We start from the raw sequence: 72089 nt of genomic DNA on the forward strand, positions 1-72089 counted from the left end.
CGTGACACTCATCATTATCCTCAACCTATGAATGCGTGCCTGACAACCACCTCCGTTCTACCTTCGATTGAATGAACATCTCTTGGATTCCTTAATCAGAATCTTCGTGGTATAAGCTAGAATCCATTGGCAGCATTCATGAGAATCTGGAAAGTCTAAACCTTGTCTGTGGCATTCCGAGTAGGATTCAGGGATTGAATGACTGTGACGAGCTTTAAACTCACAAGTGCTGGGCGTAGTGACAGACGCAAAGGGATCAATGGATCCTATTCCAGCATGAGTGGGAAGCGACAGATGATTAGCCGTGCGGTGACAGCGCACCTGGACCTTTTTCACTGAGAGGACGGATGGTAGCCATTGACAACGATGATCCACCAACACACAGCTTGCCATAGGAGGAACCTTGCATGCGTGAAGAAGAAGACAGGGAGAAAGCAGAGATTCAGAAGACAAAGCATCTCCAAAACTCCAACATATTCTCCATTACTGCAGAACAAGTATTTAATCCATGCTCTTTTATTCTTCGAAATTCATACTGATAATTATAATTGATTTCCTGACTAAGATTTACAAGATAACCATAGATTGCTTTAAACCAACAATCTCCGTGGGATCGACCCATTACTCACATAAGGTATTACTTGGACGACCCAGTGCACTTGCTGGTTAGTGGTACGAGTTGTGAAAAGTGTGATTCACAATTTGTGCACCAAGTTTTTGGCGCCGTTGCCGGGGATTGTTCGAGTTTGAACAACTGACGGTTCATCTTGTTGCTTAGATTAGGAAAATTTTATCTTTTGGGTCAGAGTCTTTTATTTTCTTTTAAAAAATCTTTCAAAATTTTTATTTTTCTTTATTAATCTGTGATTTGTCTTTGAGTCTTTCATTACTGTTCTTGTTAAAATTTTAGAATCCTTATTTTTTTTTTCAAAAATAATAATTTTTCGAAATTTTATTTTACTAATAATTGAATTTCTCTGTTTGAGTTTAGTTTTATATCTTAAGTTTGGTGTCAATTGCATGTTTTTATTTTCTTTCAATTTTTCGAATTAGTGTTCATTGTTCTTTCTTGATCTTCAAGTTGTTCTTGTTTATTTCCCTTGTTTGATCTTTAGTTTCTCTTGTTTTGTGATTTTTCTTGTTTTTCTTGTGCATTTTTGAATTATTAGTATCAAAAAAAAAATTTAATTAAAAAAAGAAAATCTTTATTTATTAAATATCTTATTAAAACAGTTAAATTTATAGCTCAATTAGTTAGAGCGTTGTGCTTATGTTCTTGGTAATTGGCTATCTTCTTTTTAAAAAATTTTTTAAAAATAATTTTTCTTTGAATAAATCTTGTGCCAAACTTTAAGTTTGGTGTTTTCCTGTTGATTTTTCTTTATTTTTCGAAAATTTTATTTTGGTTTTCTAAAAATTTTAAGTTTGGTGTTCTATCTTCATGTTCTTGTTGTTCTTGTGAGTCTTCAAAGTATTCTTGAGTCCTCCTTGTGTTTTGATCTTAAAATTTTTAAGTTTGGTGTTCCTTGGTGTTTCCCTCCAAAATTTTCGAAAATAAGGAGCATTAGATCTAAAAATTTTAAGTTTTGTGTCTTTTTATTGTTTTTCTCCTTCCTCATTGAATTCAAAAATATCCTTTTCCTTTATTTTAATTGATTTTTCGAATTTTCCTTTTAAAAATTCAAATTTTATTTTAAAATTTTTATTTTATCTTATCTTAGTTTTAAAATTTCAAAATTCAAATCTTTTTCAAAAAATCATATCTTTTTCAAAATCTTATCTTATCTTATTTCAAATTTCAAATTTCAACTTCCAAAATTCAAAATTCAAATTTCAAAATTCAAATTTTAAAATTTAAAATTTAAAATTTAATTTTCAAATTTCAATTTTCAAATTTCAAATTTCAAATTTCAAATTTCAAATTTCAAAATTAATTTTCAAATTTAAAATTTAAATTTCAACACTTTTTAATTTAAATTCCTTATCTTATCTTCTTTTTGCCTGCATGCCAATAAACCTCTTGCATTTAATTATCCTCATATGCACTTGCTATATTTCCATTGATGACCTTTTCACATGTAGTCATGACCATGTGTTAACGACATCCTCTTTACCATGCATTGATTATCACTCCTACAACCCTCTTCCTTGCTCTTTCTCTTTGAACTTAATTTCCTTCCTCTTCCCTTTTTCAGGATGGCCACCAAGAAAGGAAAGGAGAAGGCTACTCCCAAACAACCAGCAAGAAGAGGAACAAAGAGAGCATTAGTGGCAGAACCCTCTTCAACTGCAGTAAAGCCCTCAACAAAGAGACTTAAGAGGATTATAAAGGTTGATGATAAAGAAAAAGCCTTCCCAGCAAAGGACACTGCGCGATTTCCCAATCGCTACTGTGAGCAGATGTTCCCCATCCTGGCAAAAAGGAGCTACAACAACGAATACCTTCTTCTCCTCCCACACCATATTGCTACCTTTGTTGAGCCGCAAATTGCACAAAGACAATGGGGTTTTCTACAGAGACAGTCGAGGCAGGTCAATCTTTCTTGGGTAGTCGAGTTCTACTCTAACTTCCACCTGCCAACCCTGCAGTCTGTCTTTGTCCATCAGAAGCAAGTCCCTATTACAGAAGAGGCCATTCAAAGAGCTCTAGGTCTTCCCCCTGTTCCAGAAGGATTGGACGCCTTTCAAGAAGCCGCACTCAAGCACCAGATGTACCAATTTGACTGGGACGCCATTCTCAGAGTTATCGCACTACATGGCGGCCGTTGGATCTATGAATACCATCGTACCCGCCCTAAGGGAATATCAGCTTCAGCACTTACCTTGGAGGCTCGCGTATGGGCACAGATCATGTCCCATTACATCTTTCCGAGCACTCACGAGTCCTCCTTCACTGCGGACATTGCCGTTCTACTATGGTGCATCCTTACAAACCAACCTCTGAACCTACCAAGACACATCCGGAATGCCATGGGACACGTACAAATTGCGGGCAACTTACCTTTTCCCACCCTGGTCTCAGATCTTGTCTCAGAAGCTAGAGTCTCCTACAGAGCTGGGGACACCAAAGCCATGCTTCCACGAGATGATCAATACGTCCCTAACGGGAAATATATCAGACCTCCAGCAGCCACTACTAGCCATCCTACTGAACAGGTTAAAGATATTCCTTCTTCAACACCACAAGCACCTACAACAGACCAATTGCTCCATCAGATACTTGCAAAGTTCGATCGATAGGAACACAAAGCTAAGATGAGAGAGCGCCGTAACAAGCGCCGATTCACATACCTCAAGGAGCTAATTATGGGAAAATTCAAGGACTCAGACACCCCGGATTCCACTTCCTTTACCAGCACAGGAAGACATGATGGCCTAGACTGTGGAGATACTGCTACCAGCCCACCTTTGTTTCTGACAGATGGCACCGAGGACGGTGTAAAGCCTTAAGTGTGGGGAGGTCGGTCAGTACCTGACTTCCGGAGGTAATTTCTCTTCCCTAAACACCAATAAATTAGGATATTTAGTTAGTTTTTCTTTTGTAGAATAGGATAAATTGCATAGTAATAGATTAGTTGCATGCATGTTCTACTTGATTGAAAAGACAATAAGTTTCTTCTAAGACTTTATTTTTGGAACAAAATTTCACTAATTTTAATTAAAACTTTTATGTTAAATTTACTTGAAGTTGTATTTGGAACATAATTTTTGAGCTACAGAATACACAACCTGCGAGATTCGAGCCTTTATGCATGGTTACATTATTTAACCATAATTATTTTATTCTTGTGTGTTTACTTCTCTATAATTGTAATCTATATTTTGTTTCATCCAATATGTCCAATGTTTATTATATTTATATGTTTGCATATGATTGAGGCCATTAATTGTTTAGCTCACTTATCCAAATTAAGCCTACCCTTTCAATTACCTTTGTTAGCCACTTTGAGCCTTTAAATCCCATTTGTTCTATATTTTACCACATTACTAGTCTTAAGTGGAAAAACAATTATATATCCCAGACTGGATCTTTGGTTAGCTTAAGATAGAATTGTGTGTGCTAATTAAGTATGGGAAATTGTGGGAACAAAAGATAATAAGGGAATGTGTCATGATAATATAATAGGAATTTGGATACCTACTCATGTGGAACTATAAGAATTAAATATCTATGTGCATTGATAAGCTATGTTTATTTTTATGTTTATGTTGAAAAAAAAAACCCAAAAATATTCAATAAATAAATAAAGGGACAAAATTATCCCAATGTTAAGATAAGAATTCAAAGATCAATGCATGTATGATAAAATTAAAAATAAAAAGTTGATACATGAGTATGGAATGTGAAAGGAAAATTCTGGGTAGCTAGGTATGAATTCTAAAGTTATATAGAATATATATATAGGTTATGTTAAAGCTTGGGTTAATTAAAGATTCAGTTTATAAGCTTACTTAGCCATATATGTATCCTTACCATTACCTTAGCCCCATTACAACCTTGAAAAGACCTCATGATGTTTGCATTGATATATTAAATGTTGTTGATTGGTTAGGAGAAGAACAAAAATTAGAGAGCATGATTAGAGAAGAATAGAGTGATTGCCCTATACACTAGAGAGATTAGAGCGTACACACATCATCAGTGAGGGTTCAATGCTTAAATTTCTGTGTTCCCTGCTTTCATGAGCTACCTTCTTGCATTTTTATCTGTCATTACTGTACAAGAATTGAATTAGTGGAATTTGATTTGTAATCGTTTTGAAAAGCTTATTTACTATTGATCAAGTGGACAAGGACCATATAGTTGCATTCACATATATAGTTTGCATTGCATTGCATGAGTTTTACATGTTCCTACTCATTTATTTTATCTCCTTCAACTAAGCATGAGGACATGCTAATGTTTAAGTGTGGGGAGGTTGATAAACCACTATTTTATGGTTTATAATGTGTTTAATTGTGTGTTTTTATCATGATCTTTACCCACTTATTCATGTAATTAGCATGCATTTATATTTCCTTCCTAAAATTATTACATGATTGAAAACTTGCTTCCTAAAGACTTTTAATTATGTATTTTAATTCTCCTTTATTCCATTCAATGCCGTGTTCTGTGTGTTAAGTGTTTCAGGCTTTATAGGGCATGAATGAATTGGAGATTGGAAAGGAAGCTTGCAAAAATAGAAGGAACACAAGAAATTGAGGAGATGACCAGCGAGAAGTGACGCGGCCGCATGGCTCACGCGACCGCGCGAAAGAGAGGAAATCGTAGTGACGCGACCGCATGGCTCACGCAACCGCGCGGATTGGAATAGCACAAGTGACGCGGAGGCGTGGACGACGCGCCCGTGTGGCAAGAAAACGCGATCGCGTGACGTGCACGATCTGCATAATTTGCAGAATTCACTGGGGGTGATTTTGGGCACTACTTTGACCCAGTTCTCGGCCCGGAAAAGCAGACTAGAGCCAGAGAACATGTAGAAACCAAAGACAACATTCATTCTACACAATTTTGGTTTTTAGATCTAGTTTTACTCATCCTCTAGGTTTTCTCTCTACACATTCATAGTTCTTAGGATTTTATTTTCTATTGCTCTTTGCATTGGGATATTGAGAAAAGTTATTACCTCATCAAGACTTCGTCATTCTAGTTCGTTTTTCTTTACTTGTCTTTACTCTTCCATGTCCTTTAATTTACTCAATTTTATTATTGGATTATTTTAGAATTTATTAATACAAGAGTTACCTTTATTTTCAATTGATTCCTTTGAGTTTTATTTATCATGTCTTTCTTTAATTCCCTTTCCCATGTTATGAGTTCTACATTCACAATGAGCGAGTAGTTCCCTAACTTGATGGGGAGTTGATTGAAAGGAACCCTTGATTTGGGGTGCTTAAAGGAAAAATTATAATTGGGTTTATTGTTGGGATGCTCTTTAGTCACTGACACTAATCCTTTTTAATTGAGCGGATTGGAACTTGTGAATAGAAATAGCATTCTAACTTGTTTGACCTTCCCTTACCTAGTAAGGGATAACTAAACAGAATAACCTTCAATTATCAATTAATCCTGAGAGTACTGCAACAAGAATAGGGCTTCCAACTAATCTACTCCCAGTGAAGGCTTTTATTTAAATTACTTAATTTCTCCAATTTAATTTCCTGTTTATTCAACTCAAACTCTTTTTGAAAACATCTGATTAATAAAATAGCACACCTTTCTACAACTCGTTGGGAGACGACCTGGGATTCATACTCCCAGTATTTTGATTTTGATTTTTGTGACACCCTTCTAAATTGATAAGTGGATTTCTGGTTGGTTAAGAACTATACTTACAACGCATATTTTATAACAATTCTTGATTTGCCAATTTCTGCCACGTCAACGATCCCATGGTCATCACTATCATATTGGCCAATGCTAATCTCCACCGCACACTGATAGACTAGGGAAGCTCGGCTGACATCTTGTTCAAAACGGCCTTCGACATACTCGGCCTGGAAGAAAAAGAACTCAGAGCATATCCAAACAACCAATATCGGCACAATCCTAAAAGGAGACGTAAAAGAGTCACTCATACAGTTCTTAAGAAATAATATCAACCTCTTCACATGGAAGGCCGCAGACATGTCGGGTATAGACCCCAAGTTAATGTGCCACAAGTTGGCAGTTTACCCAGGATCTCGGCCAGTACAGCAGAGACGTAGAAAACTCGGACCAGAACGATCCCAAGCTGTGGAAGAGCAGGTACAAGCTCTACTGGAGGCAGGATTCATAAGACAAGTCAAGTACCCACTATGGCTAGCTAACGTCGTCTTGGTGAAAAAATCAAACAGAAAGTGGCAAATGTGCACCCAATACACTGATCTTAACAAAGCTTGCCCAAAAGATCCTTGTCCACTCCCAAGTATCGACGTTCTAGTGGATGCCTCCTCCAGATACAAGTACCTCTCATTTATGGACGCCAATTCAGGATACAACCAAATCCCGATCAAGAAAAAACCTCATTCTTAACCCCAAAGGCAAACTACTGCTACATCGTCATGCCATTCGGACTCAAAAACGCAGGAGCCACTTATCAAAGATTAATGAATAAGGTCTTCAAAGACCACATCAGAAAAGTCATGGAAGTTTACGTGGACGACATGTTAATAAAGACACAAAGTGAGGAGTCGTTACTATCCAACCTCACCCAAGTATTCAATACTATAAGAAGGCATGGCATGCGGCTTAACCCTGCGAAATGCACGTTCACAGTAGAAGCTGGCAAATTCTTGGGTTTTATGCTCACACAAAGGGAAATTGAAGCCAACCCGGACAAATGCAAGGCTATACTCGACATGAAGAGTCCGACCAGCGTTAACGAGGTACAACAACTCAATGGAAGATTGGCAGCCTTGTCCAGATTTCTAGCTGGATCGGTAATAAGATCTCTCCCCTTCTATGCCACTATAAGGAAGGGAAAGAGGTTTGAATGGACAACTGAGTGCGAGCAGGCCTTCTAGGATTTCAAAAGGTTCCTGGGATGACCACCCATTCTAACTCGGCGACGGGAAGGAGAACCACTTGTATTGTACCTCGCAGTAGGAAATCGGGCAATAGCCTTAGCACTGGTCCGAGAAGATGACAGTGGAAAACAACCTATATACTTCATCAGTAAAGCATTACAAGGGTCCGAATTGAACTATCAAAAGATAAAAAAATTCGCTTATGCTCTCATACTAACATCTCGATGACTCCACCCATATTTCCAAGCCCACGTCATCAGGGTTCGGACCAACCAGCCCATAAAAGCCAGTTTGCAGAAAACAAATTTAGCAGGAAGAATCTTGCAATGGGCAGTCGAGTTGTCTGAATTTGACCTTCAATACGAAGCTCAGACAGCCATCAAATCACAGTATTTGGTCGACTTCATCGTAGAGTTTACGGACACCCCAGAAATTCCTACAGAATGGAATCTCTATGTAGATGGTTCCTCAAACAAAACAGGAAGTGGCGCAGGCGTGATAATAGAAAGCGACCAGGGAACCCAAATCGAACTTTCCCTCAAATTTGGGTTCCCCGCCTCAAACAACCAAGCCGAATATGAGGCACTACTAGCTGGTTTGAAGCTGGCTAAGGAAGTTAGAGCTCAAAAGCTTATCATTTTCAGTGACTCACAGGTAGTCACCTCACAAATAGCAGGGAGCTACCAAGCCAAAGATCCCACCATGGAAAAATACTTGGACAAAACCAAGAAACAGCTCGGACAACTCGGGGAATATGAGGTCCACCACATCCCGTGGGAACAGAACGCTCAAGCTAATGCACTCTCAAAACTAGCCAGCACCAAACCAGGGGGCAACAATAGAAGCCTCATCCAAGAGATGCTGCAAAACCCGTCAATCTCGGAAAAAGAAAAGGTCCTAGCCATAACAAGTCTGGATCAAGGATGGATGACTCCCATAATTAATTACCTCAAAACAGAAACAATCCCTACAGATAAGAAGGAAGCAAAGAGCTTAAAACGGGAAGCGCAATACTACACCATCATAAACAATACTCTATAGAAGAGAGGAATTTCAACACCATTGTTAAAATGTGTGCCGACGTCCAACACAAGAGAAGTTTTAGAAGAAGTACAGAATGGCATCTGTGGCAACCATCTTGGAGCACAAGCCCTCACCAATAAAGTACTCCTGGCCGGATTCTATTGGCCAACTTTACAAAAAGAAGCAATGAAATTCGTAAAGACATGTTCACCATGTCAGAAGCATGCCAATTTTCATATCGCCCCACCAGAGGAGCTCATCAGCGTAACCTCACCCTAACCATTTGCAAAATGGGGACTCGATCTCCTTGGGCCGTTCCCTCAGGGATCAGGACAGGTCAAGTTCCTCATCGTCGGGGTAGATTATTTTACAAAATGTATTGAGGCAGAAAGGTAGTACAGCGAGGTTTTACCGAGAACGACCTCGTCCTAATCCAAAATGATATCGGAACAAGTCGACCTGGAGAAAGAAAGCTGGTAGCAAACTGGAAAAGACCTTACCGAGTCATAGGAGTACTCGAAAAAGGGTACTACAGGCTGACCGAACTCGAAGGGCGAGAGCTTCCAAGGTCATGGCACGCCTGCAACTTAAGAAGACGCATTAATCTGAAACGCAAAAAATTCATCGCTCGATTATAAAGCTACAGATCGGCAGAAAGTTAAAATCAAATTCACTGCTCGATCTCGATAAAGACCAACGAAGATAAAAACCAAATTCATCGAAAGGTCGACCAAACGAGGATCAAACCCAATTTCTACAAAATCGGCAAAGATAAAAAGGTGACAAAACAGAATAATGCAAGAAGTTATCGAAAATGATCCATAGAAAGGACCTGACGAGGTCTTAATAAAAATGGGTTGCTAAAAATAACTTAAAGACAGGCCGACATAAAGAAGTCGGACCAGTCGACCAAAATAACCAAAGTTATAAAAAGTAAATCCCTGGAAAGAGGTCTGGCCAGCCCTAGAAAAGAGGATTACTAGAAATAACTTAGAAGGGACCGACATGATGAAGTCAGTCCAAACCAAAAGTTATGAAAAAGTAATCCATAAAAGAGACCTGACCAAGGTCCAAGAAAAATGGATTACTAGAAATAACTTAGAAGGGACCGACATGATGAAGTCGGCCCAAACCAAAAGTTATGAAAAAGTAATCCATAAAAGAGACCTGACCAAGGTCCAAGAAAAAATGGATTACTAGAAAAAACTTAGAAGGGACCGACATAATGAAGTCGGCCCAAACTAAAAGTTATAATCCATAGGAAGAGACCTGCCAAGGTCCAAGCAAAAGGGATTACTAGGAATAGCTTCAAAACATGACCAAGTTTAAGAAGTCGGACAATAGAAGGCAGGCGCTATAAGGGACCCAAGTCGGACCCAGAAAGCCATGACTTCAAAAAAATTAAATTACAGGCACCATATCAAGAGAAGGCAAAAAAAAGACTAGTTGCACGAAGCTAGCCTCAACTAAAATAGAAAATAAAACACAAAAGGCAATCAAAAGAGATTGGACAACAAGGCTCCAATACTCCCAAGATTCGAGAAGGTGTCAGAAAGGTGCAGACAAGCATATCACAAAAGTAAACAAGGTTGTTATAATAATAAGACTCAAGAGGCCACCTGAACTCGAACCCAAGAGCCTGAAAAACTACATTGTTTTTTCTAAAAATAAAGTTGCTAACAGAAAAGCAACTAAAATATCCAGAAGTCAAGACTACAAATTACAAAAAGAGTTCAAAGCCCACAGGTCGGGCTATACACAAACGCACCAAAAAAAATTAGAGATGATCCAAGGACTTCCCAGTAGCTGCATCCCAAGGTGAAGGAGGACGAGTCTGAAGAGGTACCGCATCTACCGTCCCGTCATCCAGGTTCAGGATCTGGACATCAGAATCAGACTCAGGTTGACTGATAAACCACTATTTTATGGTTTATATTGTGTTTAATTGTGTGGTTTTATCATGATCCTTACCCACTTATTCATTAATTTAGCATGCATTTATATTTCCTTCCTGAAATTATTACATGATTGAAAACTGCTTCCTAGAGACTTTTAATTATGCATTTTAATTCTCCTTTATTCCATTCGATGCTGTGATCTGTGTTTTAAGCATTTCAGGCTTTATAGGGCATGAATGAGTTGGAGATTAGAAAGGAAGCTAGTAAAATGGAAGGAACACAAGAAATTGAGGAGATAACCAGCGAGAAGTGACGCGGCCACATGGCTCACGCGACCGCGCGAAAGAGGAGAAACCGCAGTGACGCGGCCGCATGACTCATGCCACCACGCGGAATGGAAAAGCACAAGCGACGCGGATGCGTGGACGACGCGAACGCGTGGCAGGGAAAAACGCGAATGACGCGTCCGCATGGATTACGCAATCGCGTGACATGCGCGATCTACATAATCTGCAAAATTCGCTGGGGGCGATTTTGGACCCTATTTTGACCCAGTTTTCGACCCAGAACAGCAGACTAGAGCCAGAGAACATGCAGAAACCAAGGATATCATTCATTCTACACAGTTTTAGTTTTAGATCTAGTTTTTTTTACTCCTGATGAGCGGATATTTTATACGCTTTTTGGGGTTAATTTCATATAGTTTTTAGTATATTTTAGTTAGTTTTTAGTTTATTTCCATTAGTTTTTAGGAAAAATTCATATTTCTAGACTTTTCTATGAGTTGTGTGTTTTTCTGTAATTTCAGGTATTTTTCTGGCTGAAATTGAAGGAGCTGAGCAAAAATCTGATTCAGGCTGAAAAAGGACTGCTGATGCTGTTGGATTCTGACCTTCCTACACTCAAAGTGGATTTTCTGGAGTTACAGAACTCGAAATGGCATGCTTCCAATTGCGTTGGAAATTAGACATCCAGGGCTTTCCAGCAATATATAATAGTCCATACTTTGCACAAGGATAAACGACGTAAACTGGCGTTCAACGCCAGTTCTCTGCCCAATTCTGGCGTCCAGCGCTAGAAAAGGATCAAAAGCTGGAGTTGAACGCCCAAACTGGCACAAAAACTGGCGTTCAACTCCACAAATGGCCTCTGCACGTGGATTGCTTAATTCTCAGCCCCAGCACACACCAAGTGGGCCCCAGAAGTGGGCCTCTGCATCATCCATCATAGTTTACTCATTTGTTGTAAACCTAGGCTACTAGTTTAGTATTTAAACAACTTTTAGAGACTTATTTTGTATCTCATGACATTTTAGATCAAAACTTTATATTCTCTGACGGCATGAGTCTCTAAACCCCATTGTTGGGGGTGAGGAGCTCTGCTGTGTCTCGATGAATTAATGCAAGTATTTCTGTTTTCCATTCAAACACGCTTGTTCCTCTCTAAGATGTTCATTCGCGCTTAACTGTGATGAAGGTGATGATCTATGACATTCATCACCTTCCTCAAACCATGAACGTGTGCCTGACAACCACCTCCGTTCTATATCCGATTGAATGAGTATCTCTTAGATTCCTTAATCAGAATCTCCGTGGTATAAGCTAGAACTGATGGCGGCATTCATGAGAATCCGGAAAGTCTAAACCTTGTCTGTGGTATTCCGAGTAGGATTCAAGGATTGAATGACTGTGACGAGCTTCAAACTCCTGAAGGCTGGGCGTTAGTGACAGACGCAAAAGGATAGTAAATCCTATTCCAACTGGATCGAGAACCAACCGGTGATTAGCCGTGCTGTGACAGAGCGCGTGAGCGTAGTTTTCACTGGAAGGAAGGAAGGTAGCCATTGACAACGGTGATCCACCAACACACAGCTTGCCATAGGAGGACGTGCGTGCGTGAACAAGAAGACAGAGGAAAGCAGAGATTCAAAAGACAAAGCATCTCCAAAACTCCAACATATTCTCCATTACTGCATAACAAGTAACCTTTGATCCATGCTCTATTGTTTATTTGCAATTCAACTGATAAACATAATTGACTTTCTGACTAAGATTTACAAGATAACCATAGATTGCTTCAAACCAACAATCTCCGTGGGATTCGACCCTTACTCACGTGAGGTATTACTTGGACGACCCAGTGCACTTGCTGGTCAGTGGTACGAGTTGTGAAAAGTGTGATTCAACTCCTCCTCTAGGTTTTTCTCTCTACACATTCATAGTTCTTAGAATTTTAATTTTCTCTTGTTTTTCTTTGTGCATTGGGATATTGAGAAGAGCTATTACCTCATCAAGACTTCGTCATTCTAGTTCGTTTTCTTTACTTGGCTTTACTCTTCCATGTTCTTTGCTTTGTTTAATTTTACCATTGGAATATCTTTTTGGATTATTTAATATAAGGATTATCTTTATTTTTAATTAATTATTTTAAGTTTTATTTACAATGTCTTTCTTTAATTCCTTTTCATATGCTATGAATTTTACATTCACAATGAGCGAGTAGTTCCCTAACTTGATGGGGAGTTGATTGAAGGGAACCCTTGAGTTAGAAAACTTAAAAGAAAGATTGTAATTGGGTTTATAGTTGGATTGCCTTCTAGTCACTAACACCAATCTCTTTTAATTAAGTGGATTGCAACTTGTGAACAGACGTAGCATTCCAACTTGTTTGACTTTCCCTTACCTAGTAAAGGATAACTAAACAGGACAACTTTTAATTGTCAATTAATCTTGAGAGTATTCCAACAATAATAGGGATTCCAACTAATCAACTCCCAATCAAGGCTTTTATTTACATTATTCAAATTCTCCAATTTAATTTCCTGCTTACTCAATTCAAATCTTTTTGAAAACCTCTGATTAATAAAATAGCACACTTTTCTGCAACTCGTTGGGAGACGACCTGGGATTCATACTCCCAGTATTTTAATTTTAAATTTCTGTGACACCTTTCTAAATTGATAAGTTAATTTTTGGCGAGTTAAGAACTATACTTACAACGTATCTATTTTAACAATTTTAATTCGCCAATTTCTGCCTGCATCAATTTTTGGCGCCGTTGCCGGGGAGTTGCAATAGAGTGCTAAAGTTATTAATTAGAATTTATTTATTTGCATTTTATTTTATTTTGCTACTATGAGCTGCATGTTTCCTTCGTCAAATGACACGTTCACTTCCTGATCCAAGCTTGCCAATATTCGATCCTGAAATTGAAAGGACTATTTCACGAATAAGGCGAGCTCAGCGTCGGTTAGTCCTCTCTGAGGGCGGATTTGAAACGCCATTTGAGGAAGAAACCAGCTCCCGTTCTACTGATTCGGTTGATTTACGTACAGGTAACATGGCGGCAGCCAGAAGAGTTACTATCCAGGAGGAAGGAGCCCCTGATTTTACAATGCAACCGTTTCAAGCGCATCACCTAGCAGTGGCTACAGATTTTGAAATAAAGACCGCACTGCTCAATTTGATGCCCAAGTTTCATGGCTTACCTGCTCAAGAGCCTATCAAGCACCTGAGAGATTTCCAAGTAGCCTATTCTACTGTCAGGCGTGATGGTGCAGATGAAACTTCAATTTTGCTGAAAGCTTTCCCGTTTTCTCTTGAGGAAAAAGCAAGAGAGTGGTACTACACTCAACCCCTAGCAAATGTATCCAACTGGGATACACTCAAAAAAAAATTTTTGGAAAAATTCTTCCTATCTGAAGTTACTGATAAACTGAGGAAAGACATTTCCACGATTGTTCAAGATGACAACGAAACTCTCTTTGAATTCTGGGAGAGCTTCAATAATTTTCTGGAAGCATGCCCCACCACAGGATTGACAAGATAGTGTTACTCAGCTATATCACACAGGGCATGAGGCCCCAAGATAAGACCACATTGGAAAGTGCTAGCAATGGGTCTATGAAGAAGTACAAGACCACTGATGAGGCATGGCAATTGATCAGCGACTTAGCTGAATCTACTAGGAACCACAGGTAGAAACAAGGCCGTTCAAAAGCCGTTGCAGAAGTATCCTCTAGCAGAGAGACTGCTGCTCTAGCTCAGAGCATCTGTGAAATGACCAACTTGCTGAAGCAGATGCAATTGAATCAACAACAAGTTCAGCAAGCTCAACCTTCTCCAGCATAGCATAGCCAACAGTTAGTCCCACAGAGAGTCTGCGGAATTTGTGCTGATTATAGCCATTATACTGATGAATGCCCGCAGCTCCAGCAAGAAGACAACATGGTGGCATCCACTCATAACTTCTATGACCGCACCAACTAAGGGTACAATCAAGGTGGAAATCATAACCATGGATGGCAGGATAATTCTAACCAGAATTGGAGGGACAACAGTAACAGAGGAGGCAGAGATAATCAGGGAAATCAGAGGTGGAATAATAACAACAACAGGTAGCAGAATCAACCTTACAGAGCACCTCACTTGAGGCAATCCCAAGGACCATAGAATACCCAACAGTAGACCTCTCAATTTACTCATCTTTCTTCATCTCCTAATGAAGAGTTACTACAATCTTTTGAGCGAAGACAACAGACCATGGAAAATAACATTATGAATAACATTAATGCCAGTCTGAATGGTCTGGCCTCTACTTTGCAAGCTCTTGTCTCACAGATTGGATCAATGCGAAATTCCAGTAACCAACCTTCGAGCTCCACTAGAATCCCCTCTCAACCATTACCCAATCCAAAGGGAGGCATTAATGCCATCACCCTAAGGTCCGGAACCACACTGCAGGAGAGGAATCAGGAGGAGCCAAGCTCACCAGAACACGCCTCAACTGAAGAGGTAGTAGAGATAGAAGATGTTGAAGAGGAAGAGGACATACAGGACATAGCTGAAAAAGAAGAAGCTCAACCACAGGAGGAAGCACCAAAAGGTGCAGACACTGCAAAAAACACCACTCCCATTCCATTTTCACAACTTGCAAGGAAACCCAGGAAGCAGCTGGAACCCGATTCCAAGATGGTAGAAATATTCAAAAAGGTTGAGGTAACTGTTCCTCTTTTTGATGTTATTCAACAGGTACCTAAATATGCAAAGTTTCTAAAAGATTTATGTATACATAAAGACAAAATTAATGAATTAAAAACTATTCCTTTAGGTAGTTCCATATCTGCTTTAATGGGAGGACTACCTGAAAAGTGTAGTGATCCAGGTCCTTGTATAGTTAGTTGTACTATTGGTGGTGTAGTAATTTATGACTGCATGTGTGATTTAGGAGCATGTGTTAGTATAATGCCTTTGTCTATATATGATATTTTGAGGCTCCCTCCCTTAAAAAGGTCGGCAGCTCGTTTTGTGTAGCAGATAAAAGCATTATTACAGTGGCTGGAGTTGTTGAAGATGTTTTAGTGAACATTAAAGGGCTTACACTCCCCATTGATTTTTATATCTTGGAGATGCCCCATAATGACTCGGATAAGCCATCAGCAATCCTACTTGGAAGACCATTCCTGAAGACATCAAAATTCAAATTGGATGCTTTTTCAGGAACATACTCTTTTGAAATAGATGGCCGAATAGTAATCTTCAATCTGAATGGAGTCATAAACAACCCTCCAAAAGATCATTCTATCTTCCAGTGTGATGTCATAGATGAAACTGTAGCTGAAGTTCACAAGGAAGAGTTAGAAGAGAGGCACACTGGACAAGGTCCAAGTGTGGGGACCCTCTTGACTGACAATGAGGGCACTTTGGCATTTCCACAAGCTCTAGACAATCCAGAATCTGCCCATGATTAGAAGTTGGAATTGAAACCCCTCCCTCCACATCTCAAATATGCTTATCTTGAAGACGAGCAGAAGTTTCCAGTTATCATTGTAAGGAAACTCACTTCTCAACAAGAAGAGCAGTTACTTGATGTGCTGAGAAGGCACAAGAAGGCAATTGGGTGGAGTTTGGCAGACATAGTAGGCATCAACCATCAAGTATGTGAGCACAGAATATTTTTAGAAGAGGGAGCAAGACCAGTCCGTCAACCCCAAAGAAGATTGAATCCCACTATCTTGGAAGTTGTCAAAAAGGAAGTGACCAGACTGTTGGAAGCAGGTATCATCTATCCCATTTCAGACAGTGAATGGGTTAGCCCAGTACAAGTGGTGCCCAAGAAGTCTGGAGTCACTACAGTGAAGAATGAGCATGGAGAGCTCATAGCAACTAGAGTTCAGAACGCTTGGAGAGTCTGCATTGATTACAGGCGTCTCAACCAAGCCACCCGTAAGGATCACTACCCACTTCCATTCATTGATCAAATACTGGATCGCCTGTCAGGTAAATCACATTATTACTTTTTAGATGGTTATACAGGTTATTTCTAGATTCATATAGCTCCTGAGGATCAAGAAAAGACCACTTTTACATGTCCTTTTGGGACTTATGCTTACAAGAGAATGCCCTTTGGCTTGTGCAATACACCAGCTACTTTCCAACGGTGCATGATAAGTCTTTTCTCTGATCTTATTGAAGACTGTATGGAGGTTTTTATGCACGATTTTAGCGTTTATGGTGATTCTTTTAGCCTTTGCTTAGATGGATTATCTAGAGTATTAGATAGATGTGTTAATACAAATCTTGTATTAAATTTTGAAAAATGTCACTTTATGGTAAAATAAGGGATTGTACTAGGACATGTGGTATCTAATAATGGCATTTCTATAGACCCAGCAAAGGTGAATGTTATTTCTAGTTTACCTTACCCCTCCTCTGTGAGGGAGGTCTGTTCGTTCCTTGGCCATGCAGGATTTTACAGGGGATTCATAAAGGACTTCAGTAAGGTAGCACTTCCCTTGTCCAGATTACTGCAAAAAGATATTGAGTTCGAGTTCAGTGAGGATTGCAAACAAGCGTTTGATAAGCTGAAGACCACACTAACTCAAGCTCCAATTGTGAGAGGACCAGACTGGAGCCAGCCGTTTGAAATCATGTGCGATGCTTCCAATCACGCCGTAGGAGCAGCGCTGGCTCAGCGTAAAGGTAAGGATCCTTTTGTTATCGCTTATGCGTCTAAGACTTTAGACGCTGCCCAGTCCAATTATACTACTACTGAGAAAGAGCTTCTTGCTATTGTTTTTGCTCTGGATAAATTTCGAGCTTATTTACTTGGTACTAGAGTAGTAGTATATTCGGACCATGCAGCTTTAAATTATCTATTAGCTAAAAAGGAGTCCAAACCAAGGCTTATACGTTGGATACTGCTATTACAAGAATTTGATTTAGAAATAAAGGATAGGAGTGTTAACCAGAATTTAGTGGCAGACCACTTGAGTTGCCTTGAGCACATTAAGGATGATTCTACTCCTATAGATGATAATTTTCCATTTGATAACCTGCAAGCAGTATCTAAGGTAGTCCCTTGGTATGCACCTGTAGCTAATTATCTAGTTAGCCGCACATTTCCTCCAAACTTTTCTAAGCATCAAAGAGACAAGCTGAAAAGCGAGTCTAAATATTATATATGGGATGACCCGTATTTATAGAGATGTGGCGCTGATTAGGTAATTAGACGGTGTGTGCCTCAATCAGAATTCTAGTCTATTTTAGAGGCCTGTCACTCATCTGAGAGTGGAGGACATTTTGGCCCTCAAAGAACAGCTAGAAAGATCTTAGACTGTGGATTCTGGTGGCCTACTCTTTTTAGAGATGCTGCTGAGTTTTGTAAATCTTGTCTCCCATGCCAAAATATTGGTCATATATCCAGGAGGGATGAAATGCCGCAACAAATTATGATTTTCTATGAAATTTTTTATGTTTGGGCATTGACTTCATGGGTCCATTTCCAAATTCTAATGGTTATTTTTATATATTGTTAGTAGTGGATTACCTTTCCAAATGGGTGGAAGCAATTCCTACCCACACTGATGATACTAACACTGTTGTTTCCTTTGTGAGAAACCATATTATTTGTCGCTTTGGATCACCACGGGCAATCGTGAGCGATCAAGGCACCCATTTTTGTAACAGGAGACTAACAGGATTAATGAAGAAGCATGGGATAATTCATAAGGTTGCGACAGCATACCATCCTCAGACCAATGGGCAAGCCGAGGTGTCAAACAGAGAGATAAAGTGTATCTTGCAGAAGATAGTCAAACCTCATAGAAAAGACTGGAGCACTAGGCTACAAGATGTACTCTAGGCATATAGAACAGCATACAAAACACCCATTGGGATGAGTCCTTTCTGTTTAGTTTATGGGAAAGCTTGCCATCTCCCAGTTGAAGTAGAGCACAGAGCCTTTTGGGCAGTCAAGGAGTGCAACATGGGAATTGAGAAAGCCGGAGCTGAAAGGAAGTTGCAACTGCAAGAACTGGAGAGCCTTCGCCTAGAAGCTTATGAGAACTCAAGACTATACAAGGAAAAGATGAAGGCTGTACATGATCAGCACATCAAGAAAAAAGAGTTCCAACCTGGGGATTTAGTCCTCCTTCACAAATCTCGACTGAGGCTCATGCCAGGTAAGTTGCGATCAAGATGGGAAGGTCCATACAGAGTAGAGAATGCCGAACCGTACGGAGTTTATCACCTAAGTCATCCTTCAAGTTCTGAACTTATCAAAGTTAATGGACAACGCCTGAAGCTATACCATGGCGAGAAGATGCAGAAAAATAAGGAGCTTGAGATCTTCCTCTTAGAAGATCCCCACATAGCAGAAGATTGAGCTAGTGGAGCGTCCAACTTACGGACGTTAAAGTAAAGTGCTAGGTGGGAGACAACCCACCATGGTATGATCGTTCTTTTCTTTATTTTTAGTTTTTCTATTCTATACTCTTCTCTTTATCAGTACATTTCGTGCATCTGCATTTACATATTCTTATTAATTAAAAAAAAAAGTGCCACGCGACGCGACCGCACCAGCGACGCGTCGGGGTCGCAAGGAGAGGGGAGAAAATAAAAACGAACAGAGAGTCACGTTGGAGCGTGGCTGGAGGCGTGCCAGTGGCACAAATCGTCGCACGCGACCATGTCGCCGACGCATCCGCGTCACATGGGAATAATGGCATCCCTCGCGACCGCGTGCCCTGATTTTTTACGTAAAAAGGGTGCACAACGAATTATTGTGCGCGAGTGGTGCTGCATTGGTGCTGAACGCACAAATTCTATCCACGCAGACGCATGGCTCACGCGTCTGCGTCGTTCCCTTCTGAAGCCCACTCACCTAATCGCATGCCCCACGCGATCGCGTCACCCCAAATTTGGCAAATATATCAATTCGAATAGAGAGTTGTGCAGGCGCGAAGCTGCACTCGCGCCAGAAGCACAACATGGGTCACGGGACCGCGTGACCGACGCGACCGCGTCACCTTACTTGAAATGCAATCGCGCGAACGCGTGCCCCACGCGGCCGCGTCGCTTGCGCCGCACAGCTCAAACTTAATTGCCAAAATATCCTATCTTCCTCTTCTCCAAATCCTAATTTCTCTTTCCCCTCCTTATTTCTTCCTTCTCCCTTCTTCCTTCTATCTCCCCTTTCTCTCTCTCTCTTTCACCTCCATTAACAAGGTTTTATTTTCTTCTTCCCTCTTTCCTTTTCTATCATTCTTCTTATTTTATATGTTATTTTCTTTTCTTTCCTTTTTCTTTTCATTATCCATATTTTCTCTCTTCTTCTTTCCTTTTTACATGGTGTTAGAATTTTATTCGCGTCATTATTCCTCATTATATGCTTGTGGATTGTTGCACTTGTTTGACAATTATATATTAATTTTTAAAGGATTGCTTGCATGTTCACTTTAATACTTTCTATACCTTATCTACCATGCATGCTATGTGTTTGTGAAAAAGCCCATATGGCATTATACACTTCTCTATGTTATTCTACTATTCAATGCTGCTTTTCATAAGCTCCCTTTACTATTGTATTAATTGAAAATAATTGTCAATACAAACGTGAGGGTTTGTTATGAGTGATGCTTGATCTATGCTACTCATGCCCTTTTTCCGGCATGCCAATAAACACCTTGCATTCACTTGTCATTATATGCACTAGCTATTTTCCATTGATGACTTTTCACATGTACACATGAGAATGTGTTAATGTCAGTTACCTCCTAATGTACATCCATCACCACCTTTTCCATTCTCTTCCTTGCTATATATCTCTTTGAATTTAATTTAATTTCTCTTCCCTTTTCAAGATGGCCACCAAGAAAGGAAAAGAGAAAGTTACTCCCAAACCACCAGCAAGCAGAGGAACTAAAAGAGCACTAGTGACAGAGCCTTCTTCAACTGCAGTCAAGCCCTCAACAAAAAGTGTTAAGAGGATCATAAAGGTTGATGAAAAGGAGAAAGCCTTCCAAGCAAAGGACACTGTGCGATTTCCCAATCGCTACTGTGAGCAGATGTTCCCCATCCTGGCTGAAAGGAGCTACAACAACGAACACCTTCTTATCCTCCCGCCCAATATTGCTACTTTTGTTGAGCCACAAATTGAACGAAGACAATGGGGTTTCCTATAGAGACAACCAAAAAGCTTTGTCCCCATTACAGTCTGTCTTTGTCCGTCAGAAGCAAGTCCCCATTACAGAAGAGGCCATTCAAAAAGCTTTAGGTCTTCCCCCTATTCCAGAAGGATTGGACGCCTTTAAAGAAGCTGCACTCAAGCGCCAGATGTTCCAATTTGACTGGGAAGCTGTTCTCAGAGTTATCGCACTACCTGGCAGCCGTTGGATCTACGGATACCATCGTACCTGCCCTAAGGGAATATCGGCTTCAGCACTTACCTTGGAGGCTCGCGTATGGGCACAGATCATGTCCCATTACGTCTTTTCTAGTACTCACGAGTCCTCCTTCACTGCGGACATGGCCATTCTACTATGGTGCATCCTTACAGACCAACCTCTAAATCTACCAAGACATATCTGGAATGCCATGGGACACGTACAAATTGCGGGCAACCTACCTTTTCCTGCTTTAGTCTCAGATCTTGTCTCAGCCACTGGAGTTTCCTGCAGAGCTGGAGACACCAAAGCCATGCTTCCACGGGATGATCAGTATGTCCCTAATGGGAAATACCTCAGACCTCCAGCAGCCACTACAAGCCTTCCTACTACACCGGTTGAAGATATTCCTTCTTCAACACCACAAGCACCTACAACAGACGAACTGCTCCAGCAGATAATCGAAAGGTTAGATCGGCAAGAACAGAAAGTGAAGTTAAGAGAGCGCCGTAACGAGCGCCGATTCAAACACCTCAAGGAGCTACTCAAGGGACACTTCAAGGACTCAGACACCCCGGACTCCACTTCCTTTACCAGCACAGGGAGCCATGATGGTCCCGACTGTGGAGATACTGCTACCAGCCCACCCCTGTTCCTAACAGATAACACCGCGGACGGTGCAAAGCCTTAAGTGTGGGGAGGTCGGTCAGTACCTGACTTCTGGAGGTAATTTCTCTTCCCTAGCACCAATAAATTAGGATATCTTAGTTAGATTTTCTTGCTCTTATAGAATAGGATAAATTGCATAGTAATAGGTTAGTTGCATATATGCTCTACTTGATTATAAAGACAATAAGTTTCTTCTAAGACTCTATCTTTGGAACAAAATTTCACTAATTTTTAAAATTTTTTTATGATAAATCTGCTTGAAGATGTATTTGGAACATGATTTTTGAGCTAAAAAACACACAACCTGTGAAGATTTGAGCCTTTATGCATGGTTACATTATTTAACCATAAATATTTTATTCTTGTGTGTTTACTTCTCTATGATTGTAATATATATTTTGTTTCATCCTATATGTCCAATATTTATTATATTTGTATGCTTGCATATGATTGAGGCCGTTATTTGTTTAAACTCACTTATCCAAATTAAGCCTACCCTTTTCAATTACCTTTGTTAACCACTTTGAGCCTTTAAATCCCGTTTGTTCTATATTTCACCACATTACTAGCCTTAAGCAGAAAAATAATTGTATATCCCAAATTGAATCTTTGGTTAGCTTAAGATAGAATTGTGTGTGCTAGTTAAGTATGGAAAATTGTGGGAACAAAAGTTATTAAGGGAATGTGTCATGATAATACAATGGGAATTTAGATACCTACTCATGTGAAACTATAAGAATTAAAAATCTATGTGCATTGATAAGCTATGTTTATTTTTATGTCTAAAAAAAATCAATAAATAAATAAGGGGACAAAATTACCCCAATGCTGAATTAAGAATTCAAAGATCAATGCACATATGATAAAATTAAAATAAAAAGTTGATACATGAGTATGGAATGTAAAAGGGAATTCTAGGTAGCTAGGTATGAATTCTAAGGTTACACTAAATATATATAGGTTGGGTTAAAGCTTGGGTTAATTAAAGATTCAATTTATAAGCTCACTTAACCATATATGTATCCCTACCCCTACCTTGGCCCCGTTACAACCTTGAAAAGACCTCATGATGTTTGCATTAGTATATTAACTGTTGTTGATTGGTTAGGAGAAGAACAAAAGTTAGAGAACATGATTAGAGAAGGATAGAGTGATTACCCTATACACTAGAGAGATTAGAGCCTACATACATTATCAGTGAGGGTTCAATGCTTGAATTTCCATGTTCCCTGCTTTCATGAGCTATCTTCTTACACTTTTATCTGTCTTACTATATAATGATAGAATTAGTGGAATTTGATTTGCAATTGTTTTGAAGAGCTTATTTACTTTTGATCAAGTGGGCAAGAATCATATAGTTGCATTCATGTATATAGGATTGCATTGCATTGCATGAGTTTCTACATGTTCATACTTATTTATTTTATCTCCTTTAATTAAGCATGAGGACATGCTAGTGTTTAAGTGTGGGGAGGTTGATAAACCACTATTTTATGGTTTATATTGTGTTTAATTGTGTGGTTTTATCATGATCCTTACCCACTTATTCATTAATTTAGCATGCATTTATATTTCCTTCTTGAAATTATTACATGATTGAAAACTGTTTCCTAGAGACTTTTAACTATGCATTTTAATTCTCCTTTATTCCATTCGATGCCGTGATCTGTGTGTTAAGCGTTTCAGGCTTTATAGGGCATGAATGAGTTGGAGATTAGAAAGGAAGCTAGTAAAATGGAAGGAACACAAGAAATTGAGGAGATAACCAGCGAGAAGTGACGCGGCCGCATGGCTCACGCGACCGCGTGAAAGAGGAGAAACCGCAGTGACGTGGCCGCATGACTCATACGACCGCGCAGAATGGAAAAGCACAAGTGGTAGCACGAATCACGAATCACACTTTTCACAACGCGTGCCACTGACCAGCAAGTGCACTGGGTCGTCCAAGTAATACCTTACGTGAGTAAGGGTCGAATCCCACGGAGATTGTTGGTATGAAGCAAGCTATGGTCACCTTGCAAATCTCAGTCAGGCGGATTTAAACATGATATTTTATTAGATTCAAATAAACAATAAAAGGGATAGAGATACTTATGTAAATCATTGGTGGGAATTTCAGATAAGCGAATGGAGATACTTTTCGTTCCTCTGAACCTCTGCTTTCCTGCTATCTTCATCCAATCAGTCTTACTCCTTTCCATGGCTGGCTTTATGTGATACATCACCACTGTCAATGGCTACTTTCGGTCATCTCACGGGAAAATGATCCAATGCCCTGTCACGGCACGGCTAATCGTCTGGAGGCATCACCCTTGTCAATGGCTTCATCTTATCCTTTCAGTGAATAATATGCTCACGCACCCTGTCACGGCACGGCTATTCATCTGTCGGTTCTCGATCATGCTGGAATAGGATTTACTATCCTTTTGCGTCTGTCACTAACGCCCTGCAATCGCGAGTTAGGAGCTCGTCACAGTCATTCAATCATTGAATCCTACTCGGAATACCACAGACAAGGTTTAGACCTTCCGGATTCTCTTGAATGCCGCCATCATTCTAGCTTACGCCACGAAGATTCTGGTTAGGAGATCTAAGAGATACTCATTCTAGCTTAATTCATGTAGAACAGAAGTGTTTGTCAGGCACGCGTTCATAAGGGAGAAGGATGATGAGCGTCACACATAATCATCACCTTCATCACGTTCTTGGGTGCGAATGGATATCTTAGAAGCGAAATAAGAAGAATTGAATAGAAAACAGTAGTACTTTGCATTAATCTTTGAGGAACAGCAGAGCTCCACACCTTAATCTATGGAGTGTAGAAACTCTACCGTTAAAAATACATAAGTGAAGGTCCAGGCATGGCCGAGATGGCCAGCCCCCTAAAACGTGATCAAAGGATCATAAGGTAATCCAAAGATGCCTAATACAATAGTAAGAGGTCCTATTTATAATAAACTAGTCACTAGGGTTTACATGAGTAAGTAATTGATGCATAAGTCCACTTCCTGGGCCCACTTGGTGTGTGTTTGGGCTGAGCCTGAGTGTAGCACATGCAGAGGCCATTTGTGGAGTTGAACGCCAGTTTCTGTGCCAGTTTGGGCGTTCAACTCTGGTTTTGGATCCTTTTCTGGCGCTGGACGCCAGATTTGGGCAGAAGGCTGGCGTTGAACGCCAGTTTACGTCATCAATTCTTGGCCAAAGTATGGACTATTATATATTTCTGGAAAGCCCTGGATGTCTACTTTCCAACGCAATTGGACGCGCGCCATTGCGAGTTCTGTAGCTCCAGAAAATCCACTTTGAGTGCAGGGAGGTCAGAATCCAACAGCATCAGCAGTCCTTTTTCAACCTCTGAATTTGATTTCTGCTCAAGTCCCTCAATTTCAGCCAGAAAATACCTGAAATTACAGAAAAACACACAAACTCATAGTAAAGTCCAGAAATGTGAATTTAACATAAAAACTAATGAAAACATCCCTAAAAGTAACTAGATTCTACTAAAAACATACTAAAAACAATGCCAAAAAGCGTATAAATTATCCGCTCATCACAACACCAAACTTAAATTGTTGCTTGTCCCCAAGCAACTGAAAATCAAATAGGATAAAAAGAAGAGAATATACTATAAATTCCAAACTATCAATGAAACATAGCTTCAATCAAATGAGCGGGACTTATAGCTTTTTGCCTTTTGAATAGTTTTGGCATCTCACTTTATCCATTGAGGTTTAGAATGATTGGCATCTATAGGAACTTCAGACTTCGAATAGTGTTATTGACTCTCCTAGTTCAGTATGATGATTCTTGAACACAGCTTCTTTATGAGTCTTGGCCGTGGCCCCAAGCACTTTGTTTTCCAGTATTACCACCGGATACATAAATGCCACAGACACATAATTGGGTGAACCTTTTCAGATTGTGACTCAGCTTTGCTAAAGTCCCCAATTAGAGGTGTCCAGGGTTCTTAAGCACACTCTTTGTTTTTGCTTTGGACCTTGACTTTAACCGCTCAGTCTCAAGTTTTCACTTGACACCTACATGCCACAAGCACATGGTTAGGGACAGCTTGGTTTAGCCGCTTAGACCGGGATTTTATTCCTTTAGGCCCTCCTATCCACTGATGCTCAAAGTCTTGGGATCCTTTTTAATTGCCCTTGCCTTTTGGTTTTAAGGGTTATTGGCTTTTTCTGCTTGCTTTTTCTTTTTCTTTCTATTTTTTTTCGCCTATTTTTTTTTCTATTTTTTTTTCTGCAAGCTTTGTTCTTTGCTGCTTTTTCTTGCTTCAAGAATCATTTTTATGATTTTTCAGATTATCAAATAACATGTCTCCTAGTCATCATTCTTTCAAGAGCCAACATATTTAACATTCTTAAACAACAACTTCAAAAGACATATGCACTGTTCAATCATACATTCAGAAAATAAGAAGCACTGTCACCACATCAATATAATTAAACTAAGTTCAAGGATAAATTCGAAACTCATGTACTTCTTGTTCTTTTAAATTAAAACAGTTTTTATTTAAGAGAGGTGATGGATTCATAGGACATTCATATCTTTAAGACATAGTTACTAACTACTAATGATCATGTAATGAAGACACAAACATATATAAGCACATAACATATAAAAACGAAAAACAGAGAAAGTAAGAACAAGGAATGAGTCCACCTTAGTGATGTCCTTGAGCTCTTCTATGTCTCTTCCTTGTCTTTGCTGCTCCTTCTTCATTGCTTTTAGATCTTCTCTGATTTCATGAAGGATGATGGAGTGCTCTTGATGTTCCACCCTTAGTTGCTTCCAATAATTGTGTGGAAGAAAATGTATCCCCTGAGGTATCTCAGGGATCTCTTGATTTGCAGTCAAATGTTCTACCACTGAGCTATAGACCCTTGATGGAAGCTTTTGTCTTCCCTTTCCTCTTTCTAGAGGCTTCTCTGGCCTTAGGTGCCATCAATGGTTATAGAAAAAACAAAAAAAGCTATGCTTTTACCACACCAAACTTAGAATGTTGCTCGCCCTCGAGCAAAAGAAGAAAGAATAGAAGAATAAGAAGAAGATATGGAGGAGATGGATGGGAGTGTGTATTCGGCCATATGGGTGGGATTGGGTGGGAGAGAGATGTTGCTGAATTTTGAAGGTAGTGGGTGTATGGATGTGAGTGGTAAATGGAAAACAGAAGGGATGATCATGAATGGAAAGGGAGATGATGAGGTAGGTGGGGATCCTGTGGGGTTCACAGATCCTGAGATGATCCTGTGGGGTCCACAGATCCTGAGGTGTCAAGGCATTTACATCCCTGCACCAATTTAGGCATGTAAAATGCCCTTGCACACAACTCTGGGCGTTCAGCGCCAGGTTGGTGCCTATTTTGGGCGTTCAACGCCCCTTTGCTGCCATTTCTGGCGTTGAACGCCAGAACCATGCTTGTTCTGGGCGTTCAGCGCCAGGATGCTCCCATTCTGGGCGTTCAGCGCCAGAACTATGCTCTGTTCTGGCGTTTGAACGCCAGACAGATGCTCCTCCAGGGTGTGATTTTTCTTCTGCTGTTTTTGATTCCGTTTTCAATTTTTCTATTTATTTTGTGACTCCACATGATCATGAACCTAAGAAAACATGAAAAATAAGAATTAGATAAACATTGGGTTGCCTCCCAACAAGCGCTTCTTTAATGTCAATAGCTTGACAGTGGGCTCTCATGGAGCCTCACAGATGTGCAGAGCTTTGTTGAAACTCTCCAACACCAAACTTAGAGTTTGACTGTGGGGGCTCTGGTTGACTCTGCTTTGAGAGAAGCTTTTCAAGCTTCCTCTCCATGGTTGCAGAGGGAGATCCTTGAGTTTTGAATACAAGGGAGTTCTTATTCCATTGAAGGAATATTTCACCTCTGTCAACATCAATCACAGCTCTTGCTGTGGCCAGGAAAGGTCTTCCTAGGATGATGGATTCATCCTCTTCCTTTCCAGTATCCAGGACTATGAAATCAGTAGGTATGTAAAGGCCCTCAACCTTTACTAATACATCTTCTACTTGTCCATAAGCCTGTCTTCTTGAGCTGTCTGCCATCTCTAGTGAGATTTTAGCAGCTTGCACCCCATAGATTCCCAGTTTCTCTATTACAGAGAGGGGCATGAGGTTTATACCTGAACCAAGGTCACACAGAGCCTTAAAGATCATGGTGCCTATGGTACAAGGTAATATGAACTTTCCAGGATCCTGTCTCTTCTGAGGCAATGTCAGTTGATCCAGATCACTTAGTTCATTGATGAACAAGGGAGGTTCAACTTCCCAAGCATCAATGCCAAACAATTTGGCATTCAGCTTCATGATTGCACCAAGAAACTTGGCAGTTTGCTCTTCAGTGACATCCTCATTCTCTTCAGAAGAGGAATACTCATCAGAGCTCATGAAGGGCATAAGGAGGTTCAATGGAATCTCTATGGTCTCTAGATGAGCCTCAGAGTCCTTTGATTCCCCAGAGGGAAGCTCCTTATTGATCACTGGACGTCCCAGGAGGTCTTCCTCCTTGGGATTCACGTCCTCTCCTTTCCTTACAGGTTCGGCCATGGCACTTATGTCAATGGCCTTGCACTCTCCTTTTGGGTTCTCTTCTGTATTGCTTGGGAGAGTACTAGGAGGGATTTCAGTGATCCTTTTACTCAGCTGGCCCACTTGTGCTTCCAGATTTCTAATGGAAGACCTTGTTTCATTCATGAAACTTACAGTGGCCTTAGATAGATCAGAGACTAGATTTGCTAAATTAGAAGCATTTTGTTCAGAGTTCTCTGTCTGTTGCTGAGTTGATGATGGAAAAGGTTTGCTATTGCTAAACCTGTTTCTTCCACCATTATTAAAGCCTTGTTGAGGCTTTTGATCCTTCCATGAGAAATTTGGATGATTTCTCCATGTTGAGTTATAGGTGTTTCCATAAGGTTCACCTAAGTAGTTTACCTATGCTATTGCAGGGTTCTCAGGATCATAGGCTTCTTCTTCAGAAGATGCCTCTTGAGTACTGTTGGATGCAGCTTGCATTCCATGCAGACTCTGAGAAATCATATTGACTTGCTGAGTCAATATTTTATTCTGAGCCAATATGGCATTCAGAGTATCAACCTCAAGAACTCCCTTCTTCATAGGCGTCCCATTGCTCACAGGATTCCTTTCAGAAGTGTACATGAACTGGTTATTAGCAACCATGTCAATGAGTTCTTGAGCTTCTGCAGGCGTTTTCTTTAGGTGAATGGATCCACCTGCAGAAGTGTCCAGTGACATCTTTGATAGCTCAGATAAACCATCATAGAATATATCCAGGATGGTCCATTCTGAAAGCATGTCAGAAGGACACTTTTTGGTCAACTGTTTGTATCTTTCCCAAGCTTCATAGAGAGATTCACCTTCTTTCTGTCTGAAGGTTTGAACATCAGCTCTAAGCTTGCTCAGCTTTTGAGGAGGAAAGTACTTGGCTAAGAAAGCCGTGACCAGCTTATCCCAAGAGTTCAGGCTGTCTTTGGGTTGAGAATCCAACCATAATCTAGCTCTGTCTCTTACAGCAAAAGGGAAAAGTATGAGCCTGTAGACTTCAGGATCTACTCCATTAGTCTTAACAGTATCACATATCTGCAAGAATTCAGTTAAGAACTGAAAAGGATCTTCAGATGGAAGTCCATGAAACTTGCAGTTCTACTGCATCAGAGAAACTAATTGAGGTTTCAGCTCAAAGTTGTTTGCTCCAATGGCAGGAATGGAGATGCTTCTTCCATGTAAATTGGAATTAGGTGCAGTAAAGTCACCAAGCATCCTCCTTTCATTATTATTATTTTCGCCTGCCATCTCCTCTGCCTGTTCGAAAATTTCTGAAAGGTTTTCTTTGGATTGTTGTATTTTAGCTTCTCTTTAATTTTCTCTTCAGAGTCCTTTCAGGTTCTGGATCTGCTTCCACAAGAATGTTCTTATCCTTGCTCCTGCTCATAATACAAGGAAGAATGGACAGAAAAATGATAATAATAATAATAGAGATCCTTTATACCACAGTATAGGGATCCCTTATGTGAGTAGAAGAAAAGAGGAAGAAATTCGAACACAGATAGAAGAGGGGGTTCGAATTTGGTGATGATGTGAGGAAGAGATGTTAGTTAATGAATGAATAAATAGAATAGGATGAGAGAGAAGGAGGGAATTTTCGAAAATCATTTTTGAAAAGGGGTTAGTGATTTTTGAAAATAGTTTTTGAAAAAGTATAGTATTTTTTTAAATTTTTTTTTTTGAAATTAAAAATAAAAATAAGATTAATTAGTTAATAAAAAAGAAATTTTTGAAAAAGGGGAAGATATTTTCGAAAATTGAGAGGGAGAATTAGTTAGGTGGTTTTGAAAAAGTTAAGAAACAAACAAAAAGTTTGTTAGTTAGTTGAAACAAATTTTGAAAAGATAAGAAGTTAGGAGGTTAGAGAAAATATTTTGAAAAGATATTTTTGAAAAAGATAAGATAAGAAGATATTTTTGAAAAGATATGATAAAATTAGTTTTGAAAAAGATTTGATTTTTAAAATCACAATTAATGACTTGATTCATAAGAAATCACAAGATATGATTCTAGAACTTAAAGTTTGAATCTTTCTTAACAAGCAAGTAACAAACTTCAAATTTTTGAATCAAAACATTAATTGTTTATGTTATTTTCGAAAATTTGATGGAAAAATAAGAAAAAGATTTTTGAAAAATATTTTTGGAATTTTCGAAAATAACTAAGAATTTTGAAAAAGATTTGATTTTCAAATTGAAAATTTGATTTGACTCATTGGCAACAACTTGATTTTAAAATTTTTTTGAAAAAGTTAACTCAAATTTTCGAATTTGATGAGAGAAAAAGGGAAAAATATTTTTTTTTTGATTTTTGAATTTTTATGATGCAAGAGAAAAACATGAAAATTATGCAATGCATGAAATTTTTAGATCAAAACATGTGATGAATGCAAGAATGCTATGAATGTCAAGATGAACACCAAGAACACTTTGAATGTCATGATGAACATCAAGACACAATTTTGAAAAATCTTTAATGCAAAGAAAACATGCAAGACACCAAACTTAGAATTCTTTAATGCTTAGACACTAAGAATTCAAGAATGCATATGAAAAACATGATAAGACACAAAACAAAAAATCATCAAGATCAAACAAGAAGACTTACCAAGAACAACTTGAAGATCATGAAGAACACTATGAATGCATGATATTTTCGAAAAATGCAAGATGCATATGCAAGTGACACCAAACTTATAATGTGACTCAAGACTCAAACAAGAAACAGAAAATATTTTTTATTTTTATGATTTTCTAATTTTTTTGGATTTTTATTTATATTTTTCGAAAATTATATGAAAAAAGAAAAAATAAGGATTCCAAAATTTTTAATATGAATTCCAGGAATCTTATGCTCTAAAGCTCCAATCAAAGGGTCAGGCATGGCTTAATAGCCAGCCAAGCTTTAGTATGTAACTCAGACATGACACGCCTGACATTCCTTACATTCAACAGCCAATTGGCTAAGAAAGATAAAGAAGCTCTTCTCTTGGGTATAAGGATTGAGACATGGCTTTACAGCCAGCCAGGCTTCAACATGCTTCATGAAACGCTAGAATTCATTCTTAAAATTTTTGAAGAAAAATATATTTTTGAAAACATTTTTTTTTCGAAAACAGGTGAGAAGATTTTTTTGAAAAATTTTTGAAAATAAAACAAAAAGAAAATTACCTAATCTGAGCAACAAGATGAACCGTCAGTTGTCCATACACGAACAATCCCCGGCAACGGCGCCAAAAACTTGGTAGCACGAATCACGAATCACACTTTTCACAACGCGTGCCACTGACCAGCAAGTGCACTGGGTCGTCCAAGTAATACCTTACGTGAGTAAGGGTCGAATCCCACGGAGATTGTTGGTATGAAGCAAGCTATAGTCACCTTGCAAATCTCAGTCAGGCGGATTTAAACATGATATTTTATTAGATTCAAATAAACAATAAAAGGGATAGAGATACTTATGTAAATCATTGGTGGGAATTTCAGATAAGCGAATGGAGATACTTTTCGTTCCTCTGAACCTCTGCTTTCCTGCTATCTTCATCCAATCAGTCTTACTCCTTTCCATGGCTGGCTTTATGTGATACATCACCACTGTCAATGGCTACTTTCGGTCATCTCATGGGAAAATGATCCAATGCCCTGTCACGGCACGGCTAATCGTCTGGAGGCATCACCCTTGTCAATGGCTTCATCTTATCCTTTCAGTGAATAATATGCTCACGCACCCTATCACGGCACGGCTATTCATCTGTCGGTTCTCGATCATGCTGGAATAGGATTTACTATCCTTTTGCGTCTGTCACTAACGCCCTGCAATCGTGAGTTAGGAGCTCGTCACAGTCATTCAATCATTGAATCCTACTCAGAATACCACAGACAAGGTTTAGACCTTCCGGATTCCCTTGAATGCCGCCATCATTCTAGCTTACGCCACGAAGATTCTGGTTAGGAGATCTAAGAGATACTCATTCTAGCTTAATTCATGTAGAACAGAAGTGTTTGTCAGGCACGCGTTCATAAGGGAGAAGGATGATGAGCGTCACACATAATCATCACCTTCATCACGTTCTTGGGTGCGAATGGATATCTTAGAAGCGAAATAAGAAGAATTGAATAGAAAACAGTAGTACTTTGCATTAATCTTTGAGGAACAGCAGAGCTCCACACCTTAATCTATGGAGTGTAGAAACTCTACCGTTAAAAATACATAAGTGAAGGTCCAGGCATGGCCGAGATGGCCAGCCCCCTAAAACGTGATCAAAGGATCATAAGGTAATCCAAAGATGCCTAATACAATAGTAAGAGGTCCTATTTATAATAAACTAGTCACTAGGGTTTACATGAGTAAGTAATTGATGCATAAGTCCACTTCCTGGGCCCACTTGGTGTGTGTTTGGGCTGAGCCTGAGTGTAGCACGTGCAGAGGCCATTTGTGGAGTTGAACGCCAGTTTCTGTGCCAGTTTGGGCGTTCAACTCTGGTTTTGGATCCTTTTCTGGCGCTGGACGCCAGATTTGGGCAGAAGGCTGGCGTTGAACGCCAGTTTACGTCGTCAATTCTTGGCCAAAGTATGGACTATTATATATTGCTGGAAAGCCCTGGATGTCTACTTTCCAACGCAATTGGAAGCGCGCCATTTCGAGTTCTGTAGCTCCAGAAAATCCACTTTGAGTGCAGGGAGGTCAGAATCCAACAGCATCAGCAGTCCTTTTTCAACCTCTGAATCTGATTTCTGCTCAAGTCCCTCAATTTCAGCCAGAAAATACCTGAAATTACAGAAAAACACACAAACTCATAGTAAAGTCCAGAAATGTGAATTTAACATAAAAACTAATGAAAACATCCCTAAAAGTAACTAGATTCTACTAAAAACATACTAAAAACAATGCCAAAAAGCGTATAAATTATCCGCTCATCAACAAGCGACGCGGAGGCGTGGACGACGCGAACGCGTGGCAGGGAAAAACGCGAATGACGCATCCACATGGATGACGCGATCGCGTGACATGCGCGATCTTCATAATCTGCAGAATTTGCTGGGGCAATTTTGGACCCTATTTTGACCTAGTTTTCGGCCCAGAACAGCAGACTAGAGCCAGAGAACATACAGAAACCAAGGATATCATTCATTCTACACAGTTTTAGTTTTAGATCTAGTTTTTTTTACTCCTCCTCTTGATTTTTCTCTCTACACATTCATAGTTCTTAGAAATTTAATTTTCTCTTATTTTTCTTTGTGCATTGGGATATTGAGAAGAGCTATTACCTCATCAAGACTTCATCATTCTAGTTCGTTTTCTTTACTTGGCTTTACTCTTCCATGTTCTTTGCTTTGTTTAATTTTACCATTGGAATATCTTTTTAGATCATTTAATATAAGGATTATCTTTATTTTTAATTAATTATTTTAATTTTTATTTATAATGTCTTTCTTTAATTCCTTTTCATATGCTATGAATTTTACATTCACAATGAGCGAGTAGTTCCCTAACTTGATGGGGAGTTGATTGAAGGGAACCCTTGAGTTGGAAAACTTAAAAGAAAGATTGTAATTGGGTTTATGGTTGGATTGCCTTCTAGTCACTAACACCAATCTCTTTTAATTAAGTGGATTGCAACTTGTGAACAGACGTAGCATTCCAACTTGTTTGACTTTCCCTTACCTAGTAAAGGATAACTAAACAGAACAACTTTTAATTGTCAATTAATCTTGAGAGTATTCCAACAATAATAGGGATTCCAACTAATCAACTCCCAATCAAGGCTTTTATTTACATTATTCAAATTCTCCCATTTAATTTCCTTCTTACTCAATTCAAACCTTTTTGAAAACGTCTGATTAATAAAATAGCACACTTTTCTGCAACTCGTTGGGAGACGACCTGTAGATTTCTGGCGAGTTAAGAACTATACTTACAACGTATATATTTTAACAATTTTAATTCGCCGATTTCTGCCTGCATCATTGACCGACTTCAGTTGCCAGAGTTGAAGAAGGCGGGGCAACGGAGACTTTGGCAGAAGGTAAAGGAGGAGGTTCGACATCATCATCATCAGGGTCATCAGGACAGTCTTACCATCCTTTACAACGTTATCCAAGCTAAAGAGAGTAAGCCCAAGCTCGGGCACAAGAACTCGAACTTGATCCTTCAAATTCTCATAAGCAGCATTTACACTGCCTACAAGATGACCCTGAAGCTCGGCATAGTCTGCTCGGGCAGACTCCAAATCCTCCCTAAGACCCATCATCTCCCTATAAGTTGTGACATAGCTCTCCTTATGCTTCATCGCCATCTCTTCAGAAAACTTAGCAGAAGCCGCCAAGGCAATAGCCCGAGTCTTCTCCCCCTCAAACTCTTTCTCCAACTTGGCCACTTTCACCTCGAGCACTTCCTTCAAACCCTTCATCCGGTCGAACTCCAACTTGGCTTCCTCCATAAAGGCCTTTGTTGCATGAATAGGAAGGTCCTGGGTAATCCGATATAAAGCTGCCCCCACATGTGCCATCTTGATGCTGCTCCGAGTAATAAAATCCAAATGACGAAGAAGAGAAATATCGTCAGTAAGAATAGTACCATAGGGACCAATTTGCTGATCAGCAAACTCGACAGCATCGAAATCGGGGGCATCCAGGTTGAAGGGCTCAGCTGTTTTCTGTCTTTTTGGAGGAGGAGCACCAGTAGGAGAAGAGGTAGCAACAGAAGTTTGGGGAGGATTGACCAAATGAACCCGAGGGGTAGGAATCATCCTCCTCGGTCCAGGAGAGCTTGGTACTGATGGCTTTGGCAGAACATGAGAGGATCCTTCCCTAGCCACCTTAGCCGAGATGTTCTGGGCAGCTGTATCCTTCCTCGCCTTTTTAAAGGCCCTCATGGAGTCATTATTTTTAACCATTTCTGAAAAATACAAACAAAACAAAGTTACAAAGCTAGAAGAAATAGAATACAAGAAACAAGTAAGCCAAAAGAAGTCGGCCACTACCCAGCTCGGCTCGGACAAGGGAAGGGTCTCCTAAAAATCTCTTTGTGTCAAGATGAGGAGGTTGTCCCCAAATCCCCTCCAACAAAGTCAGGAAAGCCTGCTCAACCTCATCAAGCATTTCCCACGTATATCTAGAAACTACAACTTTCTTTTGCCAACATAAGGGGAAGGCAGGTTCACCATTCGAATCTAAGAAAAATGGTCGAGCTCCCTCAACAGCTCGGACCTTGAAGAAGTAGTTCTTAAAATCCCTAAAAGACTCATCGTACATAGAAAACACTTTATGCTCTTGGGCAGACCTGAGAGAAACCCAAGAAGTTTTCTTTTTGGTAGTCCTAGGCTTGGTCAAAACGGAAAGATATAGAAAGAGAGTTTGAGAAGGTGTGACATCCAACTCTTGGCAAAGCAACTGAAAGATCTTGATGAAGCCCCAGGAGTTCGGATGGAGTTGAGATGGGGCCACATTACATGACCACAACAATTTGGTCTCAAAAGAAGTAAAAGAAAAAGTAATGTTCAGCTGGCTGAAAAAATAGTCGTAGGCATAGAAGAAGGAACGTTCCCCTTGGATCATAGATGGAAAACAAACCCTTTCATTGGAGTCTGGCGCTACCAATTCATAATCTTTCTCCTGGTCTCTACGACTACAGATACGGTGACATTTTCTAAGTTCCACAAGATACCCGAATTAACTACTGAGACACACATCAGAACAAGGGAGTCCAACCAATCGGACATACCCTCAGGAACCTTGGAAGATGTTTCAATAATATTTTTACGAGAAGACATGGCCAACTAGTCCTACAGCAAGAAAAAGAAAATGGATTACTAATCAAAACAGCTCGGGCGAAATCAAAACAGCTCGAACAACATGACTCAGAGCAATACAACAGTAAAAGGAAAACCCCAAGATGCACACCAAGGTCCAGGGGCATCCTTTGGAGGCAGGGACAGAGTAAGGATTCAGAAAAAGTCTACAAGGCTACACCCCAACAAAACTCTCAGCGAAGAAAAATAATCCCTTCCAAACAAGCAACAACATGAGAAAAAAATCAAAGCAAAGTCATTAGAAAATTGTCGTCTTCTACAAATCTATCAGCAAAGAAAGCTATCAACATGGCAAAAATCAAGGGGCAATCTTTTCAGAAGCAAACAGGTGCAGTTCATAAAACTCAAGCATCAAAGTACAACCAGAAGCAGTGACAACATGCGAAGCCCTAAAAGCGTCCATATAGGAGCATGCATAAAGTCAAAAGAAAACAAGAAAACATGCATGACAATGACAACCAAGTATGATAAAAAACAAAAAGGTCCAAGATTTCCAACAAAACTCAGGAAAAACCAAAAATAGAACAAGGTAAGCACAAGGAAAGAATGAAAAGAAGAACCAACCTGAAAGAAAGTGCTGAAGAAGTGGAAGAAATGAAATCCGGAATTGCCTTCGAGCAAGAAAAGCACTAACAACCACCAAATGGCGTCACAGAGAGAAGCGTGAAGACGCGAAAAACAAAAATCCCAAAAGAACAAGGAGGCACAAATGAAACAGAAGAATAAGAGAGAAAGGAGGAAGTTACAGTAAAGAGAAACAGAAAAGAGAAAGTTTTGATGTAATTCAAAAATAAAACAAGAAAGCGGGAGGCAAAAGAAATGGAATGTTAAAAGATTAATGGGGCATTAAAACCCTTGCACGTTTCCAAAGCAAGGAACACCTATTTTCGAAATCAAAGAAAAGAAACGCTCCGTATTCAGAAGGGGCCTCTACAAAAAAGAAATCGACAATGCTCGAGCTCGACTTCTACAGAGAAGGATTGAAGTCTTGAAACTAGGGACTCGACCTCAAAAGGAAGACCACGCTCAAGCAGGGGCACTGTTCATACCCTGGGTCGAGCTGTCCGACCCGGGATGTTTAACGACAAGTCGACCGACCTCTTCAGGTCAGGACTATCCGACCTCTTCTCAAAGAGCTCGTCCAAAACACCTGGAAAAGCCCAAATAGGGCCCAAACAAGGGAACACGACCCAAATCCAAAAGTAGCCCAAAGCCTACAGAGATAAGGGCGGTTCCCTTGAAGATAAGATGGCCTCACTCAAAGATAAGATAACATAACTATCTTATCTTCAGAAAGGTCACTCCTCATCATTATAAATACACTGGAGCACCCAGGTATAACTCGTACTCTGATTCTACTAAAAACCTGCTTAATACCCTTGCTAACTTAAGCATCGGAGTCTCTTGCAAGTACCACCACCCTCCGGTAACAAAGGATCAGCCGCACCCTTAGTCCAACAAGTCGGACGTAACCGCTCCGGCTACCACCCACAAGTCGGACACATCAATGTCGACCAGCACAGAAGATCTCGTCTAAGATCGACCTATAGTTTCAGGTAACCCTCGAAACAGTATCCATTCATCGTTATTTGGATTTCATCATTCGGAGTAGTATAAAGATGGCTCATATGGGAGCAGATTTATACCGAACTGCCTAGGATCTTCCTGTTCATTCAACAAAGGCTTTTATGGAGGAGGCCAAATCAAAGTTCCACCGGATCAAGGGTTTGAAGGAGGAGCTTGAAGTGAAGGTGGCGAGGCTAGAAAAAGAGTTGGAGGGTGAGAAGACTCGGGCTACTGCTGCTGTGGCTTCTGCAAAGTTGGCTGAGGATATGGCGCTGAAGCATAAGGAGAGCTATGTCACAACTTATGGGGAGATGATGGATCTTAGGGAGAGTTTGGAATCTGTTCGAGCTGACTATGGTGCTTGAGCTCGACCTCACCCTTTTCAGCTTGGACAACATTGTAAAAGATGGTAAGATTGTCCCTGACGACCCTGATGATGATGATGTAGATGTGGATCCCCCTCCTGTGCCATCTGCCAAAGCCTCTGTTGCCCCGCTTTCCTCAATTTTGGCAGCTGAGGTCGGTCAACCTGAGTCTGATCCTGACGTCCAGATCCTGAATCGGTATGATGGGATAGTAGATGCGGTACCCCTTCAGACTCAACCTCCTTCACCCCGAGATACTACTACTGGGTAGTCTTTGGATCTTCTATAAGTTTGTTCTCTGATGTATGGTATACAGCCCGGTCTGTGGGCTTTTAATCTTTTATTTCTGTAATTGGTGGTTTGCTTGATTTCGGATACTTTTAGTTGCTTTTCTTTTAGCAACCTTATTTTTTCAAAACAAAGTAGTTTTCAAGCCTCTTGGGGTCGATTTCAGGCGGCCTCTTGGGTCTTGTTATTATAGCAACTTTATCTTTTTTGTGACATGGTTGTCGGTTGCTTGCTTAGCGCTTTCCAGGGATCTTCAGGGTGTTGGAATCTTGTTTTTCGACTTCTTTTGGTTGCCTTTGTATTTTGATACTTGTAAATTGATTCTTTTAAGGTTATGGCTTTCTGGGTCCAATTTGGAGTCCCTTATGGCGCATACCTTCTGTCGATCGATGTCTTTGCGAATTATGTTATGTAATGCCTTGGGGTTTTCTTTTTATAATTCTGTAGCTTTTGGTCCGACTTCTGCATGTCGGTCCCTTCTAAGCCATTTTGGTAATCCATTTTATTTGGACCTTTGTCAGGTCTCTTTTAGGGATTACTTATTTGTCACTTTTGGTAGCTTGGTCGGGCCGACTTCATCATGTCGGTCTCTTCTAAGTTATTTCTAGTAATCCATTTTATTTAGACCTTTGTAAGGTCTCTTTTATGGATTACTTTTTATAACTTTTTTGATTTTGTTGGGCCGACTTCATCATGTTGGTCCTTCTAAGTTATTTCTAGTAATCCATTTTTTTGGACCTTTGTCAGGTCTCTTTTATGGATTACTTTTTATAACTTTTGTGATTTTGTTGGGCCGACTTCATCATGCCGGTCCTTCTAAGTTATTTCTAGTAATCCATTTTATTTGGACCTTTGTCAGGTCTTTTTTATGGATTACTTTTTATAACTTTTGTGATTTTTTTGGGCCGACTTCATCATGCCGGTCCTTCTAAGTTATTTCTAGTAATCCTCTTTTTTAGGGCTTGCCAGGCCTCTTTCTAGGGATTTAATTTTTATAACTTTTGTTGTTGTGGTCGACTGGTCCGACTTCTTTACGTCGGTCCGTCTTTAAGTTATTTTTAGCAACCCATTTTTATTAAGACCTCGTCAGGTCCTTTCCTATGGATCACTTTCGATAACTTCTTGCATTATTCTATTTTTGCTGCGTTTCATCTTTGCCGATTTTGTAGAAATTGAGTTTGATCCTTGTTTGGCCGACCTTTGATGAATTCGGTTTTCATCTTCGTTGGTCTTTATCGTGATCGAGCAGTGAATTTGATTTTCACTTTTTGCCGATCTGTAGCTTTATAATCGGGCGATGAATTTTGCGTTTCAGATTAATTCGTCTTGATAAAAGGATTTGTAGAAAATCTGAAAAACTTTATTCAAAATAGAAAATATGCAAATATATACATGTGGGAGTTTTACCCCTCTAAGTCAGGTATTTCATGGATCTTGGCTTGGTGCCTCGTTAAAAAACCTTTTTTTAAGGAAAAAGAGTGCACCTCATCCTAAGATCTTTATTACCTCCTAACTGTAATATCTTCTTAAGTTGCAGGTGTGCCATGACCTTGGAAGCTCTCGCCCTTCGAGTTCGGACAACCTGTAGTAGCCCTTTTCGAGTACTTCGATGACTCAGTAGGGTCCTTTCCAGTTTGCTGCCAGTTTTCCTTCTCCAGGTCGATTTATTCTGATATCATTTCAGATTAGGATGAGGTCGTTCTCGGCAGAACCTCACTGTACAACCTTTTGGTTGTATCTTGAGGCCATTCGACGTTTTAACGCCTCTTCCTTGATCCGAGCTCTTTCTCGGATTTCAGGAAGTAGGTCAAGTTCTTCCCTTTGAAGTTGGGAGTTGGCCAGTTCGCTGTAGTGGATCACTCTGGGTGATCCTTCTTCAACCTCCACTGGGATCATTGCCTCCATTCCGTAAGCTAATCGGAAAGGTGACTCCTTTGTGGTGGAGTGTGGAGTTGTCCGATATGCCCATAGGACTTGTGGGAGCTCTTCCGCCCAGGCTCCCTTTTCATCCTGTAATCTCCATTTTAGCCCGGCTAATATAATGTTATTGGTGGCTTCTGCCTGTCCATTGGCCTGGGGATGTTCTACGGATGTGAACTGGTGCTTTATTTTTAAGTCGGCCACCAATTTTCTGAAGCCTGCGTCTGTAAATTGAGTGCCATTATCTGTGGTGATGGAGTATGGAACCCCAAACCCTGTGACAATATTTCTATATAGGAATTTTCGACTTCTTTGAGCAGTGGCGTTGCCTAGTGGTTCTACCTCAATCCACTTTGTGAAATAATTTACCCCAACGATGAGAAACTTGACCTGTCCTGATCCTTGGGGGAAGGGCCCAAGGAGGTCGAGTCCCTATTTTGCAAATGGCCAGGGTGAGGTTACGCTGATGAGCTCCTCTGGTGGGGCAATGTGAAAATTAGCATGCTTTTGACATGGTGGACATGTCTTTACGAATTCCATTACTTCTTTCTGTAAAGTTGGCCAATAGAATCCGGCCCGGAGTACTTTTTTGGTGAGAGCTTGTGCTTTGAGATGGTTGCCACAGATGCCACTGTGTACTTCTTCTAAAACTTCCTTTGTGTTGGAAGTCGGCACACATTTTAACAGTGGTGTTGAAATCCCTCTCTTGTATAGAGTATTGTTTATGATGGTGTAGTATTGTGCCTCCCATTTTAACCTCTTTGCCTCCTTCGTATCTGTAGGGAGCATTTCTGTTTTGAGGTAATTAATTATGGGAGTCATCTATCCTTGATCCAGACCAGTTATGGCTAGGACTTTTTCCTCTTCCGAGATTGATGGGTTCTGCAGTATTTCCTGGATGAGGCTTCTGTTGTTGCCCCCTGTTTTGGTGCTGGCTAGTTCTGAGAGTGCATCAGCTCGAGCATTTTGTTCCCGAGGTATGTGGCGGGCTTTATATTCCCCGAGTTGTCCGAGCTGTTCCTTGGTTTTGTCCAATTACTTTTTCATAATCCTTGGCTTGGTAGCTCCCTGCTATTTGTGAGGTGACTACCTATGAGTCGCTGAAGATGATAAGCTTTTGAGCTCTAACTTCCTTAGCCAGCTTTAAACCAGCTAGTAGTGCCTCATATTCGGCTTGGTTGTTTGAAGCAGGGAACCCGAATTTGAGGGAAAGTTCGATTTGGGTTCCCTGGTCGCTTTCTATTATCACGCCTGCGCCACTTCCAGTTTTGTTTGAGGAACCGTCTACGTAGAGGTTCCATTCTGTAGGGATTTCCGGGGTGTCCGTTGGTGCACAAATTGTGAATCACACTTTTCACAACTCGTACCACTAACTAGCAAGTGCACTGGGTCGTCCAAGTAATACCTTACGTGAGTAAGGGTCGAATCCCACGGAGATTGTTGGCTTGAAGCAATCTATGGTTAGCTTGTAACTCTTAGTTAGGATATCAATTATAATTATCAGTTTGAATTGCGAGAAATAAAAGAGCAAGAAATAAATACTTGTTCTGCAGTAATGGAGAATATGTTGGAGTTTTGGAGATGCTTTGTCTTCTAAATCTCTGCTTTTCCCCTGTCTTCTTCTTCATGCACGCAAGATTCCTCCTATGGCAAGCTGTATGTTGGTGGATCACCGTTGTCAATGGCTACCATCCGTCCTCTCAGTGAAAATGGTCCAGGTGCGCTGTCACTGCACGGCTAATCATCTGTCGGTTCTCACTTATGCTGGAATAGGATCCATTGGTCCTTTTGCGTCTGTCACTACGCCCAACCCTTGTGAGTTTGAAGCTCATCACAGTCATTCAATCCCTGAATCCTACTCAAAATACCATAGACAAGGTTTAGACTTTCCAGATTCTCAAGAATGCTGCCAATGGATTCTAGCTTATACCACGAAGATTCTGATTAAGGAATCCAAGAGATATTCATTCAATCGAAGGTAGAACGGAGGTGGTTGTCAGGCACACGTTCATAGGTTGAGAATGGTGATGAGTGTCATGAATCATCACATCCATCATATTGAAGTGCGAATGAACATCTTAGATAGAAACAAGCGTGTTTGAATAGAAAACAGAAATAATTGCATTAATTCATTAAGACACAGCAGAGCTCCTCACCCCCAATAATGGAGTTTAGAGACTCATGCCATCAAAGAATACAAAGTTCAGATTTAAAATGTCATGAGATACAAAATAAATCTCTAAATGTTGTTTAAATACTAAACTAGTAACCTAGGTTTACAGAAAATGAGTAAACTAAGATAGATGGTGCAGAAATCCACTTCCGGGGCCCACTTGTTGTGTGCTGGGGCTGAGACTTAAGCTTTACACGTGCCTAGGCTGTTTCTGGAGTTAAACGCCAGGTTGTAACCTGTTTCTGGCGTTTAACTCCAATTTGTAACCTGTTTCTGGCGTTTAACGCCAGAAAGCAACATGGAACTGGCGTTGAACGCCAGTTTACATCGTCTATCCTTGAGCAAAGTATGGACTATTATATATTGCTGGAAAGCCCTGGATGTCTAATTTCCAACGCAATTGAGAGCGTGCCAATTGGACGCTTGTAGCTCCAGAAAATCCATTCCAAGTGCAGGAAGGTCAGAATCCAACAGCATCAGCAGTCCTTTTTCAGCCTGAATCAGATTTTTGCTCAGCTCCCTCAATTTCAGCCAGAAAATACCTGAAATTATAGAAAAACATACAAACTCATAGTAAAGTCTAGAAATATGAATTTTGCCTAGAAACTAATAAAAATATACTAAAAAGTAACTAAAACATACTAAAAACTACATGAAGTTAACCCCAAAAAGCGTATAAAATATCCGCTCATCACAACACCAAACTTAAACTGTTGCTTGTCCCCAAGCAACTAGAAAAATAAATTAGGGTAAAGAGAAATTAAGAAGCAATAATATCTCAGAGTTTTGAGTGAAGCTCAGATTCTAATTAGATGAGCGAGACTAGTAGCTTTTTGCTTCCGAACAGTTTTGGCATCTCACTTTATCCTTTGAAATTCAGAATGATTGGCATCCATAGGACCTCATAATTTAGATAGTGTTATTGATTCTCCTAGTTTAGTATGTTGATTCTTGAACACAGCTACTTTATAAGTCTTGGCCATGGCCCTAAGCACTTTGTTTTCCAGTATTACCACCGGATACATAAATGCCACAGACACATAGTTGGGTGAACCTTTTCAGATTGTGACTCAGCTTTGCTTAAAGTCCCCAATTAGAGGTGTCCAGGGTTCTTAAGCACACTCTGTTTTTGCTTTGGATCTTGACTTTAATCGCTCAGTCTCAAGTTTTCACTTGACACCTTCACGCCACAAGCACATGGTTAGGGACAGCTTGGTTTAGCCACTTAGGCCAGGATTTTATTCCTTTAGGCCCTCCTATCCACTGATGCTCAAAGCCTTGGATCTTTTTATTACCCTTGCCTTTTGGTTTTATGGGCCATTGGCTTTTTCTGCTTGCTTTTTTTTTTGTGCAAGCTTTTGTATTCACTGCTTTTTCTTGCTTTAAGAATCAATTTTATGATTTTTGTCAGATTATCAATAACATTTTTCTTATTCATCATTCTTTCAGGAGCCAAAAATTTTAACATTCATCAAATTCAACATCAAAAACATGCACTGTTCAGGCATTCATTCAGAAGACAAAAAGTATTGCCACCACATGTAAATAATTAGAATTTTCCTTATTAAAAACTCGAAAAAATATTGCCTCCTTATTCTAAAGAAAATCTGCTATTTTATTCATGTTTAATGATGATGAGAAAAATAAATTATAGCTTAATTGGAGATAAAATCAAAATAGAGATACTAATTACTACTACTCATATATAACTTCTAAGGTAAATTTCTAATAAGAACAATTATCACAGAGTTAAGGCTAAGATTAGAACTCAACAACCTTGAATTTGGGAGGTGGATGCCTCTTTAGTCTGTGGAGTGCTTGGTCCTTCAAGAGATAGTTTCTGACGCTTTAGTTCCTTCAGTTCACGCCCTTGCTCTTCTTGTTCTCTAAGAAGTTTGCAGAGCATGCTGTTTTGATTTTGCTGTTCTTCCTTCAGTTGATCCACAGCTTCTTTCAACTTGGTGACAGATGCTTCTAGGCACTCCCAGTATTCAATTTGAGGGATTTCTGGGAGGAACTCCTATGCTTTCCTCTTGATAGGGTCGTCCTGCACTTGTTGTCATTCCATAGACTTTTTGGTGATTGGTAGCTCCACTAGGATGTACTCATCTACTCCCATTTTTATCCCAGCATCTTTACATAATAGGGAGACCAAGCTTGGGTAAGCCAATCTGGCATCTTTGGAATTCTTGTTTCCAATTTTGTAGAGCTCACAAGCAATCAGCTGATGAACTTCCACTTCTTTTTCCAGCATAATGCAATGAATCATTACTGCTCTTCTGATGGTGACTTCAGAGCGGTTGCTAGTGGGCAGTATAGAGCACCCAATGAAGTCCAGCCAGCCTCTGGCAACTGGTTTGAGATCTCCTCTTTTGAGTTGGTTCGGCGCACCCTTTGTGTTGGTTGTTGATGAGCGGATAATTTATATGCTTTTTGGCATTGTTTTTAGTATGTTTTTAGAAGAATCTAGTTACTTTTAGGGATGTTTTCATTAGTTTTTATGTTAAATTCACATTTCTTGACTTTACTATGAGTTTGTGTGTTTTTCTGTGATTTCAGGTATTTTCTGGCTGAAATTGAGGGACTTGAGCAAAAATCAGATTCAGAGGTTGAAGAAGGACTGCTGATGCTGTTGGATTTTGACGTCCCTGCACTCAAAGTGGATTTTCTGGAGCTACAGAACTCAAAATGGCGCGCTTCCAATTGCGTTGGAAAGTAGACATCCAGGGCTTTCCAGCAATGTATAATAGTCCATACTTTGGCCGAGTTTAGACGATGTAAAAGGGCGTTGAACGCCAGTTCTACGCTGCTGTCTGGAGTTAAACGCCAGAAACAAGTCACAAACCAGAGTTGAACGCCAGAAATACGTTACAACCTGGCGTTCAACTCCAGAAAGAGCCTCTTCACGTGAAAACTTCAAGCTCAGCCCAAGCACACACCAAGTGGGCCCCGAAAGTGGATTTATGCATCAATTACTTACTTCTGTAAACCCTAGTAACTAGTTTAGTATAAATAGGACTTTTTACTATTGTATTTGACATCTTTTGATCATCTTTGGATGCCTAGTTCTTAGATCATGGGGGCTGGCCATTCGGCCATGCCTGGACCTTTAACTTATGTATTTTCAACGGTAGATTTTCTGCACTCCATAGATTAAGGTGTGGAGCTCTGCTGTTCCTCAAAGATTAATGCAAAGTACTACTGTTTTTCTATTCAATTCAACTTATTCCACTTCTAAGATATTCATTCGCACTTCAACCTGAATGTTATGAACGTGACAATCATCATCATTCCCTATGAACGCATGCCTGACAACCACTTCCGTTCTACCTTAGATTGAATGAGTATCTCTTGGATCTCTTAATCAGAATCTTCGTGGTATAAGCTAGATTGATGGCGGCATTCATGAGAGTCCAGAAAGTCTAAACCTTGTCTGTGGTATTCCGAGTAGGACTCTGGGATTGAATGACTGTGACGAACTTCAAACTCGCGAGTGCTGGGCGTAGTGACAGACGCAAAAGGAGGGTGAATCCTATTCCAGTATGATCGAGAACCTCAGATGATTAGCCATGCTGTGACAGAGCATTTGGACCATTTTCACAAGAGGATGGGATGTAGCCATTGATAACGGTGATGCCCTTACATAAATCCATCCATGGAAAGGAGTAAGATTGATTGAATGAAGACAACAGGAAAGTAGAGGTTCAGAGGAACGAATGCATCTCTACGCGCTTATCTGAAATTCTCACCAATGATTTACATAAGTATTTCTATCCTTATTTTATTATATAATTTCGAAAACTCCATAACTATTTTATATCCGCCTGACTGAGATTTACAAGGTGACCATAGCTTGCTTCATACCAACAATCTCCGTGGGATCGACCCTTACTCACGTAAGGTTTATTACTTGGACGACCCAGTGCACTTGCTGGTTAGTTGTATCGAAGTTGTGAATGAAAAACGATTTATTAAGACGTGCGTACAGAGTTTCTGGCACCGTTGCCTGAGATCACAATTTCGTGCACCAAGTTTTTGGCGCCGTTGCCGGGGATTGTTCGAGTTTGGACAACTGACGCTTCATCTTGTTGCTCAGATTAGGTAGTTTTCTTTTTGTTTCATTTTCAAAAATTTTTCAAAAAATTTCTCCCTTGTTTTCGAAAAAAAATGTTTTCAAAAATATGTTTGTCTTCAGAATTTTTAAGAATGAATTCTAGTGTTTCATGAAGCATGTTAAAGCCTGGCTGGCTGTAAAGCCATGTCTAATTCTTTTGGATAGGGTATGTCAGGCGTGTCATGTCTGAATTACATACTAAAGCATGGCTGGCTATTAAGCCATGCCTGACCCTTTGATTGGAGCTTTCGACTAAAAAGCATAAGATTCCTGGAATTCATATTAAAAATTTTGGAATCCTTATTTTTCTTTTTCAAAATGATTTTCGAAAAAAAAATTAAAAGAAAATACAAAAAAATCATAAAATCATAAAAATCAAAAATATTTCATGTTTCTTGTTTGAGTCTTGAGTCAAGTTGAAAGTTTGGTGTCAATTGCATATTCATCTTGCATTTTTCGAAAAATTCATGCATTCATAGTGTTCTTCATGATCTTCAAGTTGTTCTTGGTAAGTCTTCTTGTTTGATCTTGATGTTTTCATGTTTTGTGTCTTTTCTTGTTTTTCATATGCAGTCATGTTTTGTGTCTTTTCTTGTTTTGTGTCTATACATGAAAAATTTTTAAGTTTGGTGTCTTGCATGTTTTCTTTGCATTAAAAAAAAAGATTTTTCAAAAATAAGTTCTTGATGTTCATCTTGACATTCAAAGTGTTCTTGGTGTTCATCTTGACATTCATAACATTCTTGCATGCATTCATTGTTTTGATCTAAAAATTTCATGCATTGCATCATTTTTATGTTCTTCTCTCTCCTCATTAAAAATTCAAAAAAAAAAATCAAAAAAATATCTTTCCCTTTTTCTCTCATAAAATTCGAAAATTTGAGTTGACTTTTTCAAAATTTTTAAAATCTAGTTGTTTTCTATGAGTCAAATCAAATTTTCAAATTTTATCTTTTTTCAAAAATCTTTTTCTTAATTTTATATCATAATTTTCGAAAATAACATCATCAATTAATGTTTTGATTCAAAAATTTCAAGTTTGTTACTTGCTTGTTAAGAAAGATTCAAACTTTGAGTTCTAGAATCATATCTTGTGATTTCTTGTGAATCAAGTCATTAATTGTGATTTTAAAAATCAAATCTTTTTCAAAACTAATTTCAATCATATCTTTTCAAAAATATCTTCTTATCTTATCTTTTTAAAAAATTTGATTTCAAAATATCTTTTCTAACTTCTTATCTTCTTATCTTTTCAAAATTGATTTTCAAAATTGTTTCAACTAACTAACTAACTTTTTGTTTGTTTCTTATCTTTTTCAAAACTACCTAACTAACTCTCTCTCTCTAATTTTCGAAAATATCCTCCTTCTTTTTCAAAATTTCTTTTTAATTAACTAATTATTTTAATTTTTGATTTTAATTTTCGAAAATTACTAACCTTTTTCAAAAACTATTTTTGAAAATCACTAACTCTTTTTCACAAATAATTTTCAAAATTTCTCTTTCTCTCTCATCTCCTTCTTTTCTTCTACTCACACAGGGACCTCTATACTGTGGTAAAAAGGACCCCTATTATTATTATTTTTCTGTCCCTCTTTTTCATATGAGCAGGAGCAAAGACAAGAATATTCTTGTTGAAGCAGATCCAGAACCTGAAAGGACTCTGAAAAGGAAACTAAGAGAAGCTAAAATACAACAATCCAGAGATAACCTTACAGAAATTTTTGAACAAGAAGAGGAGATGGCAGCCGAAAATAATAATAATGCAAGGAGGATGCTTGGTGACTTTACTGCACCTAATTCCAATTTACATGGAAGAAGCATCTCCATTCTTGCCATTGGAGCAAACAATTTTGAGCTGAAACCTCAATTAGTTTCTCTGATGCAGCAGAACTGCAAGTTTCATGGACTTCCATCTGAAGATCCTTTTCAGTTCTTAACTGAATTCTTGCAGATATGTGATACTGTTAAGACTAATGGAGTAGATCCTAAAGTCTACAGGCTCATGCTTTTCCCTTTTGTTGTGAGAGACAGAGCTAGAGTATGGTTGGACTCTCAACCTAAGGATAGCCTGAACTCTTGGGATAAGATGTTAAAGGCTTTCTTATCCAAGTTCTTTCCTCCTCAAAAGCTGAGTAAGATTAGAGTGGATGTTCAAACCTTCAGACAGAAAGAAGGTGAATCCCTCTATGAAGCTTGGGAGAGATACAAAGGACTGACCAAAAAGTGTCCTTCTGACATGCTTTCAGAATGGACCATCCTGGATATATTCTATGATGGTCTGTCTGAATTAGCTAAGATGTCATTGGATACTTCTGCAAGTGGATCCATACACCTAAAGAAAACACCTGCAGAAGCTCAAGAACTCATTGACATGGTTGCTAATAACCAGTTCATGTACACTTCTGAGAGGAATCCTGTGAGTAATGGGACGCCTATGAAGAAGGGAGTTCTTGAAATTGATACTCTGAATACCGTATTGGTTCAGAATAAAATATTGACTCAGCAAGTCAATATGATTTCTCAGAGTCTGAATGGAATGCAAGCTGCATCTAACAGTACTCAAGAGGCATCTTTTGAAGAAGAAGCTTATGATCCTAAAAACCCTGCAATAGCAGAGGTGAATTACATGGGTGAACCTTATGGAAACACCTATAATCCCTCATGGAGAAATCACCCAAATCTCTCATGGAAGGATCAACAAAAGCCTCAACAAGGCTTTAATAATGGTGGAAGAAATAGGTTTAACAATAGTAGATCTTTTCCATCATCCACTCAGCAACAGACAGAGAACTCTGAACAAAATACCTCCAATTTAGCAAACTTAGTCTCTGATCTGTCCAAGGCCACTGTAAGTTTCATGAATGAAACAAGGTCTTCCATTAGAAATTTGGAAGCACAAGTGGGCCAGCTGAGTAAAAGGATCACTGAAATCCCTCCTAGTACTCTCCCAAGCAATACAGAAGAAAATCCAAAAGGAGAGTGCAAGGCCATTGACATAAGCACCATGGCCGAACCTGTAAGGGAAGGAGAGGACGTGAATCCCAAAGAGGAAGACCTCCTGGGACGTCCAGTGATCAATAAGGAGTTTCCCTCTGAGGAACCAAAGGAATCTGAGACTCATCTAGAGACCATAGAGATTCCATTGAACCTCCTTATGCCATTCATGAGCTCTGATGAGTATTCCTCTTCTGAAGAAAATGAGGATGTTACTGAAGAGCAAGCTGCCAAGTTTCTTGGTGCAATCATGAAGCTGAATGCCAAATTATTTGGTATTGAGACTTGGGAAGATGAACCTCCCTTGTTCACCAATGAACTAACTGATCTGGATCAACTGACATTGCCTCAAAAGAAACACGATCCTGGAAAGTTTGTAATACCTTGTACCATAGGCAACATGATCTTTCAAAAGGCTCTGTGTGACCTTGGTTCAGGGATAAACCTCATGCCCCTCTCTATAATAGAGAAACTGGGAATCTATGGGGTGCAAGCTGCTAAAATCTCATTAGAGATGGCAGACAATTCAAGAAAACAGGCTTATGGATAAGTAGAAGATGTGTTAGTAAAGGTTGAAGGCCTTTACATCCATGTTGATTTCATAGTCCTGGATACTGGGAAGAATGAGGATGAATTCATCATCCTTGGAAGACCCTTCCTAGCCACAGCAAAAGCTGTGATTGATGTTGACAGAGGTGAACTAGTCCTTCAATTAAATGAGGACTCCCTTGTGTTTAAAACTCAAGGATCTCTCTCTGTACCTATGGAGAGGAAGCATAAAAAGCTTCTCTCAAAACAGAGTCAACCAGAGCCCCCACAGTCAAACTCTAAGTTTGGTGTTGGGAGGCCGCAATCAAACTCTAAGTTTGGTGTTGAACTCCCATATCCAAACTCTAAGTTTGGTGTTGGGGAGTCTCAACAATGCTCTGAACATCTGTGAGGCTTCATAAGAGCCCACTGTCAAGCTATTGACATTAAAGAAGCGCTTGTTGGGAGGCAACCCAATTTTTATTTATCTAATTCTATTTTTCTTGTTCTTTCATGTTTTATTAGGTTCATGATCATGTGGAGTCACAAAATAAATATAAAAATTGAAAACGGAATAAAAAACAGCAGAAGAAAAATCACACCCTGGAGGAAGACCTTACTGGCGTTTAAACGCCAGTAAGAAGCACCTGGCTGGCGTTCAACGCCAGAACAGAGCATGGTTCTGGCGCTGAACGCCCAAAATGGGCAGCATCTAGGCGTTTGAACGCCAGAATTGCACCCTGGAGAAGAGCTGGCACTGAACGCCCAGAACAAGCATGGTTCTGGCGTTCAACGCCAGAAATGGGCAACAAATGGGCGTTCAACGCCCAGAACAAGCACCAATCTGGCGCTGAACACCCAGAGTTATGTGCAAGGGCATTTTGCATGCCTAATTTGGTGCAAGGTTGTAAATCCTTGAACACCTCAGGATCTGTGGACCCCACAGGATCCCCACCTACCTCCACTCACTTCTTCTTACCCCTCTTTCACACAATCCCATAAACACTCTTCCCCAAAACTCTTCACCAATCACCTCAATCTCTCTTCCCTATCACCACCTACCACCACTCACATCCATTCACTCTTCCCCATAAACCCACCTCATAAACACCACCTACCTTCAAAATTCAAAATCAATTTCCCACCCAAACCCACCCTATATGGCCGAAACCTTACCCCCCTCCCTTCCCTATATATAGCCCTCCATTCTTCCTCATTTTCACACAACACAACCCTCTCTTCCCCTCCTTGGCCGAAACACATCTCTCTCTCTCTCCTCCATTTCTTCTTCTTCTTCATCTATTCTTTCTTTTCTTGCTCGAGGGCGAGCAATATTCTAAGTTTGGTGTGGTAAAAGCATAAGCTTTTTGTTTTTCCATTACCATTGATGGCACCCAAGACCAGAGAATCCTCTAGAAAAGGGAAAGGGAAGACAAAAGCTTCCACCTCCGAGTCATGGGAGATGGAAAGATTCATCTCCAAAGCTCATCAAGACCACTTCTATGATGTTGTGGCCAAGAAGAAGGTGATCCCCGAGGTCCCTTTCAAGCTCAAGAAGAATGAGTATCCGGAGATCCGACATGAAATCCAAAGAAGAGGTTAGGAAGTTCTAACAAAACCCATCCAACAAGTCGGCATCCTAATGGTTCAAGAGTTCTATGCCAATGCATGGATCACTAGGAACCATGATCAAAGTAAGAACCCAAACCCAAAGAATTATATTACAATGGTTCGGGAAAATACTTAGATTTTAGTCCAAAAAATGTGAGGTTGGCGTTTAACTTGCCTATGATGCAAGGAGATGCACGCCCCTACACTAGAAGGGTCAACTTTAATCAAAGGTTGGACCAAGTCCTCATGGACATATGTGTGGAAGGAGCTCAATGGAAGATTGACTCCAAAGGCAAGCCGGTTCAATTAAGAAGACTGGACCTTAAGCCTATAGCTAGAGGATGGTTGGGGTTCATTCAATGCTCAATCATTCCCACTAGCAACCGATCTGAAGTTACTGTAGACCGGGCCATCATGATCCATAGCATCATGATTGGAGAAGAGGTGGAGGTTCATGAGATTATACCTCAAGAATTCTATAAGGTGGTTGACAAGTCCTCCACTATGGCAAGGTTAGCCTTTCCTCACCTCATCTGCCATCTATGTTACTCAGTTGGAGCTTTCATAGAAGGAGACATTCCCATTGAGGAAGAGAAGCCCATCTCTAAGAAAAGGATGGAGCAAGCAAGAGAGCCCATTTATAGTTCTCAAGAGATGCATGAAGCTCATCACCATGAGATCCCGGAGATGCCTCAAATGCATTTTCCTCCACAAAACTATTGGGAGCAAATCAACACCTCCCTAGGAGAATTAAGTTCCAACATGGGACAATTAAGGGTGGAACATCAAGAGCACTCCATCATCCTTCATGAAATAAGAGAAGATCAAAAAGCAATGAGGGAGGAGCAACAAAGACAAGGAAGAGACATAGAAGAGCTCAAGAACATCATTGGATCCTCAAGAAGGAAACGCCACCATCACTAAGGTGGACTCATTCCTTGTTCTTACTTTCTCTGTTTTTTGTTTTCTCTGTTAAGTGCTTATCTATGTTTGTGTCTTATTACATGATCATTAGTAGTTAGTAACTATGTCTTAAAGTTATGAATATCCTATGAATGCATCACCTCTCTTAAATGAAAAATGTTTTAATTCAAAAAAACAAGAAGTACATGAGTTTTGAATTTATCCTTGAACTTAGTTTAATTATATTGATGTGGTGACAATGCTTCTTGTTTTCTGAATGAATGCTTGAACAGTGCATATGTCTTTTGAAGTTGTTGTTTAAGAATGTTAAATATGTTGGCTCTTGAAAGAATGATGATAAGGAGACATGTTATTTGATAATCTGAAAAATCATAAAAATGATTCTTGAAGCAAGAAAAAGCAGCAAAGAACAAAGCTTGCAAAAAAAAAAAATAGCGAAAAAAATTAGAAAAAAAAAGAGAGAGCAAAAGTAAGCAGAAAAAGCCAAAAGCTCTTAAAAACAAAAGGCAAGAGCAAAAAGCCAATAGCCCTTAAAACCAAAAGGCAAGGGTAATAAAAAGGATCCCAAGGCTTTGAGCATCAGTGGATAGGAGGGCCTAAAGGAATAAAATCCTGGCCTAAGCGGCTAAACCAAGCTGTCCCTAACCATGTGCTTGTGGCGTGAAGGTGTCAAGTGAAAACTTGAGACTGAGCGGTTAAAGTCAAGGTCCAAAGCAAAAGAAGAGTGTGCTTAAGAACCCTGGACACCTCTAATTGGGGACTTTAGCAAAGTTGAGTCACAATCTGAAAAGGTTCACCCAATTATGTGTCTGTGGCATTTATGTATCCGGTGGTAATACTGGAAAACAAAGTGCTTAGGGCCACGGCCAAGACTCATAAAATAGATGTGTTCAAGAATCATCATACTGAACTAGGAGAATCAATAACACTATCTGAACTCTGAGTTCCTATAGATGCCAATCATTCTGAACTTCAATGGATAAAGTGAGATGCCAAAACTATTCAAGAGGCAAAAAGCTACAAGTCCCGCTCATTTAATTGGAGCTATGTTTCATTGATAGTTTGGAATTTATAGTATATTCTCTTCTTTTTATCCTATTTGATTTTCAGTTGCTTGGGGACAAGCAACAATTTAAGTTTGGTGTTGTGATGAGCGGATAATTTATACGCTTTTTGGCATTGTTTTTAGTATGTTTTTAGTAGAATCTAGTTACTTTTAGGGATGTTTTCATTAGTTTTTATGTTAAATTCATATTTCTGGACTTTACTATGAGTTTGTGTGTTTTTCTGTGATTTCAGGTATTTTCTGGCTGAAATTGAGGGACTTGAGCAAAAATCAGATTCAGAGGTTGAAGAAGGACTGCTGATGCTGTTGGATTCTGACCTCCCTGCACTCAAAGTGGATTTTCTGGAGCTACAGAACTCAAAATGACGCGCTTCCAATAGCGTTAGAAAGTAGACATCCAGGGCTTTTCAGCAATGTATAATAATCCATAATTTGGCCGAGTTTAGACGATGTAAAAGGGCGTTGAACGCCAGTTCTATGCTGTTGTCTGGAGTTAAACGCCAGAAACAAGTCACAAACCAGAGTTGAACGCCAGAAATACGTTACAACCTGGCGTTCAACTCCAGAAAGAGCCTCTGCACGTGGAAACTTCAAGCTCAGCCCAAGCACACACCAAGTAGGCCCCGGAAGTGGATTTATGCATCAATTACTTACTTCTGTAAACCCTAGTAACTAGTTTAGTATAAATAGGACTTTATACTATTGTATTTGACATCTTTTGATCATCTTTGGACGCCTAGTTCTTAGATCATGGGGGCTGGCCATTCAGCCATGCCTGGACCTTTCACTTATGTATTTTCAACGGTAGATTTTCTGCACTCCATAGATTAAGGTGTGGAGCTCTGCTGTTCCTCAAAGATTAATGCAAAGTACTACTGTTTTTCTATTCAATTCAACTTATTCCGCTTCTAAGATATTCATTCGCACTTTAACCTGAATGTTATGAACGTGACAATCATCATCATTCCCTATGAACGCGTGCCTGACAACCACTTCCGTTCTACCTTAGATTGAATGAGTATCTCTTGGATCTCTTAATCAGAATCTTCGTGGTATAAGCTAGATTGATGGCGGCATTCATGAGAGTTCGGAAAGTCTAAACCTTGTCTGTGGTATTCTGAGTAGGACTCTGGGATTGAATGACTGTGACGAACTTCAAACTCGTGAGTGCTGGGCGTAGTGACAGACGCAAAAGGAGGGTGAATCCTATTCCAGTATGATCGAGAACCTCAGATGATTAGCCGTGCTGTGACAGAGCATTTGGACCATTTTCACAAGAGGATGGGATGTAGCCATTGATAACGGTGATGCCCTTACATAAATCCATCCATGGAAAGGAGTAAGATTGATTGAATGAAGACAGCAGGAAAGCAGAGGTTCAGAGGAACGAATGCATCTCTACGCGCTTATCTAAAATTCTCACCAATGATTTACATAAGTATTTCTATCCTTATTTTATTATATAATTTCGAAAACTCCATAACTATTTTATATCCGCCTGACTGAGATTTACAAGGTAACCATAGCTTGTTTCATACCAACAATCTCCGTGGGATCGACCCTTACTCACGTAAGGTTTATTACTTGGACGACCCAGTGCACTTGCTGGTTAGTTGTATCGAAGTTGTGAATGAAAAATGATTTATTAAGACGTGCGTACAGAGTTTCTGGCGCCGTTGCCTGAGATCACAATTTCGTGCACCAGTTGTCCATTTAGCTCCTGGGAGACATATGTCCTCTAGGATTTTGTCCAAGCTCAGCTTTGATCTCATCATTCTCCTATTAAAGGAGTCTGGGTCATCTTGCAGTTGAGGCAACTTGAAGATCTCTGATAAACCACTATTTTATGGTTTATCTTGTGCTCAATTGAGTGATTTTTATCAACTCTTTACCCACTTATTCATACTATTAGCATGGTTTTATATTTTCCTTCCTGATTTTGTGCTATGATTGAAAACATGTTTCCTGGACCTTTAAATTGCTAATATTAATCCTCTCTTATTAACATTAGATGCCTTGATATGTGTGTTAAGTGATTTCAGAGTTTATAGGGCAGGAATGGCTTAGAGGATGGAAAGGAAGCATGCAAAAATGAAAGGAATACAAGAAGTTGGAGAAATTGCTAAGCTGTCCAGCCTGACCTCTTCACACTCAAACGGCTATAACTTTAGCTACAGATGTCCAAATGATGCGATTCTAGGTGCGTTGGAAAGATAACGTCCGGGGCTTCGATTTGATATATAATATGCCATAGTTGCCCTGACGATAGGCGACGCGAACGCGTGTTCCACGCGAACGCATCGCAGTGACGAAAAATCAGCGTGTTTGAATTCGCAACCAACGAATTCTGGGCTGTTTCTGAACCAGTTTGCGGCTCAGAAAACACAGATTGAAGGCTATAAAGTGGGGGAATGCATCCATTCATAAACACCAGCTCATAATTCATAATTTTTAGTTTTAGATGTAGTTCTTAGAGAGAGAGGTTCTCTCCTCTCTCTTAGGATTTAGGATTAGGATTTTTCTTACTTTCATGATTGTTTCTTTTTATCAGGTTCAATTTTCCTTTTATTTTCCCAATTTAATTTATGAACTTTTCTATGCTACATTTAATATATTTATTAGTATAAATTGAGGTATTTCAGTTTATGAATGTTTTATTCTATTTATGAATGCTTTTAATTTAATTTAGATATTTTCTTCCTTTCGGCTTTGGTTAAGTAATTGGTAACGCTTGAGCTGTCAAATAAAGCAGTGGTTGAAATTGGGAGTTGCTCTAATAACTCTAGTCTTTCCATAGGAATTGACTAGGACCTGAGGATTAAGCTAATTAATCCACTTGATTTACCTTCATAGTTAGAGGTTAACAAAGTGGGATTAAAATCCAATTCTCATCACAATTGATAAGGATAGGACTTCCAGTTCTAATACCTTGCCAAGAGTTTATTTTATTATTACTATTTTATTTTTCTTATCATTTAACATACTTCTTCCTTACTTTCAAAACCCCCAATTTACAAGACTCATAACCAATAATAAGAACATACTTCCCTGCAATTCCTTGAGAAGACGACCCGAGGTTTAAATACTTCGGTTATCAATTTATTTAGGGGTTTGTTACTTGTGACAACCAAAACGTTTGTAAGAAAGGTTGATTGCTTGGTTTAGTAACTATACTTGCAACGAGAGTTTACTATAACCTCTAAACCGTCAATCTTCAGTTCTTCAAAATGACATCGTTGCCGGGAAATTGCAAACGTATGCCTTATTATTGGTTAATGTAAATATTTTCTTTTGCTTGTTTATTTGTTTTTATTTTTGCTTTTTAGTAAATTAAGAGGTTTTTGATTTTTATTTAGTTATTAAATTTTTTTTTTCAAAAATATGTTCTTAGTGTTCATCTTGATCTTCAAGTTATTCTTCGTGTTCATCTTGACCTTCAAGTTGTTCTTAGTTGTTTTCTTCGTTTTGATCTAAAATTTTTTAAGTTTGGTGTCATTTTATTATTTTTTTCTTTCCTCATTAAATTCAAAATATTCAAAATTTAAAACTCAAATTTAAAAATTTAAAATTTCAATTTTCAAAATTTCAAAATTTAAATTTCGAAATTCAAACCTTTTTCAAAAATCATATCTTTTTCAAAATCTTATCTTATCTTATTTCAAAATTCAAATTTCAATAACCTTTTAATTTAAAATTTGTTTTTATTTTTGTTTTTAATTTTTATTTGCTATCATGAGTTCTCACCCCATCGCTATGAGTCTGGTTACGATTATGTTGCAGGAAGAAGAAATTACAATGAGAACAGGCATCAAGGTTGGAACAATCAAAGATGGGAGGAGCCACAAGGATTTGATCAACCCTCTTGGCGGCAACCACCTCCAATGGACTATCAACAACCACCACCATATGCCTATGAACCCTTTCCTCAACATGACTTTGGACCACCATACTCACAAGCCCCTTTCCACCAATCACCTCCATATGACCCTAAACCATATCCACCATACCAACCACATTATGAACCATATCTAGAACCACCCCAATTCCAACCCAATTACTCCCAAGAACCACCACCTCCATATGCACCATATCCATATCCATCAATCCAAGAGCCTTATGGTCCTACTTATGATACCCAAGTGGAACAAGAATCAACGGATCGTCTCAAGGAAACAGTGGATCGATTTCATGCAACTCTATATCAACTAAATCAAGCGATAAGTCAATTAGGTTCCCGACGCTCGAACACTCAAAGTGCTCCCATGGCTACATGTGAAGAATCAATAAAAGAGCGTGGCATAAGGGAGACACTAGAAACTCCAATGGACAATGAGAAACATACTTTTGTACTGGAAAAAGTGGAGGAAGCTGTAATTATCAAAGAAGAAGAATTAGTTGAAGACTTAGGAGATGCTGAACCTCCATGGGAAAGTCAAGACATAGCACCTCCTTCCAAGACGGTTGCATTTGATGTTGATGAGGGTGTACAACCTCCAAGGCATATCATAGTTGAAGACTTGGAAGAGGTTGGTCAAGAAATGGAGATTAAAGAAGAAGAAGCACAGTCTCCCATGCCCTTGGTGAGCAATGAAAAAGAGATCAAATTGGAAGAAAGCTACCAAGAAGAAGAGGTTAATATTGAAGAAACTTGCAAAGAGGTGGAAGTTGTCAGAGAAGAGCACAAGGGAGTGGAGCTTGCAAATTCATTAAAAATACCTTCCCCCAAGTTGCCATCATCCTTCACAACATTCAAGTGGGTAAAATTCATATCCCTTAGCTTTCTAATTCCACTTGAATATGGGCTACTGGAGACGGATGGTCAACTTAGAGCTCTTTGTGGCATTAAGAGTAAGAGGAAGATGGTCAGTGGTAAGAATTGTCCTACAAGGTTCATTATGGTTGGAAGCTTTAAGTTTAAACGCAAAGGTTGGTGTAGAGCTCAATTGAATGGGTCTAGGAAGTTGTTTGGCCGCTTTAGTGAGAATTCAGATTGCTTGCTACCCGGATGGAATCATAATGATCAACAAGAAGATGGGTGCAAAAGCAAGATTTGGCACCCCAGAATTCCTTCTGATAATCAACACTCTTGGGGCCTTGTCACTTGCTTTAACTTACTTGAAGGCTTTCTGCGCCTAGTTTGGGACCCCGGAGGTTACTGGAAGTACAAACATTGGTGGAGATTCCTGGATCAGTACAAGCACAAGCCACCATGACAAGAAGCCCACCAAATGTCCAACTTAAGGACTTTAACTAAAAGTGCTAGGTGGGAGACAACCCACCATGGTATGATCGTTCCTTTTTCTTCAATTTTGATTTTATTTCATTTTGTTTGTTTTTGAGTTTCATTTTATTCTATTTTCATTGAACCTGAAATTATTCATAACATTCATATTAGCATTGCATTATGTATACTGCATTATAAACAAAAAATGCACGCGACGCGGCAGCGTCGCTAACGCGTCTGCGTCACAAGTGCATTAGGAGAAAAGAAAAGTGAACAGAGAGTCATGCAAGAGTGTGGCTGGAGGCGTGCCTTTGGCACAAATTGATCCACGCGACCGCGTCACCGACGTGGCCGCATCATTTGAAAAATAGCCTCCCCACGCGTCCGCGTCACCCACGCGAACACGTGGCCCTGTAAAATCGACGTAAAAAAGGGTGCACGACCGAAAGTTGTGCAAGAGTGGTGCTGGACTGGTGCTGAATGCACAGTCCCTACCATGTGAACGCGTGCCCCACGCTTCCGCGTCATATCCCAATATTGGCCACTCACGCGGTCGCATGACCCACGCGATTGCATCACCCATATTTTGGCAAAGTAAGATTTCGAACAGAGACTTATGCGAGCGCGAGGCTGCCCTCGCGCCAGTAGCATAAAACGTGTCAAGCGATCGCGTGATCGACGCGACCGCGTCAACTCCTCTAAGCACCATCCGTGCGAACGCGTACACCACGCGTTCGCGTCGCTTGCGCCGCACAGCTTAACCTAATATGCCAAAAATCTTATCTTTTCTTCTCAAATCCTAATTTTTCCTCCCTCTTTTCTTACTTACTTCTTCTTCCCTCCTTTCCCTTCTCATTCTTCTTATCCTTCATTCTATTTTACTTAATTTATTTGCATATTTCATTCATTGCATTTTAATTTAGTGCATATTTTTCTTTTCTTTTCTAAATTCCTTATTTTTTCCTTTGGTGTTGATTTTCTTATTTAACTGTTGCATATTCTCTTGAATTATTTTGGGTGCTTAGTGACTTGTTTTATTCTGGTTAGGTAATATTATTTAAATCAATGCCAATCTTTTATACCTGTATTACTTTTACATTGACATGAATTTATATTATCTCTCATTACCCACACTCTCTTTCCTATTGTTGCAAATTTTTGCACTCTTGATTTGCCATGTACTTCTACTGTTTTCTCACTTACATGTTGAAGCTTCCATGTAAATGAGACCCTCATTTTTGGCATTAATCAACCCATGTTTTATTTGTTTTCTATCTTTGCTTTGGGTTACTTTCCTTCCCTTTTTCTTTCAGGATGGCCACCAGGAAGAGAACCAGAAGACGTTTGCATGGGAGAGACACACAAGTTCCTACGCACATTCCTTGATGAGAATAGTGTCAGTTGAAGTAACCCGTCCACTTGCACATCTTAGCATGCACCAAGGACGGTGCAATCTTTAAGTGTGGGGAGGTCGATACCGACTTCCGTGGGTTAGTATTTCCTTCTCAAACACCAATGGTTTATTTTTCTTGTTAGTTGTTGTATTTGTATGTTTGATTGCATGATTATTTGATTTTGTGCATATTTTACCACTTGGTTGAAGTAATATTTTCTTTTTCAAGAAACCTTTTAGAGTATTTCACTAATTTGAATAAAATTTAATGTTACACTTGTTTGAAGAAATATTATACTGGAACATGGTTTAGAGCTCGAACACACAAAACCTGTGAGATTTTTGAGCCTATTTGAATTGGTTGCATTTTACCAACCAATATTTTATTTTAGGTGTGTTTTCTCTCTAAAATTGTGATATTTGTCTTGCTTAATTCTATATTTTCATGGTTTGATGTATGCATACTGATGAGCGGATAATTTATACGCTTTTTGGCATTGTTTTTAGTATGTTTTTAGTAGGATCTAGTTACTTTTGGGGATGTTTTCATTAGTTTTTATGTTAAATTCACATTTCTGGACTTTACTATGAGTTTGTGTGTTTTTCTGTGATTTCAGGTATTTTCTGACTGAAATTGAGGGACTTGAGCAAAAATCAGATTCAGAGGTTGAAGAAGGAATGCTGATGTTGTTGGATTCTGACCTCCCTGCACTCAAGTAGATTTTTTGGAGCTACAGAACTCGAAATGGCGCGCTTCCAATTGCGTTGGAAAGTAGACATCCAGGGCTTTCCAGAAATATATAATAGTCCATACTTTGCCCAAGTTTAGACGACGCAAACTGGCGTTCAACGCCAGCTCTCTGCCCAATTCTGGCGTCCAGCGCCAGAAACAAGCTGCAAAGTGGAGTTCAACGCCCAAACTGGCACAAAAGCTGGCGTTCAACTCCAAGAATGACCTCTACACGTGCAACACTCAAGCTCAGCCCAAGCACACACCAGGTGGACCCCGAAAGTTGATTTATGCATCAATTACTTACTTCTGTAAACCCTAGTGACTAGTTTATTATAAATAGAACTTTTTATCATTGTATTCACAGTCTTGGTTACTCCGGTTCCCCTCTGGGGCCGAGACCAATGAACTCCATTATCACTTATGTATTTTCAACGGTGAAGTTTCTACACTCCATAGATTAAGGTGTGGAGCTCTGCTGTTCCTCAAAAATTAATGCAAAGTACTACTGTTTTCTATTAAATTCTTCTTATTTCGCTTCTAAGATATTCATTCGCACTTCAACCTGAATGTGATGAACGTGACAATCATCATCATTCCCTATGAACGCGTGCCTAAAAACCACTTCCGTTCTACATTAGATTGAATGAGTATCTCTTAGATCTCTTAATCGGAATCTTCGTGGTGTAAGCTAGAATGATGGCGGCATTCAAGAGAATCCGGAAGGTCTAAACCTTGTCTGTGGTATTCCGAGTAGGATTTAATGATAGAATGACTGTGACGAGCTTCAAACTCGCGATTGCCGGGCGTAGTGACAGACGCAAAAGGATAGTAAATCCTATTCCAGCATGATCGAGAACCGACAGATGAATAGCCGTGCCGTGACAGGGTGCGTTGACCATTTTCACTGAGAGGATAAGATGAAGCCATTGACAAGGGTGATGCCTCCAGATGATTAGCCGTGCCGTGACAGGGCATTTGGATCATTTTCCCGAGAGAAGACCGAAAGTAGCCATTGACAATGGTGATGTATCACATAAAGCTAGCCATGGAAAGGAGTAAGACTGATTGGATGAAGATAGCAGGAAAGCAGAGGTTCAGAGGAATGAAAGCATCTCTATTCGCTTATCTGAAATTCTCACCAATGAATTACATAAGTATTTCTATCCTTTATTATTTATCTTTTAATTATCTAATCCAATCACATTTAACCCAACCTGACTGAGATTTGAAAGGTGACCATAGCTTGCTTCATACCAACAATCTCCGTGGGATTCGACCCTTACTCACGTAAGGTATTACTTGGACGACCCAGTGCACTTGCTGGTTAGTTGTGCGAAGTTGTGAACCATGGTATTGGCATCATGTTTTTGGCGCCATTACCAGGGAAAGAAAGAGCGATGAATTTTACAAAATTAAAGTGTAATCACAATTTCTGCGCACCACATACACTTACATGATTGAGGCCTTTGTTTCACTGAGCTTACATACCATATGGCCTTACCCTTTCATTATTCTTTGCAAACCAATGTTGAGCCTATTATACCCCTTTGTTCTTTACTTTAGCACATCATTAACTCTAAGCGGAAAATAATAATGTCCTTAATTTGAATCCTTGGTTAGCTTAGACTAGTGAGAGTGCTCATGAATTAAGTGTGGGGAAGTGAATTTGGAAACATTTGGTTTGAGAATTGAGTATGTTAGAATTTTCTGAAAATGTGAAAAAAAAAATGTTTAACACATGATTCATGCATCCAATAATTTAATCATATGCATTGAGAAAAATAAAAGAAAAGAAAAAAAAAATATATATATATAAAGAAGTGAGAAAAAGAAAAGAAAAAAGAGCAATTAAGCAAAAAGGGGACAAAATGCCCCAAAGTAAATGGTAAAAGCAATGCATATGTACTGTACTTGAAATTAGAATGCATGAATATGTGGAAAAACATGGTTAATGGATAGTTAGATGTGGTATTATGATTACATGGATTGTCTAAAGTTAGGTGAAAAGTTTAAGTTAATTAAGGATTCATATTTTAGTCCACTTGGCCAAATACAATCCTACCTTGACCCTAACCCCATTACAACCCTTAAAAGACCTCTTGATACGTGTATCTTTGCATTAAATTTATGTTGATTGTTAGATGAAGAGCAAGCCTTAGAAAGCAAGGTTAGTAGAGAATTGAGAGAATCGAACCTAAAACACTTGAGTGATTAGAGTGCATACACTTCCAGTGAGGGTTCGATGCTCGATTCTTTGTTCCCGGCTTTCATGAGCTATTTTCTTCTACAAGTCTATTTGTACTTCATTTTTATGATTTGAATTAGTGAAATCCAGTTCATATTTATTCTTGGAGAATTTATTTAATTTTAAACCAAGTAGGAAAAAGCATTCTTCATGTAGTTGGATTCATATAGATAGGTTGCATTTCATACATTCTACCATTCCTCTTCACCCCTTTATAGTTTCTCTTGAGCTTAGCATGAGGACATGCTAATGTTTAAGTGTGGAAAGGATGATAAACCACTATTTTATGGTTTATTTTGTGCTCAATTGAGTGATTTTTATCAACTCTTTACCCACTTATTCATACTATTAGCATGGTTTTATATTTTCCTTCCTGATTTTGTACTATGATTGAAAACATGTTTCCTGGGCCTTTAAATTGCTAATATTAATCCTCTCTTATTATCATTAGATGCCTTGATATGTGTGTTAAGTGATTTCAGAGTTTATAGGGCAGGAATGGCTTAGAGGATGGAAAGGAAGCATGCAAAAATGGAAGGAATACAAGAAGTTGGAGAAATTGCTAAGCTGTCCAGCTTGACCTCTTCGCATTCAAACAACTATAACTTTAGCTACATAGGTCCAAATGACGCGATTCTAGTTGCGTTAGAAAGCTAACGTCCGGGGCTTTGATTTGATATATAATATGCCATAGTTTCCCTGATGATAGGCGACGCGAACGCGTGCTCCACGCGGACGCGTCGCAGTGACAAAAAATCAGCGTGTTTGAATTCGCAACCAGCGAATTCTGGGCTGTTTCTAACCCAGTTTGCGGCTCAGAAAACACAGATTGAAGGCTATAAAGTGGGAGAATGCATCCATTCAGAAACACCAGCTCATAATTCATAATTTTTAGTTTTAGATGTAGTTCTTTGAGAGAGGTTATCTCTTCTCTCTTAGGATTTAGGATTAGGATTTTTCTTACTTTCATGATTGTTTCTTTTTATCAGGTTCAATTTTCCTTTTATTTTCCCAATTTAATTTATGAACGTTTCCATGCTACATTTGATATCTTTATTAGTATAAATTGAGGTATTTTAGTTTATGAATGTTTTTTTCTATTTATGAATGCTTTTAATTTAATTTAGATATTTTCTTCCTTTTGGCTTTGGTTAAGTAATTGGTAACGCTTGAGCTGTCAAATAAAGCAGTGGTTGAAATTGGGAGTTGCTCCAATAACTCTAGTCTTTCCATAGGAATTGACTAGGACCTGTGGATTAAGCTAATTAATCACTTAATTTACCTTCACAGTTAGAGGTTAACAAAGTGGGATTAAAATCCAATTCTCATCACAATTGATAAGGATAGGACTTCCAGTTCTAATACCTTGCCAAGAGTTTATTTTATTATTACTATTTTATTTTTCTTATCATTTAACATACTTCTTCCTTACTTTCAAAACCCCCAATTTACAAGACTCATAACCAATAATAAGAACATACTTCCCTGCAATTCCTTGAGAAGACGACCCGAGGTTTAAATACTTCGGTTATCAATTTATTTAGGGGCTTGTTACTTGTGACAACCAAAACGTGTGTAAGAAAGGTTGATTGCTTGGTTTAGTAACTATACTTGCAATGAGAGTTTACTATAACCTCTAAATCGTCAATCTTCAGTTCTTCAATCTCCCTTATTTTGTCAGGGTGGGTGTGAACAATCTTCCCTCTGACCAGAGTTCTATAGTCATAGAATGAGGTTCCCGCTATTCTCTGCCTGTCCGTCTGCCATAGATTAGCATAGAATTCATGAACCATGTTTCTTCCCACCTTTGTTTCAGGATTAGCTAGGACTTCCCAGCTCCTATTTCAAATTTGCTCTTGGATTTTCTTATATTCGTCTTCTTTCAGATCAAATTTAACTTCTGGGATCACTGACCTTAGACCCATTATTCTGTAGTAATGGTCTGAATGTTCTTTGGTTAAGAACTTCCCTTGATTCTAAAGTGGTTTTGGAATATTCTCTTTCTTGCCTCTTGACTTGGTTTATTCTCCTTTAGGAGCCATGATCTTAGTGGGTGTTGGCTTACTGATCACGGATAGATACACCAAACTTAGAGGTTTGCTTGTCCTCAAGCAAAAGAAAAGAAAGGAGAGGGATAGGGGGAGAGCCAAGTTCGAATTGTGGAAGAGAAGGGGAGGCCGAACGAGGATTTAAAGGGAAGGGGGGTGGGTTTTCGAAAACTTTTGAAAAGATATGATAGAATATATGATTTGTAAAAGATAAGTATGATAGGAAAAGGATGTACTTTAAAATTTAAAAGATATGAATAATGTGAAAGATATTTGAAAAAGATAGCTTTGTTTTGAAAAAGATATTGTGAAGATTTGAAAAAGATATTGATAAGTTGAAAAAGATCAGAAAGGAGATAGATTTGTTTTGAAAAGGATTTGAATATAATTTGAAGAGGATTAAAAAAGGGTTTATGAATTAAGATACATTTGATATATTTTGAAAAGGGATTTGAAAATTTAGGATTTGTAAGAAATCATGAATTGAAATATGAAAATTGAAAAAAAATTTGAAGTGAAAACGAAATTGCCTACTCCCCACAATCCTGGCGTTAAACGCCCAACTGCTGCATGTTTTGGGCGTTTAACGCCCAATTGGTGCTTCGTCTGGGTGTTTAACGCCCAGCTGTTGCTTCTAGCTGGCGTTAAATGCCAGAAACTCCTTTGTCACTGGGCGTTTTTCTGAACGCCCAGGATGCTGTAAATCTAGCGTTAAACGCCCAGAAGCTGCTTCTTTCTGGCGTTTAATGCCCAGATGGCTATCTCTACTGGCGTTAAATGCCCAGTAGATGCTCCTTTTGGGCGTTTAACGCCCAAAACAGCTCTTACTGGCTTTTTTTCGCACCAGTGAGCTTCTTGTTGCTGTTTTGTGCTCTGAATCCTTCTGTAACCTTGTGAACTTATGCAATTGATTCTTTACCTTGAATATTATTAATATTGAACTTATATAATTTAAAAAATAAATAAAATTAAGAATAGAATAAAATAACAGAAAAAGTTTTGCTAATGGCTGGGTTGCCTCCCAGCAAGCGCTTCTTTATTGTCTTTAGCTGGACCTTGCTGAGCTTTTAATCTAGCCTCAGCCTTGAGCACTCCTGCTCAACATTGCCTTCAAGATAATGCTTGATTCTCTGTCCATTAACAATGAACTTCTTATTAGAATCAATGTCTTGAAGCTCCACATAGCCATATGGTGATACACTTGTAATCACATATGGTCCCCTCCACCGGGATTTCAGTTTCCCGGGGAATAGCCTGAGGCTAAAGTTGAACAACAGAACCTTTTGTCCTGGTTCAAAGACTCTAGATGATAGCTTTCTGTCATGCCACCTTTTTTATTTCTCTTTACAAAGCTTGGCATTTTCGAAAGCAGTGAGTCTGAATTCCTCTAGCTCATTCAGCTGGAGCAATCTTTTTTCTCCATCTAATTTGGCATCAAAGTTTAGGAATCTGGTTGCCCAGTAGGCCTTATGTTCCAGTTCCACGGGCAGATGACAGGCCTTACCATACACAAGCTGGTATGGAGAGGTCCCTATAGGAGTCTTGAATGCTGTTCTGTAAGCCCACAGAGCATCATCCAAGCTTCTTGCCTAATCCTTTCTACATGTACTTACAGTTCGTTCCAGGATTCTTTTTAGTTCTCTGTTAGAAAATTCAGCTTGCCCATTTGTCTGTGGATGATATGGAGTTGCCACCTTGTGGCTAATCCCATACCGAACCATGGCAGAGTAAAGCTGTTTGTTGCAGAAGTGAGTGCCCCCATCACTGATTAGTACTCTAGGGACACCAAACCTGCTGAAGATATATTTCTGGAGGAACTTCAGCACTGTTTTAGTATCATTAGTGGGTGTGGCAACGGCCTCTACCCATTTTGATACATAGTCGACTGCCACCAGAATATAAGTGTTTGAGTATGATGGTGGGAAAGGTCCCATGAAGTCAATTCCCCATACATCAAACAACTCAATCTCCAAGATTCCTTGTTGAGGCATGGCGTAACCATGAGACAGATTACCAGCTCTCTGGCAACTGTCACAGTTACGTACAAACTCTCGGGAATTCCTATAGAGTGTAGGCCAGTAGAAGCCACATTGGAGGACCTTGGTGGCTGTTCGCTCACCTCCGAAATGGCCTCCATATTGTGACCCATGGCAAAGCCATAAGATCTTCTGTGCTTCTTCTCTAGGTACACACCTATGGATTATTGCGTCTGCACATCTCTTAAAGAGATAGGGTTCATCTCACAAGTAGTACTTTGCATCAGTAATTAATTTTTTCTTTTGTTGCCTGCTGTACTCTTTGGGTATGAACATTGCAGCTTTATAGTTTGCAATGTCTGCAAACCATGGTGTTTCCTAAATGGCGAACAAATGCTCATCCGGGAAGGTTTCAGAGATCTCAATAGAGGGAAAGGATGCCCCTTCTACTGGTTCTATCCGGGACAGATGATCAGCCACTTAGTTTTCTGTCCCTTTTCTGTCTCTTATTTTTATATCAAACTCTTGCAGAAGCAACACCCATCTTATGAGCCTGGGTTTTGAATCCTGCTTTGTAAATAGATATTTAAGAGCAGCATGGTCAGTGTACATAATCACTTTTGATCCTACTAAGTATGATCTAAACTTGTCAATGGCATAAACCACTGTAAGTAATTCTTTTTTTGTGGTTGTGTAATTTTTCTGGGCATCATTTAAAACACGGCTAGCATAATAAATGACATGCAGAAGCTTGTCATGCCTCTACCCCAGTACTGCACCAATGGTATGGTCACTGGCATCACACATTAGTTCAAATGGTAATGTCCAGTCTGGTGCAGAAATAACTGGTGCTGTGACCAGCTTAGCTTTCAGAGTCTCAAACGCCTGCAGACACTCTGTGTCAAACACAAATGGCATGTCAGCAGCTAGCAGGTTACTCAGAGGTTTTGCAATTTTTGAAAAATCCTTTATAAACCTCCTATAGAATCCTGCATGCCCCAGAAAGCTTCTGGTTGCCTTAACATTGGCAGGTGGTGGTAATTTTTTAATTACCTCTACCTTAGCTTGATCCACCTCTATTCCCTTGTTCGAAATCTTGTGCCCAAGGACAATCCCTTCATCCATGAAGACTTCCAGAAAATTTCCCACCATATCAGAAAAAATAGAGAGCATGCATCTCTGAAAGGTTGCAGGTGCATTACACAGCCCAAATGGCATCCTTCTGTAAGCAAATACCCCAGACGGACATGTGAATGCTGTTTTCTCTTGATCCTGGGGATCTACTACAATTTGGTTGTAACCTGAATAGCCATCCAAAAAGCAGTAATAATTATGACCTGCTAGTCTTTCTAGCATCTGGTCTATGAATGGTAAAGGAAAGTGATCCTTTCTGGTGGCTGTATTGAGCCTTCTGTAGTCAATACACATGCGCCACCCTGTAACTGTTCTTGTAGGAACCAGTTCATTTTTTTTATTATGAACCACTGTCATGCCTCTTTTTTTGGGCACAACTTGGACAGAGCTCACCCAGGGGCTATCAGAAATAGGATAAATAATCCCAACCTCCAGTAACTTGGTGACCTCTTTCTGCACTACTTCCTTCATGGCTGGATTTAGCTGCCTCTGTGGTTGAACCACTGTCTTAGCATCATCCTCCAATAGGATCTTGTGCATGCATCTAGCTGGGCTTATGCCCTTAAGGTCACTTATGGACCACCCAAGAGCTGTCTTGTGTGTCCTTAGCACTTGAATTAGTGCTTCCTCTTCCTGTGAATTTAAAGCAGAGCTTATGATCACCAGAAAAGTGTCACCTTCTCCCAGAAATGCATATTTTAGGGATGGTGGTAATGGTTTAAGCTCGGGTTTAGGAGGTTTTTCCTCTTCCTGAGGAAGTGTCAAAGTCTCTTTCAATTCCTCTGAATTCTCCAGATCAGGCTAAACATCTTTAAAGATGTCTTCCAGCTCTGATTCGAGACTCTCAGCCATGTTGATCTCCTCTATCAAAGAGTCAATGAGATCAACTTTCATGTAGTCTTTTGGTGTGTCTGGATGCCGCATAGCTTTGACAGCATTCAACTTAAACTCATCCTCATTGACTCTCAGGGTTACTTCCCTCTTTTGGACATCAATGGGAGTTCGTCCAGTTGCTAGGAAAGGTCTTCCAAGAATGAGAGTAGCACTCTTGTGCTCCTCCATTTCTAGCACTACAAAGTCAGTGGGACAGGCGAATGGCCCAACCCTGACAATCATGTCTTCAATTATGCCTGATGGGTATTTAATGGAGCCATCAGCAAGTTGGAGACATATCCTGGTTGGTTTGACTTCTTCAGTTAAACCAAGCTTTCTGATAGTGGATGCAGGTATTAGGTTGATGCTTGCCCCAAGATCACATAAAGCTGTCTTGGTGCAATCACCCTCTAATATGCATGGTATCATAAAGCTCCCGGGATCTTTAAGCTTTTCTGGGAAGCTTTTCAGAATGACTGCACTGCATTCTTCAGTGAGGAGAACTTTTTCAGTTTCTCTCCAATCCTTCTTATGACTCATTATCTCTTTCATGAACTTGGCATAAGAGGGTATTTGCTCAAGTGCCTCTACAAACGGAACCTTTATTTCAAGAGTCCTGAGATAGTCTGCAAAGCGGGTAAATTGCTTATCCTGCTCCTCTTCGCGGAGTTTTTGAGGATAAGGCATCTTAGCTTTGTATTCCTCAACCTTAGTTGCTGCAGGTTTATTTCCTACAGAGGTGGTTGGAGAAGCCTTTTTAGAGGGGTTGTTATCAGCACTTGTGTATGTCTGATCCCTCACTGGCATTTGAATGCCAGGGTTAGAAGCTGGATTGGCGTTGGACGTCAACTCCTTACTTGTTCCTGGCATTTGAACGCCAGAACTGAGCTTCCATTGGGCGTTTGACGCTAACTCCTTGCTTGTTTCTGGCATTTGAACGCCAGAGTTATTCCTCTCTGGGCTCTTACTGTCCTCAGAGGGATTTTGGATAGCAGTTTGTTCATTTCTTGGCTTCCTGCTGCCTTGAAGTGAGGTATTTAACGTTTTTCCACTTCTTAATTGAATTGCTTGGCACTCTTCTGTTATTTTTTTTTATAACTGCTGTTCTATTTGCTTCAACTGTACTTCCATATTCATATTAGCCATTCTTGTGTCTTGTAGTATCTCCTTGAATTCGGCCAGCTATTTTGTTAGAAAATCTAATTGCTGATTGAATTCAGTAATTTGTTCTGCAGGATTGAGTTCAGCAGTTACTGTTTTAGCCTCTTCTTTCATGGAAGATTCACTATTTAGATACAGATGCTGATTTCTGGCAACTGTATTAATGAGCTCTTGAGGTTCTTCAATTGTCTTTCTCATGTGTATAGATCCACCAGCTGAGTGGTCTAGAGAAATCTGAGCTTTCTCTGTAAGCCCATAATAGAAGATGTCTAACTGCACCCATTATGAAAACATTTCAGAGGGGCATTTTTTTAGCATCTCTCTGTATCTCTCCCAGGCATCATAAAGAGATTCATTATCTCCTTGTTTAAAGCCTTGGATGTCCAGCCTTAGCTGTGTCATCCGTTTTGGAGGGAAGTATTGATTCAGGAATTTTTCTGACAGCTATTTCCATGTCCTAATGCTAGCCTTAGGTTGGTTATTTAACCACCTCTTAGCTTGATCTTTTACAGCAAATGGAAACAATAATAATCTGTAGACATCCCGATCTACTTCCTTATCATGTACTGTGTCAGCAATTTGTAAAAACTGTGCCAGAAACTCTGTAGGTTCTTCTTGTGGAAGACCGGAATACTGGCAACTTTACTGCACTATGATAATGAGCTGAGGATTCAACTCAAAGCTACTGACTCCGATGGAGGGTATACAGATACTACTCCCATATGAAGTAGTAGTGGGGTTAGCATATGACCCCAGAGTCCTTTTGGACTGTTCATTTCCACTTAGATCCATGATGGAGAAAAGGGAATTGATATGAATAGCAAATAGAATATATTTTTATTTTTATTTTGTAAAAAAGAGAACGAATAAATAAATAATAAAAGAAAAGAGAATAAATTAGTTTGAAAGTAAATATAGATTTCGAAAATTAAGAACAAAAAATTTAAGACTAGAATAATTACTTAATTAAGAAGATTTGAAAAACTTTGGGTATGATTGTTGAAAAAGAATTTAAATTTTGAAATAAAAATCTGAATTTTAAAAGTAATTTTCGAAAATTCACTTTAAAATAGAGAGAAAAGATATTTTTGAATTTAATGAGGAAAGAGAAAAATAATAAAATGGCACAAGATTTAAAATTTTTAGATCTAATGCTCCTTGTTATCGAAAATTTTGGAGGAAAAGCACCAAGTAACACCAAACTTAAAAATTTTAAAATCAATACAAAAGGAAGACTTAAGAACACCTTGAAGAATTATAAGAACACGAAGAACAAAAATTCAAAGACTCAAAGGACTCAAGAACATAAAAAAAAAAGAACACCAAACTTAAAATTTTTTGAAAACCAAAAATAAATTTTCGAAAATTAAATAGAGACTGACAAGAAAACACCAAACTTAAAACTTGACACAAGATTTAATCAAAGAAAAATTATTTTTTAAAAGATTTTAGAAAGAAAGACTCAAAGGAGCAATTATTCACAAGAACATAGACACAACGCTCTAGCCAATTGAGTTATAAATTTAAAGTGTTTTAATAAAGGTATTTAATGTATAAAATATCTTATTTATTTATTTTTTTTGGATACTAATA

The 72089-nt window shown here is 39.3% G+C and overlaps 1 protein-coding gene and 2 non-coding genes across 3 annotated transcripts; 1 reads left to right on the forward strand and 2 right to left on the reverse strand.

The window, feature by feature from the left end:
• Positions 1-29091: 29091 nt before the first annotated feature.
• On the forward strand, positions 29092-29199 carry LOC148548977 (small nucleolar RNA R71). Its single transcript, XR_015898283.1, has one exon. It is a non-coding gene; the product is annotated as a small nucleolar RNA R71 (small nucleolar RNA).
• A 3994-nt stretch (positions 29200-33193) lies between these two features.
• On the reverse strand, positions 33194-36118 carry LOC148548978 (uncharacterized). The gene is made up of 3 exons (XM_088495676.1): positions 36070-36118; positions 34739-35244; positions 33194-33259 (listed from the first exon to the last, which is right to left on the reverse strand). The coding sequence occupies exons 1-3, from the start codon at positions 36116-36118 to the stop codon at positions 33194-33196; spliced, it is 621 nt and encodes a 206-aa protein (XP_088351802.1).
• Positions 36119-48720: 12602 nt separating this feature from the next.
• Positions 48721-48827, reverse strand: LOC148548979 (small nucleolar RNA R71). Its single transcript, XR_015897040.1, has one exon. It is a non-coding gene; the product is annotated as a small nucleolar RNA R71 (small nucleolar RNA).
• Positions 48828-72089: the final 23262 nt, after the last annotated feature.

Source organism: Arachis ipaensis, chromosome B8 (assembly GCF_059453495.1).
Source record: "Arachis ipaensis isolate K30076 ecotype BB chromosome B8, ASM5945349v1, whole genome shotgun sequence".
Lineage (NCBI taxonomy): Eukaryota > Viridiplantae > Streptophyta > Magnoliopsida > Fabales > Fabaceae > Arachis > Arachis ipaensis.

Excerpts from the sequence above, each read along its gene's own strand:
- LOC148548978 (XM_088495676.1), bottom strand. The coding sequence starts at position 36,118 with ATGTCTTCTCGTAAAAATATTATTGAAACATCTTCCAAGGTTCCTGAG. Across the intron at positions 35,245-36,069 it reads ATCTTCCAAGGTTCCTGAGG|AAATGGTTAAAAATAATGAC; the intron begins GTATGTCCGATT and ends TGTATTTTTCAG. Across the intron at positions 33,260-34,738 it reads GGATGAAGGGTTTGAAGGAA|CGGATAATTTATACGCTTTT; the intron begins GTGCTCGAGGTG and ends CTTGTTGATGAG.